Source organism: Cicer arietinum, chromosome 1 (assembly GCF_000331145.2).
Source record: "Cicer arietinum cultivar CDC Frontier isolate Library 1 chromosome 1, Cicar.CDCFrontier_v2.0, whole genome shotgun sequence".
NCBI classification, from domain to species: Eukaryota; Viridiplantae; Streptophyta; class Magnoliopsida; order Fabales; family Fabaceae; genus Cicer; species Cicer arietinum.
Genome location: NC_021160.2, coordinates 19,193,895 through 19,265,983, shown reverse-complemented (window position 1 = coordinate 19,265,983; position 72,089 = coordinate 19,193,895). Strand labels below are relative to the sequence as shown.

At 30.7% G+C, this 72,089-nt stretch overlaps 2 protein-coding genes across 2 annotated transcripts; both read right to left on the bottom strand.

Annotated features, from left to right (window-relative positions):
* Positions 1–3,148: 3,148 nt before the first annotated feature.
* On the bottom strand, positions 3,149–4,412 carry LOC140921106 (uncharacterized mitochondrial protein AtMg00820-like). The gene is made up of 2 exons (XM_073370967.1): positions 4,068–4,412; positions 3,149–3,232 (listed from the first exon to the last, which is right to left on the bottom strand). Exons 1-2 carry the CDS (start codon positions 4,410–4,412, stop codon positions 3,149–3,151), a joined length of 429 nt encoding a protein of 142 aa, XP_073227068.1.
* A 34,576-nt stretch (positions 4,413–38,988) lies between these two features.
* On the bottom strand, positions 38,989–47,912 carry LOC101503890 (squamosa promoter-binding-like protein 1). Its single transcript, XM_004488143.4, has 10 exons — positions 46,792–47,912; positions 46,205–46,389; positions 45,075–45,733; positions 44,839–44,913; positions 44,636–44,743; positions 44,426–44,543; positions 43,936–44,077; positions 43,215–43,365; positions 40,815–41,450; positions 38,989–39,788 (listed from the first exon to the last, which is right to left on the bottom strand). Exons 1-10 carry the CDS (start codon positions 47,364–47,366, stop codon positions 39,333–39,335), a joined length of 3,105 nt encoding a protein of 1,034 aa, XP_004488200.1. The 5' UTR covers positions 47,367–47,912; the 3' UTR covers positions 38,989–39,332.
* Between the last annotated feature and the right edge of the window lie 24,177 nt (positions 47,913–72,089).

Genomic DNA, 72,089 nt, shown 5'->3' with positions numbered 1-72,089 from the left:
GGACCAGCCTAGTTTAGGAGATTAGGAGTTTAGGATATGGGTTGTTTTGTTATGACTTGATGTATTCATTTCATCTATATCTATAATGCATTAGAACGTTTATTCCATCTCTTTCTGAATTCATTTGTCTGATATGCTCATTTATTGCTCTGATACACAATGTTTTATGATTTCAATCCCCAGTGCTTATGTTCATTAACATAGGGGGAGGAAATTTTTTTTCTGCCTTTTTGCCTTAACTGACAAAGGGGGAGAAAAATTATAACTTGCTTATGACTGTTGCTGCATAATTCTGATACTCTGCTCTGATAAGAATGAATTATTAAAATGCTCTGTTTTTTGATAAATAGCATGTGTACTGTTATGCTAGGATGCTCTGGTACTTTGATGTTATAATCTGATAATGGTACATATGATGCTATGAAATGTTGTTAATATTATGTCTTGAAATGCTCAACTCAAGTTAAAATTGTATGATTGTCACTTATGCAAAAAGGGGGAGATTGTTGGACTTTAGTCCTCTTAATCCTAGTTTTGACATAATTAACAAACATACAATGTTCATACATCATATGATAAATCTAACATTTTAATTGAGCAAGATTTCAGGATCAACAACTCAACCCTACACACTTGAGACAAATTGCTTGGAACTCAAGAAATCAACAAAAGTTGAATATTCACTGAGTAAATCGATTGGGAAATCGATTTCACAAAAAGGGTGTAAGGAAATATAACTGTTTGTGGTTGTATAATCGATTAGGCAATCGACTGGCACAATTAGAAATGAAAATTGCGCAAGTCAGTGGCAACCTGTTTTCAGGCTAATCGATTATACACATCACAAAGTAAAAACTGATTGAAACAAATCGATTGACAAATCGATTGAACAAGTCACAGTGACAATTCATTTTCTAGGCTAATCGATTGGCAAATCGATTGCTTAGATAATATTTGAAAAACAACTTGACATGTGACAAACACAATCGATTGGACAATCTATTGTGAGAATTTCAATCATGTTAAGTTTGGTTCCAATCGATTGGGACATCGATTGACCTAAACATCTGGTAAGAACTTTTCAGGAAAATACTACCAAATCGATTGGCACTTCGATTAACATGAAAATAGCTAAGTCACTATTTTGAACACAATCGATTGGCAAATCGATTGAAAGAAATATTTTGAAATCACAGTGAACCTTCAGCTTGTGGCCAAATCGATTATGTATATTTGTAAATCGATTATGAGACTTAGTAAATTGATTAGGTAATCGATTGGTGTGTTTTTTATTGGAACAAAACACCTGACATCGATTATGAAATCTATTCATATAAGTCTGAACATAATTTACTAAAAAGAGTTTTTTTAAAAGAATCGATTGGCAAATTGATTGGTTTATGTAGTTTCAAGATTCAAGAAAAACAAGACTCACGATAATCGATTGGCAAATTGATTAGACCTGTTTTATAACTTTAATGAATCGATTGGTAAATCGATTGATTAGTTGTTTTTCAGAAACTATATAAACTGTTTTCAATCATTCTCTCATAAACACATGGAAAACATTTTGAATATACTTCAGAACACTGAAGAACTCTTAAGAACATTCTGATATTGCTTTTTCAGATCAAAGCCAAAAAGATTATCCATAATCATTAAGAGAGCTGAAAAAGTATTCTTGAGAGAAAAGAAAATGTTCTCATAAACAATCATTGAACAACCAGATTCGTGTGAGATACATTGATCAAGATTGAAGACACTTTTTGTACTTCTTTTATTTTGTTTGAAATAAATACTTTGTAAAGAAACGACTGCGAAAAATCCAGCTAGAAACTGGTGGCGATCTTCTTAGGTGAGAGGCCTCATCAAGAAGGAGCTTGACTTGATTTTGTGTGAGTCTGCCGAGTGACTGCAAGGATCAAGGGGTTAAGCAATAGGAAAGAGATTGTGTTAGATAGATAGGTTTCGAGGAAACTGGACAATCTGTAAACAAGTCACAATTCTTTCTATTGGAGAAAAAGCTGAAATCCAGTTGGATTGTCAGGACTGGATGTAGGTTGTCTCGTTGACAACTGAACCAGAATAAACCTTGGTGCATTCTATCCCTTATCCTTTTACTTTTAATTGTTAATCTTGTATGCCGCATTATAATTCCGCCGTGTGTATGAATCTGAATAAATCTTGCATCGTATGATTGTATGTTCGATCTTAATTGTATGCTAGACGTATTCGATTTTCTATATTGCTTTAATTTGTTAAAGACTGATATATTCTGATTATTTCGAGGTCATAATAATCAACATAGGATACCATAAGCCAACATTGGTCGTTCCTTTCAAATATTTCATAATTCTCTTCACTGCTACAAGATGCGATTCTTTAGGATCTGCCTGAAATCTTGCACACAAGCAAACACTAAACATAATATCTGGTCGGTTGGCCGTTAGATATAAAAGAGACCCAATCATACCTCGTTATTTTGTTATATCTATTGAAACGTCAGATTCATCTTTATCTATATAGGTTACGGAGCCCATAGGAGTTGCACTTTCTTTACTGTTTTCCATCTTAAACCTTTTTAACAATTCTTTGCCATATTTTGCATGATTTATGAAGATACCATTCTTGAGTTGCTTGATGTGGAGTCCAAGAAAATAATTTAACTTTCCCATCATTGATATTTCAAATTCTCCTTGCATCATTAATGAGATCATGATCGTAGATTTGAACCAATAAAGTGTGATCATTAGTTCTTTTAATGAATAATGTCTTATCAACTTTACCTTTTTCAAATCCCCGTTCACATAAGAAGTTACTTAGCCTATCATACCAAGCTCTTGGAGCTTGTTTCAGTCCGCAAAGACCTTTCTTTAATTTGAAAACATGTGAAGGATTCTTGAAGTCTTCAAAGCCAGGTGGCTATTTGACATATACTTTTGTTGAGACAAAATCTCAATTTAATGTTTTGATGAAAACAAACAAAAAGTTAATTAAGAATTCTAATTATGATTTTAAGTTTTTTGATATTTAACATGTGTTTTTGAGTATGTTAAAACAAGATAGGTATCAAACATCACAAATCATATCAAAAAAGCAGTTTTGGAAAACGAAGATTGATTCTGGAAAACGAAGATTGATCTTAAAGCTATTCAGCTTTATCCAACAGCTTTTTCATGACAGTTGGCCCTATTTCAACGGCCATATGAGCTGTCCCAAGCCTTCTTGAAGTCTATAAATGCAGCTTCAAGATGAAGAACAAAACACAACTCGAAGTACCAAGCAAAGATCAATCATACTCAAGCTTCTCAATATCATTCTTAAAGCTTGCTCTTTTTAATCTTTGTGTTGTGTTAGAATCAATCACAACTGAGTTCTATTTACATAATCTATTTCTCAAACAAGAGTTGAGTAAATACCCAAATTCTAAACATTCTTAAATCCACCAAAGCTTGTTGTTTTTAATCTTTGTGTTGTGTTAGAATCAATCACAACTGAGTTCTATTTACATAATCTATTTCTCAAACAAGAGTTGAGTAAATACCCAAATTCTAAACATTCTTAAATCCACCACTTTGTAACTCAAGGTTATTTTGTTAACATAATCTTGAGTGATTTGTAAAAATCCCTTTCATAATTTGAAAGGTAACTTGCTAAATCCTTTCTGAAATTATAAGGTAAATCTGTGAAAAATCCTTTCTAGGTAGAAAGGTAGAAACCGTGTAAAGATCAAGATTGATCCACGAAAACCAAGAATGATCTTGGTTTGAACACTTAGTGAAAAATCTCACGGTTGTGAGGACTGGACGTAACCCGGATTGGGTGAACCAGGATATATCCTTGTGTGATATCTCTATCTCTATTTATCTTATGCTTTACAATCAGATTTCATTTTGATAAAAATTGATTTTACAATTTTTGTAACAAACCAAGATTGATCTTCAACAGTACCAAGATTGATCTTCAATAGTACCAAGATCGATCTTCGTTACAACCAAGATCAATCTTGAGTTAAACTTTCAATTTTTAAAACAGAAATTCTAAAAAGGGGCAATTATAATTCAAACCCCCTTTCTTATAACTGAACTTGCTACTTCAACTTCTTCATTAATGTAGTCATTGAGAAAAGCACTCTTGAAATCCATTTGAAACAATTCAAAATTCATAGAACAAGCATAAACAAGTAATAATTGAATTGCTTCTAACCTTGCTACTGGAGCAAATGTTTCATCAAAGTCAATCATTTCTTCTTGATTATATCCTTGAGCAACCAACCTTGCCTTGTTTCGAATACCAATTTCGTCTAGTTTATTTTTAAACACCCATTTGATACCAATGATGTGTTTGTTTCCAGGATTAGGGACAAGTTCCCATACTTTGCTTCTTTCAAATTGGTTTAGTTCTTCTTGCATGGCAAGTATCCATTAATCATCTTTAAGTGCATCACCAATCTTGGAGGGTTCTATTTGAGAAACTAAAGCCATATTTAAGCAAACATCTTGGAGTTTGAGTCTTGTTGCCACTCCTTAGTTGATATCACCTATAATATTTTCAATGGGGTGATCTCTATGGGTTCTCCATTCCTTAGGAAGATTATCATTTTGATCTTGCTGCTGATTGCTGACTTCATTCTCTTGATTTTGTTAATCATCTTGATTGTCTTTGCTTGTATCATTACTTATAAAGTCATCATCATAAGAGATAATTTTGTCCTCTTTCAAGAGGTTAGTTTCATCAAATGATACACGCATAGATTCTCCGACTAACAAAGTTCTCTTATTGAAAATTCTAAAAGCTTTATTAGATAATGAGTAACCAATAAAAATACATTCATCGGCTTTTCCATCGAATTTTCCAAGGTTATCCTTACCATTGTTCAACACAAAACACTTGCATCTAAAAATGTGAAAGTGAGAGATATTGGGTTTTCTACCTTTGTAGAGTTCATATGGAGTCTTCTTTAATATTGGACGAATTAGAACTCGGTTGGATACATAACACGCTGTACTTACAACATTTGGACAAAAATATTTTGGTAAACTTGATTCGCTTAACATGGTTCTTGCAAGTTCTACCAATGATCTATTCTTTCTCTCAACAACTCAATTTTGTTGAGGTGTTCTTGGTGCAGAAAAGTTATGGAATATTCCATTTTCTTCCCAAAATTCTACAACATAGGCATTTTGAAATTCTCTACCATGATCACACTTCTTACTGATACTATTTTGGATGCTTGTTCATTTTGGACTAGTTTGACATAATTTTTAAATGCTTTAAAAGCTTCATTTTTATGTGCCAAAAATAAGGTCCAAGTGAACCTTGAGTAATTATCAACAATTACTAGTCCATATTAATTTCCACCAAGACTTTTAGTTCTTGATAGACCAAATAAATCCAAATGAAACCTTAGTTTTCTTACCCTTTTGACAAACATCACATAATTTATCCTTTATAAATTTCATCTTTGACTAACTTGTTTAAATGATCCATATGAATATGTTCAAATCTTTTATGCCATAACCATGCATCATTGTTGTCACTTACCATAAGACATTTCATTTTTAAGGATAAATCATCAAGATTAAGTATAAAAATGTTTTTAAAACGCTTACCAACAAACTGAATTTCATTTGAAACTTTGTTTCGGATAATGCATTCATCTTCGTTGAAAGCAATTTTGTAACCTTTGTCGCAAAGCTGGCTGGTGCTAATCAGATTGTGTTTTAAACCCTCAACATATGAAACATCTTCAATTGAAGGAGAAGAGGTTGTACCAACTTTTCCAATGCCTAGAATTTTTCCCTTGTTGTTATCTCCATAGACCACATAACCTTTTTATTCAAGAGTTAGAGCTGAAAATTTTATTTTGTCACCCGTCATGTGTTTTGAGCATCCACTATCCAAGTACCACATATTTGAGGTACTTTGTTTGCATACCTACAAAATAAAATCATGTTTTGTCAGGTACCCAAAGTATTTTGGATCCTTGAGGATTAGTTCCTTTCTTGACCCACACATAATGTCCATTTCGAACACTAAAGTTTCTAAAATGACAGGCATTAGGTGTATGGCCATTTAGACCACAATAAAAACATGTAGGAGTATATTTACTTTTATATGTATGTATATAAGTTCTCTTTTGAATTATTTTATCTTTAAGATGAGATCACTTTGCATAATTATAACTTTCTCTTTGGATTGGTCACTTGCTTTAACAAAGATAGTTTTATTTATACTTGGTTTATCAAATTTTGAGTAACCATGACCACTTTTGTCATTTGAATATCTTTGCATATTTAAAACGTTTCCAATCCAACTTTTCCTTTATCATATCTTTCAATTACTTTATTTAATTGGACAATTTTGAAAGAAAGAGAATCACACTTATTGCATATAAAATTCTGTTTTAATTTCTCAGAATCCTTTTCCATAATGTCAATTTTCTCTTGAATAGATGAGATTTGTCTCTTTTGAGTTGACACTAATTTAAACAGATTTTTACATTCAATAAGTAGTTCTTTAATTGCATTTTGAGCATTATTATATTCAATAATTAATTCACTAGTAGTCTCATTATGATGAGGAGAGTCTTTGTTACTAACATCTTCTTCTTCATCGGATTGATGTGATGCCATCAAGGCGACATTTGCGCATTCGTCACTTTCCGAATTCGAAAATGAACTGACTTCGTTGTCCTCTCATGCTATATATGCCTTTTTGAATTCTTTCTTTTTGAGAGTATTTTTCTTGATAGTGTTTGGACATTCTTCCTTTATGTGTCCTTGCTTTCCACACTCAAAGCAAGTGAAGTTTTGGTTTGAAGTGGAACCATCATTCTTTCTGAAACTTTTCCTTTTAAAGGTTATGTTTTCATCTTCATCTAAATTCTCATAATTGATTTGTTCCTTTGATTCTGCTTTCAAGGCAATGTTCTTGGTCTACTTTTCTTGACTTTCATTCTTTTCTAACCTTCCAAGTTCAATTTCATGTTCTTGAAGTTTTCAAAAAAGTGCAGAAAGAGACATCTTTGATAAACTTTTCTTTTCAGAAATTGTTGTTACTTTTGGTTGCCAATCCCTTGTTAGTGATCTTAACACTTTGAGGTTTAGTTCATCATTAGTGAAGATTTTCCAAGTGCCAACAAATGGTTGGTCAGGTTCTGTAAGTCCAAAATAGATTCTCCGAGCTGTATTCAAAATAATTTATATTCTTGAGATAATGTGTTGAGTTTGGAACGTTTTACCTCAATAATTCCTTCATGTGTTACTTCAAGTGTATCTAGATTTCTTTAGCCATTTTGCAATGTGACACACGAAAGAATTCATCCATTCCAAGTGCTGATTGTAACATATTTTTGGCCTTCTTATTAAATAACACTTTCCTTTGGTCATCATATGTCCATGAAGCTTTAATTTTTTATTATTCCTTATTGTCGATGTCTGTTTTTGGAACATAGAGACCATTTTCTACTACATCTCAAATATTATCTCCTTGTGCTTCAAGATATCCTTGCATGTGTATCTTCCAAAAGTCATAATATTCTCCAACGAAGCATGGTGGTTTATTGCTACTATCGCCATCTCTAAAAACTGGTTGTGCGGAAGCCATTAATAAGGATCGAGGAGCAAATTACTGGAACCTTCTCTGATGCCAATTGTAAGTTGTAAGAACAAAGGTGCGCCTAAGAGGGGGGGGGGGGTGAATTAGGTGTTTAGAAATTTTCTTGTTTTTAGAGATTTAGTGATCAATTTTTCTGATTTAAGATAATGTATGAACAAGATAAATGGCAAAAAAATAATGAACACAACGATATTATCCTGGTTCCCCTTATGACTAAGGGTACATCCAGTCCTCTTGCACACCACAAGAGATTTTTCCACTATTGTTAGAATATGTACAAATCTCACCATAGGATCTCTGCTACAAACTTCTAACACACTTCCTAAGATAGCACATCACTATCTTAGATTACAATACTTAAAGAAAGTGTACTACGTTCAATAATTTTAATGATCTTTCTAACAAATGTTATTGATTAAAAAATTGCGTATAACAGTTGTACAATGATATTAATCCAATAATATTTCAAGTATACTAGAGAACCTTTCTCAATGATGTGAAAATGTAATGCAAGTACTTGAAATATGAAAAATAACTTTGAGAATATTTCAGAAAATTGTTCAAAGTTGTTCAAGGTTTGGTAGTAGGATTAATTTTTATTAAACTGATGTTATGAGGTATTTATACTCCATAGACATCACTTCAGATCAGTGACCTTCGTTCCTAGAGGTTTGATGAAGAAATGCAATTATCCGGAATCATTTTAGATTTGAAAAATTGCATTGTTTCTAGTTGTATTCGACTACAACTTATGTGTAGTCGAATACACATCCTTTTTAACGTTCAGTTTTATTTGAATTTTGAAGCTTGTATTTGAATACACATTCTTGTATTCGAATACAGATGTTTGAATTTGGCCACTGACTTGGTTTTGTATTCGGCTACACCAAGTTATAGTCGAATACAATTGTGCAATTTTAGCTACTGACTTAGCACTCGTATTCGAATACACTATCTCGTATCCGAATACAAATGTTCAGTTTTATCTACTGACTTAACACTCGTATTCGATTACACCATCTCGTAGTCAAATACAAATGTTTAGCTTTAGCTACTGACTTGTCTGTATTCAGCTACAACATTTTGTATTCGAATACAACATTGTATTTTGCTAAAAATATTATTTTCAAACATTATTTATATATTTTGACACTTTGAAAATGCTTTTGATGCATATGCTAAAATCAAAGGTTCTCATGTGCATTTGAAATATAAGAATATTAGATTGTATCATGTACCTTTACATTATATATATTCCTTCTAATTTGTGTGAGCATGGTTGACTTTGATTTATTTGACTTCTTTTTGAGCTTTATAACTTTGATCACATTCTTTGGTCTTTGTCTTAATCAAAAATATGTATTTTACAAAATAGACCACAGTTATACATCCGCACACCACCACGCCTTGCCTCTATTTTCACCAGAAATGGTATTTTCTCATTCTCTTTATGTTTGCTCTACTGTTCAAAATATTATATGTGAATGGAGTTTTGTTTGAGATCATCTTTTTGATGTACGGTTTAAAGGATAGTGTTTTGTTTGAGATTAGTTTTTTATGTGGGTTTGGAAATATGTTTCTTGTTTCTTTGTTGTGCTTTTGGAAAAAACGTGATTTGTTTGATTTTGGTAATAGATGTGTGGTTCACGGTCTCCATCTTCAGGCTAGCTGATTCACATTAAGTAATTATCAGATGTGTTTATTTCATTTAATATTGATAATTATATTTAATATAAGTAATTATAGACATAATTACATGGTTATAAGTATTATTTATTTATATTATATTAGTTTTTTTTTTCTTTTTTGGGTTGTGCTATTTAATATTAAAATAATTTTTTTTCTTCTTCACTTATTAAATTACAAAATATTTTAAAAGAGGCTCACACTTGTAATTAGTATTAAAATGTGTTTTTTTTGTCCTATTTAACATATTAAGTTACAAGTCCATATATTTCTTTTGTTGCTATTTTATTTTTGTGTTTATTACTAATTTTATTTCGAAGAATCACTTAAACTTAATTTAGTATCAATTTTTTTAATTCTTAAAAAGAAAACAAATATAAAATTATAGTCAAATATTGAAGGGTTAATTAGATGTGTCATTTGTTAATTTTGGAGTTGTTAGGACGCAAGTTGTTTCAACTTGATAGTTCTAAAACTCATTTTCACAAATAAATTAATAAATATACGAAATTTAGTTTAATTTAATTAATTAGATGTGACATCTTTTTAATCTTTTAGGACGCAAGTTGTGACAACTTGATAGTTATAATACTTGTTTTTTTTTTATATAAAAAAATTAACTCAAAATCAACTTTTAAAATTTGATTAATTTAGATGTGACATCTTTTTAATATTCGAATTTTTGAGACACAAGTTGTACAACTTGATAGTCTTGAAACTCGTATTCCAAAATAATTATTCCAATCAAACAATTTTTTTTTTGTTGTTGTCAAAATCACCTTTTTATCCAGAACAACACAGATTTTCTTTAAAATCAATTAACACATCCGCATTTTCTAACAAAAACTACGTAGCTTTGATTTCTCCATAGTACCAGGAGATACACGTAGGAGCAAAATCATATTCTTGTCAAGCATACTTATAAAAACTTTTTTTTCCACTCTTTTTAAACACACTTTTATCTAAAAAAAAAAATCACATTTATAGAAATAATTTATATTCATATTTAATAATAAAAAGAAATAAATATATTTAAGTTGATATAATTTTACATAATTAATTATAGATAACCGTATTTTAACGGATGCCGTAGGGTGCTAATACCTTCCCTATGCATAATCGACTCCCGAAATCAATATCTGGTATCAAAAACCACTTTTTTTTCTTTCTATTTTTTAACGATTTTCCCAATATTTTCTCTATTTTAAAATAAATTTTGGTGCCGACTCCATTGAATTCGAGGAAAACTCGAAATTTTAGGCCGCGATGTTTTCCTTTGATCATAAATCCATGTGGTTGAGCTATATAAACCTCTTCTTCAAGGAGTCTATTCAGAAATACAAACTTCACATTAAGTTGACATATCTGTTAGCATTTTTCATTAATATGGCTATCACCAACCTTATTGTCTCAATCATTGCGACTCGAGCAAAATTTTCTGAATTGTCTACCTTTTCCCTTTGTAGGAAACCTTTAGCTACCAACCTTTCTTTGTGTTTCACCACTGATTCATTTAGATTCAACTTCAACTTATAGATCCATTTGACTGAAATCTTGTTGTGCTATGGAGCCAGACTTCTTAAGTACCAAGTTTTATTCTTTTCTAGTGACTTTAACGATTCAATCATGGCTAGTCTTTATGCCTTTTCTTTCTTTGATACTTCTATATTTAATGGCCCAATGTTACCAAATAATGCAAAGTGAATTAAATCACCACTTTCAATCACTACATCATCAAGATACATCTCACAATCTTGTAAATGTCTTGGTACTTGTCTTGCTCATTGCGGTCTTGTTGATGTTAATTGATCCTCTGATTTGTCAGCCTTTTCACTATTTTTTCATTCATCTAATAGTGATGAAGGGAAGGATGATGCTTGTTGTTTACCACATTCAGTCTTTTGCTTCAAGTTCCAAGTTTTAGACTCGTCCACTTTCAGATCCCTGCTTATTACAACTTTTCTTTTCAATGGGTCATATGATTTATAGTCACCTATTGGATGATATCCAATCAGTACCATTGGCTCACTCTTGTCTTGTAACTTCTTTCCTTTTTGATATCGCACTTGCTTGTAGCACAAGTCTCAAAAGGTTTTCACATGGCTAGTTGATGGCTTCTTACTAGTTGGACATTTGTTCAATATATAGGCTGTAGTAGACACATCCTTACACTCGAATTTATGTGGCAAACCTTTTCCTTTTATCATGCCCCTGATCATGTCTAAAATAGTTACATTCCTCCTATTTTTCATGCCCCTGATCCTTACACTCGAATGCCATTTTTCACACAAATTTCCTCAAACTTATCTGAGGTATACTCCCCACCTCAATCAGTTCTCAACATCATGATTAACTTTTACTTTGTTTTTTGACTCTCCTCTTGGAAATCTTAAAATTCTCAAGTGCTTCTTCATTCTAAGTTTTGATTAAAGACACCAATATCATTAAGTTGAATTCATCAACAAATGAAATGAAGTATCTATTATGTCCAAGGGGTGGAACCTCAAAACGTCCACAAATATCATAATGGATTAGCACTTCCTTTGCTGTCATAAGAAGATTAGACTTGAATGAGTTTATGGATTTATTTCTTGCCATACAAACCTCCCATACTTTCTCAGGAACAATGATAGTGTTTCAGCAAGTGTACTGAATCGTTGCAAGTAATAATTAAAATGGTAATACCGAGTGTCGAACTCAAGGATTGTGTTTTACTATCGAATTATATTTAGTTACTAAAATTGAACAAAAAGTTCTCAAATTGATTGAAATAATATTTAAAATTAACAACAATAATAAAATTGATCCTTTATAATAAGAAAAATGTCAGGGATGAGTTTCACTTTGAATCGAACGTTGGTGTCTAATTTGATCCTAGTTACTGAATTCCTTTATTGAATTATTACCGAATTCTCTTTATTATTCTTGCACTAATGTCTTAGTGACAGAACCTTTAATTCCAAAGTAACCCATAATTCCTTATGGATTTAAGATTAGAATTAAGTGTTACCGTACTGGAATTCTCTTGTTAAACTATTGTCTTTCCAATTAATTTAAGTGGTTTCATGACCTGCATCTATCCATAGACTACAAATTCTTGAATTTCTCATCTCAAGCATTCGTAAAGTCTACTCCCATTTCAAAATATGAATCGTAGAACATTTTAATGTTGATCAAGCAATAAAAAACATTAAGCACAGAGATGAGAAAAATAATTCAATAAACTCATTCATATAAATAGAAATCAAATTAGAAAAATATAGGTTTCATCTTGTTACACTCATCCCTAACAAATAGGGTTTAGCTACTCATGACAGAGATAGAAAAGATAGAGATTAGAGAAGAATTACAAGAAAGATTCATGAATGATTCTTGATAAAACTGCTCCAATGGTGTTAGAAACGACCGTCTATGAGTTTCTCTGCTAGGGCACAAGTCTCCCAACTTTACAATAGTAAAAAAGATACCTAAAAAGTGAGAAAAGCGAATTTTAATGTGTTTTGTTGTGCGTCGCGCGTTTCATGCACGAATTAGCAGTAGTTTCAGCGCAAAATGCGCTTCAGGCATGCTTCAAGTGCACATCATCTTTGGTCTGGAGTGTAGTGCATGTTTCTCCTCTTTTGAATCCGAATTTGATTTCGGGGTCTTCATAAAGGTTGTAGCTATAGATCGTAGCTTTTATTTACATTTGGTTTGACTCCAATTGGACATCTACAACTCCATATATGGCTGAAATACTCCACATAAGTCATGCTGATTTCTCACCAAAATTCAGCACGGCATTAAAACAAAGTAACAACGCAAAACTCCAAAAAAATCTCTACTTATTCAAGGAAATAAGAATATAAACATTTCATTAAAGTAAAGAAATAAAATTAAGAAAATATATCAAATAACTACTTAAATTAACTAATGAATAAAAGATAAATAAAACTAAAAATAATGAAAAATATGCATATGATGAAGAGTTATCAAACAACAATCTTAGGAATTTTATCAACCATATTCTTAGAACGTACCTGACTCAAACTCCTGAAGTTTAAATGGTCAAACCTTGTATGCCATTTTCAACGATCATCTTTTTGTGCTAGTTGTTTTCAAATATTAAATCTCGGCAACATGCATATCAATTTGAAATTTTCTCTTTTTAGAAAGTGGATCCTCGAGAATCAATTTTTTATTAGAATCAAACAGCTCTAATACATTATCTTTCATTATGAATTGAAATCCTATTTTGAATAAATTTTCCTATGCTTAAAAGATTGCTTTTCATATGGAATATTTTCAACGACCACTAACTGGCCATTCTTTCTCTAAATCACTATGTTCCATGCACCTTCAACTTCAAGTGTTCTATCATCAGCAAATATGACCTTGCTGTTTTGGGTTAGATCAGCATCTTCAAGCCATTCCTTGTGACTGTTCATATGGTTATAACAACCAATATCAAGGAACCAAGATTATGCTTGGCATGATTCCTCAGTGGTTGTCACCACCAGTAAGACTGTGTCTGAGACTAAGTCAACTTCTTGGACAATACAAGCTTCATCATCACCTTCTTTCTTTTGTTTTTCTTTCCCAAACCAACATTCATCAGTAAAGTGGCCATATTTTTCACCATGGCAGCATTGTCCTCATTTTGATTTAGTTGATCCTCATTCTCTTTTGTAATTTGATGACGTACTCGGGCTTGTCCTCATTTTTCTTGAACTTGCCTTTTCCACCCTTCTTCCAATTCTTCTTGTGATCACATTTCATATTCACCTAACCTACTAGTGCTTGTTTGGCGGTGGTATTCTCACCATTTCTCTCATTTGGTCTCAATTCTCTTAGTTCTAAAGAACTCTACAATTTTTTAAGACTCAAAGTTGAAATATCTTTGGATTCCTCAATTGCACCCACAATGTAATCAAATATAGGATACAAAGAACTCATGATTTTATCTCACATCTTCAGTTCTGACAAGCTTTCACCACACCTAGCCATCAAATTTGTAATGCTCCCTAATCTTGTAAAAAAATCATTTACCTTTTCTTTCTCCTCCATTTGCACCAGCTCACTCTGTATTTGATCCTCACTTCACTCGTGTTTTTGCATTGAAACTCCCTCTGATCAAATCAGACTATGATACCAAATTGTTGGAGCAATTTTACACACTTAGATTGTATTGCGAGCAATAGAGAGTGTAATTGTGAGATTGCAAAAAATTGTATTTTCATTGAATGATAACTAAGCTATTTATACACATACTATCCTAATTGACTTACAAACAGCTTAATAACTAATTGATTAGTTAGTTAAAATTAACACAAGCTTATTACTTGAGTTACAAGCTTACAAGGTAATGCATTCTATCATCCATGCAGCACATCCTCACTATCACCAAAAAACGACGATCCATTTCAAAATATCTAAAACGCTTTATTCAATCATCTCAAAACCCTAAACCCTTTTTTCCCCTTTCTTCGAATTACATCACAATCGTCGTTATTGTATTCTTTTTAATATGCATTCAACACAATCATGTTACAGCCACACATTTACTTTTACCTCCACCAGTAGAATCCGCCATCACAACCAGAATTCATTGTCACAACTGGAATCGAAGGGTTTTTATTTACCACTTCTGGAAGCACACATGCATAGTCACAATGGTGAACACGAATTGTGTAAGAAAATTTTTGATCTTGTTTTGAAGCAAGTTTCGTTTAATGTTGAAGCTTATCGTTGTCTTTTGATAAAGAATTTCAAAATAAGTGAACTAATAGAGGGTTTTTTTTAAAGAGAGTTGATGAAATAGTGAAATGTTTCATGGAGCAAAAAATGGATGAAATTTTGAATAGTAATGCTGAAAAAAGATTAATAGTCCCTAAATATGTGATGTGTTATCAATATAACATTTGAATTATTCAAAATTATAAACTTATTCTAAAATTTCTCTTTTGTTAAAATTTTATAGATTGAATTGACAAACAAAAAATTACATTTGAAGATTAAATAAACTTTCTAAAAACACATTTAAAAACCAAAATGTCTAATAAAATATACATTTAAGTTTAATTTATAAATCTCAATCTCAAGTAAATTTCGTTCTTCCATCACAATTTCTTTGAAATCCATTTCACTAGATTATCAGGCTCTATAAATGAAACCTTTTATTCCATTGAATGAAACCTTTTCTTCTTCCAGATTAATATTGCTCTATAAATTGTTCTATACATCTCTCCTAAGTCTCGTAGAAGTGTAATTCTTTCCAGCATATTTCCTTCTCGAATACCCTATCAGGATATGGGTGAAAGTAACTTTACTGCTGACACAGGAGCCTAAAGTTTCAACACCAAATGAGTTTTTGATAGCTTTGATGAAGTTCATGGATTGTATGAGGGTGGAATTAAGCTGCCAACAAACATACTTAGCAAGATTAGTTCATGGATATGTGTTACTGCTTAATTTTGTGTGTTTTTGCAAGCTTCATGTTATGTTCTACTCTTTTGCAGCCAGGAAAGATCATACCTTGTGCTCATTATAGAATGGGAACCATTGTAAAATTGTTACATCAAAAGCAACATGGGAATGCAAACGTGAATGTTAAGAAGAAAGATCGGGCGCGTGTCGAAAATGCGTGCGTGCAGTAAGAAACATCTTATTGTGTTGAAATGGCATAGTTAACAGGTGTTGATGTGTTGCTTCTACTGTTAAATCTGCAGTGGATATTCAAACATCGGGTGATCTAATGACTCTTACTGCTGCTGCTGCAACAGGTACTTGCTTTATCTTTCTACGCTTGTATGATATAAGATTAGTAATCGAATAGTATTAAACTATATACTACCAACACTTTAAATTGAAGACGTATTCGATGTTTGACATGTTTTAGTGTCCAACTCAACACCAACACATATTGTTAACATGTCTATTTCAGAGTCGTGTCGGAGTCCATGTCTGTGTATGTGCTTCGCAGGTAAGGAATGATGGTTTGGTCTGATGAATGCATCAATAAGTCCCTATGATAAAGGAATAGCATAAACACATTGGCCTCCTACTTCTGAGGGTCAAATTTGTGAAAACCATTCTCCACGTGTGGGAGATTTATTGCAACTTACATAAAAAGGTAATAAGGAAATCACAACATTGTATTTGATTTGAATTGGTTATATGGTTGATGTACTTGATTTCAGATGCATTGAGATGGAAACATGTGTTTGTTTACATCAACAAGAAACATCAGGTACTCTATAATTCATACCTAAAATTAAATTATATTTTATTGTATTTTTCAATGGAATTAGTTAATAAAAATAAATTAGAAATTTAAATTTAATTTACTGATATTAATAATTTAGAATTACAATTAGTAGGGAGATAAAATAAATTTAATTTAATAAATAATAATAGGTTTTAGTGACAGACAATATCGGAGTAGATTAATTCTTTATTTATATTTTTCTATGTTTTAGTGACAGACAATACCGTTGAAATAGACCAATTCTTTATTTATTTTAATCTAGGTTTTAGTGACAGTTATTATTGTAGGCAGAAATTAAAAAAAAATATGTAGTGACAATCCTCAAAACATGTAGTGACGGTTCTCAAATTGTAGCAGGTTGTCCCCTTAAAATTGACACTAAATTTGGGTGTCACTCAAAGTATTATTAATCTTTACCTACAGTTTTTAGCTTTAGTGACAAATTTTGTGTGTCACGATAAGTCAATTTTTTTGTAGTGACACAAACATGGACATAGGTCTTGTCCCTGGAAGTGAGGGAATTTAAGCTTTAATGGAAAATGGTTATTTTGGTACTTTGAAGGTTTTTGAGGAGATTGTGAACGAAGAAGTAAGCTATTTTAGAGCTATTTTGTGTGAAGGTGTTGTGTATACTCTTTGAAATGAATTTCTGAATTTATATCCTTTAAAAATGGGAGATTAGAGAGAGATTGAAATCAAGGTCATGATTGGGAAAATGGATGAGGTCTTGAACTTGTTTTGCTAAAGTCCTGAGCTTCTTCTTCTTTGTGTTAATGTTTTGTTCGGATGATGAAAAATAGTGACTAAAAAATAAGTGAAAGTGAGATGATTTTTAATTGTTTGGTATCAATAAAATTAAAAAGAAATAATTGTTTATATACATTAAAATTAATATTATGTATCACATTTATTGATATAATATAAATATAATATTACAAGTGAATGTTTATATACATAGTACAAAATAAAACTATTATGATATGTTTAACAATAAGGTAGAGGCATAGTTGAAACCAATGTTATTTTGATTGATGAAAAAAGTTAATTCAAAAAAGAAGTAAGAATAAAAAACGTGATATGAAATCCATAACAATGGCCAACTAGTAAATTTATCAATTTAAATCTCTTTTTTCAGCATTCTTCTCAAATTAAAGAAAAATATCGAAGAGAGTTATAAAGTGGTTTAGAGTAGTTGGAGTGACATTTACTTCTTCACTCTAACAAAAAAAAAAAGTAGTCTAAGGTCCACCAAAATCATGTTTTTCTTCCTCATTGACAATTGAAACAAACAATGAAAGCTTATTTATTTATAAACTTTCTCTCCTCTTTATTTTCTTTTCTTCATCTTTCTATCATACTAAACATATATAGTGTAAAGGAAGCATATGGGGAGGGAAATACACGAATGTCTCATAATCCTCAATTGGATTTTTTTTTTCATCTAAATGAATTTTCTGGTAATTTTGAAAGAATTTATGAGTTTGTGGGTTTTTAATGAATTTATGATTTTTTTAGTTTAAATTTTTAACTAATTTATTTTCATTAATGATTTTAATAGTAAAAAGTGCACAATAAGTATCATTAATATAGTCACTTTAATGGTTTTTGATTATAAAAAACTCATTAGACACTTTTTTTAAAATGTTTTCGAAATTATTAGGATATTAATCAAAAAACAGATTAAGAATTAAAATCAAAATAATTTAAGATTAAAAATATATTTAAAATTTTTTTGATATGCAGCGGTCAAGGGATTTTAACTGTATAAAAATGCTGTTCTTGGTGTTTATTAAAGGCAAACAAAAGTAACAACACTTAAAAGTTGCAAAAGAATATGTTTCTAAATATAAGCAGTTATTTGACAAAAAGTCGTTTGTTTTTAAATATAAGTTTATTTTCAAATTACTAAATTTATTTATTAAATAAATTTATAATTAATATTACTAATTATTTTAAAAACATAAAAAGTTAAAATTAATTATATACAAATATAAATCACATTTTAGGTATATCTATACATAGAGATAGAGGTAAGATAATGGATCATTTTATGTATGTATGATTTGCACATCAGAGAGTAAAGTGTAATCTTTCATATATTTTATCTCTCTTTAAATATTATAAGATCACATTTTACTACTTCATGTGTAAATTATATATTGATGATTTATTTTCACTCTAATAATTATATTATTAATTTTTTTAATAAAAGTGAAATATGGAGACATAATAGATGATTATATTTAAGGTGGAAGGAAAGGAGTATGAATTGAAGGAGAAATGATTAGAGTTACATCATCTAGGTGCTAATAAAATCATAGGGTTGGAATGAACACTTGTTTTCTTTTTCAACTTAACTATTGCATGCAATAACACTGACCTAACCAACACGTCTCAACATTAGGAGAAGTACAATTCTTATCTGAAACAATCATAATTAGAGTTGCAGAGTGCACGAACTTCTTTAATGTTAAACAAGAAGAAAAAAAAGTGTCATTGAAATTGGATGAAAGATTACATGTATAAGATAAACAAGAAAATTGTTAAAAACATAAATAAAATCTTACCATTGACTTTAGTTACAATAAGAAAAAGTAAAAGAAAAAGAATCATTTTTATTACTTTATAATGTAAAACACACATGTTAATCTATATTTGGTTACTTCTTGATTACAAATAAAAGAAACGCAACATCAACCTATAGTTTATATTTATTATATTTGTCTTCTAATTTCTTGACTATAATGGAAAACATATGTTATAATATACTCTTTTTTTATTAGTTAATATATATATATATATATATATATATATATATTAACTAATAAATATATATGAGACTAACATATTTTGATAAAATTTATGCAGATTTTAATTAATCAAATATATAAAAAAGTGGGTTGTTAGCAATTTTTTTAAAACAATATGATAAGCATTCATAATTTTTTTGATACTGACTAGCATTCCTAATTGTTTATCTAAATTTGTTGTCTTAATTTTTTATCTAAATTTATTGTTTTCCTCTCATCAAAATATAATTTGAATCCTAAAAAGAAATTAAAATAGATATATTTTTAAGACAACATCTATCATACTCTTAAAAGAAAAAAATAGTGGTATTATCAAAATTTTAACCAATAGTTGAATAAATTTTTCATTAATACATCAACGTCAACGTTTACATATCGGATACTAATGGTTGACGTAATCAACAATATTAATATACTTTTTATGCAATTTAATTCTTAAAAATGAAATAAATTATTTTCATAATTGAAAATCTAAGAAATCATAAAAATTTAAAGTTTAAACTTAAAAGTTTAGTGGTGTTAAATCTACAACCTAATATAATTGTCCTTAAATCCTAGTTCAATTGTCAAATGCCGATGATGTTCCGAGTTCAAACCTAGAACTTCTTAATTATAGTGGAATTTGTTTTCTCTTCTAAAGATTAAAAAAAAATTACAACCTAATCAAACTAATTCATCAAAGTTGCGTCATTAAAAACATGTTAATTTGCAAATGTAATTTAAAAATCTCCTTTTTTTTTATATTTATTATCAATTTTTGATATTTTTCTCATGATGCTTTATTAATTACTCTACTGTAAAATACTACGAAAAAACTGTGACACGGTATTTTAAAAGTCTTACTTACATCTTACACTATTTTAAGATATGTTTATGTCATTCTTTAATCTTGGCGTGATTGTGATTATAAAAAGCCTCCGCCCTTCAATGAATATTGTGTTTTAAGCACAAATGTATTTGTTTAAATTATTCTTGACTAGTATATTGGTGTAATTTTCACATGTATTTACAACAATTTGTTACAAAGATGACATATTTTTTAACTTTAAATTTCATCTTTCAAATAAATCTAATTTTAAGTAATTAACACTTCATAAAAATTAAAAATAAGACTTGTGTATGTCGTTTTATTCCATAGCCCATTTGGTGTTGTTGGGGGGATAATTAAGCTCCAACACAAGTTCCTCTAGATGGTGTCAAATGGTAGGAGGAGACCCTAGTAGTCACGAGATTAGATACTATTAGATACTTTTTTTTTATTCTTTTAAATTTCTCTAGTGACCTTCATAAAATGTTAGATCCATATCTCGAGTTATTTATCTAATAAATAAGTAAATTGTCGATTAATCCGTGCAATTAGAATATTGATTTTATGTTGACCCTATACTTATTGGTATTTTTATCATATCTTAAACTATAAAATTTATTTTAATGAAACCAAAGTCATTGATTGCATGGCATTCATTACCAATTTTTGTATGAGCATACCAAAGAAAAACTAGGTTGCCCTCATAATGAATCATCTATGAATTGTTTTCACTAATCGGTAAGTTCTCATTTTTCGCAAATATCTTGTTCATGCTTTAAGATCCTATTTTTAACTTTCCTATAACTCCTAGTTACTAATACATAGGATTCCACTGATCGACTCTTAAAGAAATTCACTTTCCACTAATTCAATCTAGAGGAAATACATTGTTCACCGATTAGTAAGTTTATGTTTCAATCCATTTGAGTTTCCTATAGTTGAAATTGACGAGTCTTCATTTATTTATTTTTTTAAGTATTTTGTTATTAATTTTTTTTAGAATTTTATTTATTCTTTATTTAGTTTTATAGTCAATGTAATAATGGAAAGCAATCTGAATCTTCTTTGATCATTTTGGTTGTTTTTGCTACAATCCTTTCAAACCAAAGAAATTCTTGAAGTATTTTCTTATTGTTCTAATATTATAAATCAATAATATTGAGGAACAAACACTCGGGAAGTTATAGAGGGTTACTACTAATATAAAATAGGTCTCAAAGTGCAAATTTGTATTTTATATGAGCTTCAACGCAACATGAAGAAGCCAAGTCGCACTGTGCTAGCTAATCACTACGTTGCAGTGTTGTTCCTTGCACAACTCCCCAGCACAATAGGGGAGCTTGGTGGGGGCATTGTGCTACATGGTTGCGCTCAATTCAATTCAGAGCCAACACATTGCATCTAGACTCAGCGCAATGTGTTGATACACACTTCCACACAACTATTTAAGTAAAAAATTATTATTTAACTAGGGTTTTGAATTTTTGGAAGCAAAGGAGAATACAACTACACCATAGAGGAATATTTGTGCAATATTTATGTGTAATTTTCTTCTTTCTCTATATTTTCTATCAAACATCATAAGTAGCTAATTTAGTAATCGATTAGGGATTAGTTGAACCTCTTTAAATCTATGTAATTTTGGTTTTTATTTATTATTTATGCATTTATAAAATGTTTGATTATTCATCTATTTTTCTTATTCGTGCTTGATCAACATACAACTAAATTTAGGTATTATTTCGCTATTGGGAATAGGCTATAATAACTAGAACCAAAGTAGAATGTCATGTTTCAATATTGTTATATGAATATAAAATATTAAGATGTGTCTAAAAAATTAATATTTATACAGGCTTTGAGTAACAAGCCTGATTACATATGGAATTAGGGTTCGATGTTATAAAGAAGGCATTTTAGAGCCAAGAAATTGGTCTTAGTCTAGTTTGTTAATTTGACATAATCAAATAAGTTAGATTCTTAAAATAGTGAATTGATTCTCATATTGAGTTTTATCAATTTTATTTTTACATTTGATCGAAATTATAAATCAAATTATAAATATTTTGTTACATAAGTATTTAAAACTTTGTTGCGATGAATAAATTAATAACAATTTATATAGAAAGGATTTAATTTATCACTTCATTACTTGATGGGTTTAGTACACTTGCCAAATATTTGTTAAATTTTTAAACAAAAAATAATAAGAAAAAAATAATAATAGTTTTTGATGTTTACTGACGTTATTTCTTTTTGGTAATAACTATTCCATCCAGAAATAGAGAAAATTGCAAAGTTAAACAAAAAAAAGAGTCAGAGAAGCAAAACAACCATAAATAGAGACATTAAAAGAATCACTTGCTACCGAGCTTCCACCATGTGATTTTAATGTTGAGTTGGAAGATATGAATCCACCACCATTCCTACCACCTCAGTGCGTTCTTTGAGATTTCGGTAAAAGAAACAAAAAAGTGCCGATGATTGAAGAATGACTAAAGATGCAAAAGGTTAAGGTTGTTTCATTTGACATTAACTGGAAGAGTTAAAGATTGGAGTTCATTCATTCCATTCGAGATGATACATACTTGGGATGAATTGGAGGAAATATATCTCAACAAGTACTATCCAATTTCAAAGCATTCAAAAGAAGTTCGAGATAACAAGTTTTCAATAGAAGGATGCTGAGAATTTATATGATGCGTGGGAGGTGTATAAATTTCATGTGAAGAGATACGTAGGGCATGGGTTTGATAAGTTCAGGAAAATGCAGACGTTTTTTCGTAGGTTGAGAACTCAAACAAAGATGATGTTAGATGTTTCAACTAGGGGATCTTTAGGTACATGAACCGTGGAAGAGACGATTAGTTTGATTGAATAGATGGCTGCGAATGAATATTAGATACATCATGATTGAGGGTTATCAAGAAAAGGTTTGGTCGAAGTGGATACCAACACGGCAATGTTAGCTGCACAAAAAACAATGTCTTCAAAAATAAACAAGTTAACTAAGCATATGAAGGTGGTTCTCAGTTCTATAAACACAGTTATTGTTGCACAACAGATTCTAAAGTGTGATTTTATTGTTAGGTGTCATGAGAATGTTGAGTGTACCTCAGAACAATTTTATGAGGTTAATATAATGGGAAGTCAACAACGACATGGTGGGAAACCATATTCCATCACCTAAAATCAACGATGGAGGAATCATCCTAATTTCCCTTGGAAAAATGATGGATCGAGATCCAACCAACAAGCCCAAAAACAAAATAAAGAGCTCTCATTGGAAGAAACTCTCAATAAATTTGTGCAGTAGTTCAATCATGATGAGAAAATAAAGAGGAGGTCAACAAGAGTCAAGCTGCCTTCATGAAAAATCTTGAAATTCAAGTGGGCCAATTGTCCAAGCAAATAGCAGAAAAGGCTAGTGACAACTTTTCAGGTAATATAGCTAATAATCCAAATAATGAGAGTTGGAAGGCCAAAAGTTTGAGAAATGGAAAATTGACTTCATCTCTTATTCCAAAACTCTAAAAGAAGAAAAGAAAGAGGTTGTGGGAAGTCAAGTTAAGCAAGAAAAGAAAAAAAAAGTTAAAGTTTAGGGTACATAGGTCAAGAAGGATGAAAATAGGTCCAAGTTTATCAATGAAAACTCAATCTTGAAGAAGTCACAAAGTTAACTATTCCAAGAGAGGATAAGCCTCAAATCATTCCTCATATGTGAAGTTATCGTACCCCAAGTGAAGAAGGAAGAAAATGATGAACGATTTACAAAATTCATGGAGATTTTCTCTCGATTTCAAATCAACATTCCTTTTTTTGAGGCTTTAGAGAAATTGTCCAATTATGCAAAATTCATGAAGGAGTTGTTGGCCAAAAAGAGGAAATTCTAAGAAGAAGAATTAGTTGCACTTACTAAGGAGTGTAGTGCCATCATTAAGAGGAAACTTCCTCCAAAGTTAAAGGATCCAAGTAGTTTCACTATTGGAAAAGCTCTTTTTGATTTAGGTGCCAACATAAATTGCATGCCTTTGTCAATGATGAAGAAGCTAGAAAGTGAGGAATGCAAACCCACAAGGATGTCATAATTGATAGTTTCTCATTTCTAATAAACTTTTTTATTCTTGATATAGAGGAAGATGATGAGGTACCACTCTTCTTCAGAAGACTGCTTCTAGCCTTCAAGAAAGGTTTAGTTGATAATGAACAGGGTAAACTCATGTTGAGATTTCAAGAAGAGAAAGTGACCTTTAATGTCTTTGAAGCTATGTGCCACCCTAATGATGAAGGGAACTGTTTTAGAATCGATATTATTGAAGATTCAGTTGAATAAATATTTTGATATGATTCATGTTCTCCTTCACTTGAGAAATTGATAGTTAATTCAAAATAAAGTGGAAGGGAGGTTTGAGGAAGATGTTGACGAATGTGTGTTATAGTTGAAAGCATCCAAGGAAGTGAGAGTTCTACAAACAAACAAAAAAATAGAATAGTTATCTGTGGAAGTGATTGATGAGGAAAAGGCATCAGAGATCAAACATTTACCCCCTCCTTTAAAATATATGTTTCTCGATGAGGACTCTTTTTGAGTTCGTCTATAATTATCAAGTCTTTAACTACGTTTGAAGCTGAGAAACTTTTGAGGGTGTTGAAAGAGAATATGCCAGCTATAGGGTGGAGCATTTAGACCTCAAAGGTATAAGTCCAACAATTTTATATGCATAAAGTTATGCTAGAAGAAGAGTTCAAGTCAGTTAATATACCTCAAAGGAGGCTAAATCCCACTATCATAGAAGTTTGTAACAAAGATGTGTGTAAAGTTTTGTTAGATGTTGGGATGATTTTGTAGAATGAAAAGAACAGAAGAAAGATAGCGGGTTTGGATTGTGTTTTTCTAAATAAAACTTTTGCGCAGCTATACTAAAAGTAAAGAAGATAATGCACGAGTGTGGAAATAGAGCAAAGAGACACAACTAGTCACACTGAAGGCTACATACATGCAAATTTTGCAAGTGATGTCAATCACCAAAAAAGTTTCACTGGTTATATATTTACTGTTGGTACTACATCAATTAGATAGATGGCGCGGATACAAAAGATTGTCGTGTTTTCCACAATAGAGGCTGACTATGTAGTAGTAATAGAACCAACAAAGAGTCAATATGGCTTCAAGGGTTCATAACTGAGGTAGGTTTCACAGGAGTAAAGTAATTTGTATAGTGATAGTCAAAATGCAATACATCTAGAAAAGAATTCAACATTTTCTTCAAGAACAAAACACATTGATCTTCTTTATCACTTCATCATATCTCTACTTGAGGATGAGGTGCTGACATCAAAAAAAATTGAAGGAAGTAGAAACCCAAAAGACATGTTGACAAAAGTGATAACCTTTGAAAAAATTGAAGTTGTGCTCAACTTCAATTGGCTTGCTAGAGTAATACACCAGAAAAGGTTGTTGCATGATCAAGGTGTGAACATCGATTAAAATCAATCTTCAAGTGGAAGACTGTTCAGTCAAGATAAAACGTAGCTACCAAGTAAACTTAGTCACTAAGTAAAAATGTTCAGCCATGAAACAAGTTTCTTAGCCATGAAAGAAGTTTCTTAGCCACTTTCTCATGAAGCTAGTGATCTAAATCACCTATAAATAGAGGTGATGGATGACGAATGAAATTCAATCCAACTTTGAGAAAATTACAACCTTGAAAGAGTTTCAATACAGCTAGAGAGATTTCTAGGAAGTGAAATTAGTAGGTGTAATTGGGTTTTGGATAGTGAGAGATTGTGAGTGTTTGTAAACACTTGTGTATAAATTTCTCTTTTTCGATGTAAAGGTTTGCAGCAGTCCGAAGACGTAGGTAGATTTGGTCGAACTTCATTATCAATTTTTGTGTATATTATATATTTTTTGCTTTCACTTTAATATGATGACGGATAAATATATACCATGAGGATGTTCCTGCATTGTTATGTATGTGTATATTTTTAATGTATCTGTTTAAAATGTTACATTATTTACTAATTAAACTAAAAGATGAGCAAGATGATAATTAAACTAAAATGTTACATTATTTTTAATGTAATCTCCATCTATGTAGAATTATATAACATTATTTGACATGGTTACTTAATAGATTATAATAATTTGTTGGCCGATAAAAGTGATAAATATACTATAGTAAGTCTTGTTTAGGATTAACCCGGTAATGAAAGAATAATATGCAAGAGTATAATTCTATAACTGTTAGGATATTGATTAGTTTAACTCTAGTATGTCTAAATCGTTGAATGCACCCTAACAATAGTTGTGAGGTGTAGACTATTCTAAAACTTTATCTTTATGTCTCGAGCTTTACACTATTACTTACGTAAACATTGGGGATGTAAATAATAACTATGCTCTTAAATTACCAATCACTTCTGATTTATTTTGATAGGTAAATTTAATTTTCAAGGATTGTTTGACTTGTTATACTGTGTATAATCCATAACTAGACATGTAAAAAGAAAATATATCCTTGTAGTGATTGTGTAAGAATATTGTTTGAAATTAAAATTTAGATAATTTTAAGGACAAAGTTAATAAAAAAGATGAGAGTGTGACGGGTTTTTATTTGTATATTCTTTTTTTTTTAAATATATCAAATTGTCACACTTTAAAAAAATAACATTAAATTGTTCTATTTTTTGGCACTAATAGATCATTGTATGTCCGGCCAGCGACTTCCTGAAGGCTTTTCTTTTTTCAATTCAATAGAATGTCTCATCCTCATGATGCGACCATGTATTAGGTGTACAATTTTTTTTTTTCCATATTTTTTGCAATTACAAAATCATTTATTTAATAAAACAAAAATAAAATAAAATAAAATTATATTAATATTAATAATAATAATAAAATATATTAATAAAAAAGTTAATTAAATTGAAAAATAAATTACATTAAATTAAAGAAAAAAATACCACACATTGAACAAAAAATACATCACATTCAAATTTTATTATTTTTATTAATTTTTATTTATTAGATCCAACAAAAAATAGAAAGAAGTTGTTATATTATAACAGTCATTTGTTTTGGCATATCTATTATAACAAGTTATTTGTTTTGGCATATCTATAAGGGACGCATTATTTATTTTTGGCACGTTTTCTCAACTATTTTTTTTTTCAATCTAATGTATTTTATTTGTTCAATCTAATATTTTTGGTATTAATTTTTAAAAATGTGGCAATAGAAAGTCGCATCCCCAATATGCGACCATGTATTAGGTGTACAATTTTTTTTTCTCACATTTTATGTAATTACAAAATCATTTATTTAATAAAATAAAAATAATTATAATATTTTAAAAAAACAAAATATTATCAATAAACTAAAATAAAAATAATAAAATAAAATATATTAATAATAATAATTAAATTAATTATATTAATAAATAATTAATTAAATTGAACAAATAAAATACATTAGATAGAAAAAAAATTGTTGAGAAGACGTGCCAAAAATAAATAATGTGTGCATAATATTTTGCCGATAAATCAGTGGCTATTTAACATATATAAAAAAATATATATAAAAAAAAAATTCATTGGATGTAGATACTAACATGTGGTAAATTGTCACACTAACATATCTCTAAAATATTAGGGACAAGTTTTTTGTTTTTGGCACACTCAATCGTCTATGTATTTTTGTTTTTTTGCTAATTTAATGTATTTTATTTTATTAATAGTATTTTAATTTTTTTTATAGATATGCCAAAACAAATGATGTGTTATAATAGATGCGCCAAAACAAATGAGGTGTTATAATATAACAACTTCTTCCTATTTTTTATTAATCTAATAAATAAAAATTAATAAAAATAATAATAAAATTTGAATTTGATGTATATTTTGTTCAATATGTGGTATTTTTTTCTTTAATTTAATGTAATTTATTTGTTCAATTTAATTACCTTTTTTATTAATATAATTTATTTTATTATTATTATTAATATAATTTATTTTATTATTATTATTAATATAATTTATTTTATTTTTATTATTATTATTATTAATATAATTTTATTTTATTACTTTTATTTTATTTTATTAATAATATTTTATTTTTAAAATATTATAATTATTTTTGTTTTATTAAATAAATGATTTTGTAATTTCAAAAAATATGGAAAAAAAAAATTTGTACACCTAATAGATGGTTGCATCTTGGGGATGCGACCTTCTATTGAATTAAAAAAAGAAAAGCCTTCAGGAAGTCATTGGCTGGACATGAGATGATCCATTAGTGTCAAAAAGTAGGGCAATTTAATATTATTTTTTTAAAGTGTGGCAATTTGGTATATTTGAAAGAAAAAAAAGGGATATACAAATAAAAAACCCGAGTGTGACACCCCTATTTTCGATAATTAAATATTTGTTTTTATTAATATTATTATTTTAATTTTTAAATCTCTTTCAAATTATAAATACTTATATATTATAATCCATGACTATGAGAAATACAAAAACTGTGTAGTCTATCGTTCCAATACTCAAAGCTCTCTCCTTTAAATAATGGAGGTTGTTCACGTATCCACCAGAGGCTTTATCATCAGAGTTAGAAATTTTTCTCACATGATCTTTTCTGTAACACTATAAAGTTTTTAGCTAAGAGATTGAACTCTAATGTCAGTTGAAGATGAGAAAAATATAAGAAAAGACAGTTTGAATTGTGTGTAAAAAACATTTTCCCTCAAAAGAGTTTTACTTAATATCTTTTGAAACAAAATAAGTTTTAAAAATATTTCTTGAAAAATAATCTTGGAAAGGAAATACATAAAAGGAAAGAAGAGAGACACAAGTAATTTATCTTGAATCACCATTAACACAGTAGTTACATCCAGTTCTTTCAATTTGAAGGATTCTCCACTAGAATCAAACTAATTACAAAACCACATAAGTATACAATTTTCGGCCGAATATACCTTAGTCTTCTCAAAGCTTCCGGCTTATTATAGTCAAGCCCTTTAAGATCACAAGTCACAGCTTGGCTAAGTTATAAGGACTTAAGGTTTTTGGATAAATATGTTGTAACTCTTAATTTATGATATAAATTGTAAGTTGAAATTAAAAGTTATTAGCTTTCAATAGAAAATATTTTGAATAGGGGTGACAATTAGATCTAGACTCAATAGGTATCCGTAAAAAAAAAAATCCACAATTGGTAGGGTAAAAACCCGCATAATGGATATAGGTACGGAGATGGGTAATTATCCGTAAAATTAAACGGGTATGGGTAAGGGTACTATAGTATCCACCCTGCTCCGCACCCGCACTAATATAAATATATTATTAATTTATTTATTATATTAATATTTAGTTTAATTAATTGTTTTTTTTTTATGTTTTAACATCTATTGATATCATTGGACCACTACAATATTTATAATCGAAAAATAAACGTTTGAAAACTTTTTAAGAATTTGATTTTTATGAATAGACAAATAATTGTGACTTTATAACTAAGAATCATATCTTATTAATCGTGACTTTATAACTATACTTGCAACTTCATATCAATTTTTTTTACAGATATCAAATAATACCATTGTACGACTTACAACTTCATAAAGTATTATTATGGATTTTGAATGTTATTTTAATGTGTATTCATTTGAAATATTTTGAGTTAGAAAATATTTTAGTTTATAATACTTTCTGATTGGATTTAAGATATTTGGATAATTTTTAAATTTAATCACAACAATATCATTTATTTATCGATCTATTTTAGTTAAAGTGTGGGTAATAGGTACGGGTGCGGGCACTTAGGTACCCAAAGGTAAGGAAAACGGGTATTAAAGTTGATACCCAAAAGGGTACGAGCACGGGTATGAATATTTTTTTTAAACTGCGGGTATGGGGACATGTACTATAGTATCATATCCAAACCCTACCCATTGTTATCTCTAATTTTGAATATGAGATCATTTGAACGCACTCAGAATCTTTTTGTTGATGTTTTTGCAGCGTAATTCTTCAATGATTCACTAGCACTATTATTTTGAATGACGTGTGACTACTTTTTATAATACACGAGAATTATACCGTTGCAATTATGACTGTTGCATAATATGTTGTGCATAACTTGTACAATTTTGTACTAGGAGAGCTGAGTGTATTTCAAAATTGATTCTTTAAACTTTTTTTTTTACCGTTAGAAAATCTCCTTTAAAAAGTTCATTCATGAGAATTTAACTTTAAGATGTTGCCCATCAAATAAAGATAATTGATATTCCAGAAAACAAATGATTCACATCTTGTGCTTAAATTGCTTCAACTGGAGGATTGATAATCAGAAGATTGAGTTTTATCAAAGTGTAGACCATAAGATGTACTTGTTTCATAGTGTTGACTTTTTAAGAGTGTTGACCAGAGAATGAATAAATGTTGCCCAAATGATAAACTCAATTTGCACATAAGATAAATAAAAAAATGTGCTTATAGAATTACGTTGACTGAAATATTGATCAAATGATTCACTGAATCAACTTTCAGAGGAAACAAATATTACTCTTCTTTGATCAAATGAAATGTTAGAGTATAAAATGTTAGAAGATATGCATACTTAGAAACATGTTAGAGTATGAAATGTTAGAAGATATGCATACTTCGAAACATGTTAGAGTATAAATTATTCTCTCATATATTTTGTTATCATCAAAATTAAAATTAAGAGTCATTGTTCTTCAACCAACTTAGCTCAAACATATGCACACACAAATAATTGTGCAATAATTTAAGTCAACTTGTGCAAATATATATATCACTAATTCAAAAATATATATTGCACAAGATAATTTAAGTTTAAATTTTATACATTTATTTATAAAAAAATATATAAATTTTAGATGAATACTATATACACTAATAATATATGCAATATTGAAAAAATATTTTAATATTTATCATATGGTTACTGATATAAATTTCATACACTACTTTAAAAATAAATAAACAAAATAATATTAAAAGCATAAAGGTGTCACAAGTTTGACATTGGTACACATTAGTAGGTGTATAAAACATATACAATTTTGCTACTCAGATCCACCTGAGTTATTGTGGAAAAGACTAAATTATACTTATCATTAAATCAAATTTGTCAACTTTTCTTCTCATTTCATCTTCCATTGTATAACCCACAACCTTCCTTTGACTGATTTAAGTACGCACATCTCATACTAATTGCAAAGTTTTACATTTACATGTACTCAATTTACGTGAACTCAATTTATATACATTTACGTGAACTCAGTTTAAGTACGCATTTTTCCTACTCACTACAAAATTTTACATGTACTTGAACTCAGTTTAAATAAATGTACATGAACTCAGTTTACATATATTTACATGAACTCAGTTCGAGTACGCATTTTCCATACTCACATTAAAATTTTACATATACTTGAACTCAGTTTAATTACATGTATGTACACTTAATTTACGTGAACTGAATTCAAGTACACATTTTCCTTACTCACTATAAAATTTCACATGTACTTGAACTCAATAGAAGTACATGTACAAGAACTCAGTTTACGTATATTTACGTGAATTGAGTTTAAGTACACACTCCCCCTACTCACTGCAAAATTTTACATGTACTTAAACTCAATTTACGTACATGTATGTGAACACAAAATGCGAAAGGCTAAGTGATTTAAGTTTGCATACAAAGTATAATTTACCACATACGTGAACTCAAATAGCGTGAAATTCCAATAGTTTGAAGAAGAAAAAATACGAACTCAACATATCAGAAAACATGTCTTGTTAGTAGGTTTTAGCATAATACGAAAAGAAGAGTTATGAGTGAGAGATATGACTTATGAATGAGTACAAGGTGAGTAATGGTGATGAAGAGAGAAAAAAACAAAACATAATTTATAAAAATTTGATGGGGAGTAAATAACAAAATATGGGGTGTAGGTAGCAAACGTGAAAAATATATTATTCATATTTCCTACAAACACTTTTTTATATATATTTTAAGGATAAAAATATAAGCAAATCTAAACAAATTTCATTCTATGTAACAACATTATTCAAAATATATCTTTATTAATTTAGATTTTATTTCTATACTACAAATTTCATTTTTATTTCTATACTACAAATTTTCAAAAAAAAAAAATTAACAGTTCAGACAATACAATTAACTTTTTTTATTATTTTGAAAATATTAAATAAAATTAACCAATTTATTTTAAGATATGACAACAATTTTATTTTCTTTTTTATTTTCTGTTTATATTGAACACCATAAAAAAAATATTCAGATAAGTAGCACCATCAATGAGTCCCACCTACACTGCACCTACAAGTTACAATGTCCACCAAAACATATAATTAATAAAAGCTTTATTTTTTATGTAATTAATATTATATTTTAATGAATTTTTTAAAATATCAATTTAGACACAAAAAATGAATTTTTTTTAAATATCTTTTTTTTTATAACCAAAATGAATAAAAAGTATTAAGCAATTGTCCTACTTTTTCAACTTAATAGGAGGTCGTTGGTCCGGGAAGTGATCAGCTGAAGGTCATTTTTTTAATTCGTAATAGGAGGTCGCTTCCCTAGGGAGCGACCTGCTACTAGCAATTTTTTTTCTTCCTCATTTTAACAATTGTTATTAATTATTTAATAAATTAAAATAAATTAAATTATTTAAAAAATAAAAATATTAATAATAAAGTAAAATAAAATACATTAACAAATAATAATAATTAAAATTGATTATAATTAAAAATAGTAAATTATAGGCTTAATTGTAGTTTTGGTCCCCCTATTTTAGCTGAATCACAAAAGTAGTCCCCCTATTTTATTTCTCCCCAGTTTTGGTCCCTCAAACATAATTTTGGTCCAAAACTTGATGAAATTTCATTTTTTATTTATTTATTTAAGTCACACCATGCTTCAAGATCTCATTTGCAACAATTGTACCTGAAATCTATGATCATAAATGGTGTAGTACAGCTTTAGAAAATGAAATTTCATCAAGTTTTGGATTAAAATTTTGTTTGGGGGACCAAAATGAAGGGACTACTTTCGCGATTCAGCTAAAATAGGGGAACCAAAACTGCAATTAAGCCTAAATTATATTATAAATTTCAAAGAAAATACATTAAAATTGAAGAAAAAAATACATCAAATTTGAGTAGATGTGTCAGTAGCGTTTGAACATTGTTTCCTAGTATGACCAGAGACCCGACATAACCCGTATTTTCTTGGTACTCTTTTTGTAGTGTCCATTTTTGTTCTAATATGTTTGCTCTTTGGGCAACTTTTCTTGACTCTCCACATTAGTGGATTGTGACACATCTTAACACCTTCATATTGTGGCCAATATCCTTCGTTTGGTATGGGTTGGAACGCTTCGTCGTAGACTTTTAGTATCATTTCCACCTTGTACACATCAGGTATAAGACTCCAATAATCATATTTTATACTATAACATGTTGCTATCACATGTGAACAGGGCATATATTTAGCTTGATATTTCCCACAGTCACACCACTTGTTAGGAAGGTTTACATTGAAATGATCAATTGGTCGTCATTATCTTGGAACTACTGTCTCGTGGACCATGAAAGTATGGTTGCTCCGATCAAAACTATCGACTCTATGACTATTGGATTTACTTATTACCAATTTCATAAAATTTATGCAAGTTTTCATGTATACCTTACCAAAAGCTAAAATTGATGTGTGTTATTTTCCCATGGTTGGAAACAATGTCCCTGTGTTATAATAATTTGATTGGACCAAAGCAGTGATACGAAGGTTGCGCGTGCCTTTTAATACTCCACAAGGTTGGTTGTCATCTGACCCCAACGGCTACCTCCATCGAATGCTTGAATTCAATCTTGTCGCAGTATGTTGTCTAACCATTTCAAGGCCTTCGGATTTACTATGCCGATTTTTATGCGATAATATTGATATGTAGACTCATTGATCGAGTAAGCTTGTGTCTATATGAAATCAAACAAATGTTGGCTTGTGGGGTGACGTATTTTTCTCAAATTTCTCAAAAAGAAACTCCAACCCTCTTTTGTCTCACCTTCCACATGAGCATAAGCAATAGAAATTACATTGTTGTTCTCATCCTATGCAACTACTACCAATAGAGTTCTTTTGTATTTTTGTACAACGAAGTCCCATCAATTTGTACTATTGGTTTACAGAATTTAAACGCAGATATGCATGGAACGAAAGTAGAAAAGAGTCTATGAAAGATCCTTATTCCATTTATCAAACTATTCTCATGATAAGCTGAGATCGTTTTCATTTCAAGTTTGGTTTCTAGAGCAAACATTTGCATAACCAACAATCATTGTGGGAGTTGATTGTAAGACTCTTCCCAATTGCCATAAATTTGTTCGATCGTTTTATTCTTTCTCATCCAAGCCTTTCTATAACTAACAGTGTAGTTGTGTAAAGCCCGAATCTGAGAAATAATGACCTTCACTTTGATTGAAAGATCCATTACTTGCATTACACTTATACATATCATGTTATAATCGAGTTTCGTATGATCTTGTGACAATGTAGAATTTGTGCATATATGAGGTATATTCAATTTACCAATCACCCACAGTTCACTCTTTTTGCGTTTTGAAACTATGCATCTAAAAAAACAATTTGGACTTGAACAATAAATAACATACCTTTCAAAATCTGATTTTTATACCACAAAATTCAATGATTATTTTAAATGGTAACGTTTGATTGCATGTATGCATTCATCTTCGTTTTGAAACTTCATTCCAACTGCAAGAGTTTCATCTACTGCAGGGAATTCATTAATGAACAAGTGATCAAATTCACTTGATTGCTCTTTAGTATCTAAATTAATGTTCTTCAGGTGAGATGGTAGATCGAATTCAAGTAGGATAGGTTGATCTTCTACTTCTATATCTTCGTCAACATCAATGTCATCGTCAGAATTACCAGATGATTCATCGAAGTATGTTTCATCCTCTTCACTATAATCACCTCATTCTTCCTCGTTGATATTATATAAGACATTAAGGGGAAGATCGCATTGTGAACTTGTTGGAGGAGATTGATGATGGAGTTGAAAACTTTCCGGATGAGTTTGTTCTAATTGGATAGAGTGTGGTTCATAGTGTTGTGATGGAAAATATAAGTCGGGTTGATAAGGGTTGTTTTGATCAAAACATGGGTTGTAGTCGGGATTAGGTATGTTTGAGGTCGATGGTTGATTAATGTTTGTTGATGGAGGACCAAACTCAAAGATAACATATAACTCGATTGTGTCAAGTTGTGACCATTGTGCATAAACATCAAACATCAATTCAACGTCTTCGGCGTCGCAAACCTTCATCAGTTCAAATTTTGTTGTATTTTCACCAAAGAACACAATGTGTCAATAAACTATATCACCAAATAACCTTTTTGTAAGTATTTTATTTTTTTTATAACTTTTTTAGGCTCATTAATTATTTTATTTTTGTTATATATTATTAATTTCAGTCACCCTTATGGATAAACTGAAATGTCAAGGTAATGTTAACAAAAAAACCAAATTAAGTCATATTACCATATTTGCAAGCGGTTGGCTTCGGTGAAGTGATCAAATTCATAAATTATAAAATAGATGTCGGTCAGATTACTACTATGGTTGAGAGATAGAGACTAAAAACTCACATGTTTCATCTTCCAGTAGTTGAGTGCACAATAACTTTGGAAGATATATACTACATTTTAGGATTAAATGTTTGTGGTTTTCTTGTTAGCGGTTAAAATTTTGTGCACGTTAAAAGAAGTTTGTCATGATTACTTAGGAGTTATCTCACCTGATGGAGCAACAAAAGGTAATTCTGGCTCAATGATACGTTTGACGATGTTGGTGAAGATGCATCTGTATTAGAAAAACAAGCATCATATCGAGCATATATCTTACGTATGATCGGAGGGTTATTGATGTCTGACAAATCCAACAACCGTGTACGTTTAAAATATCTTTCACTATTAGGAGATTTAAATAAAATATCCCAATATAGTTAGGGTTCAGCGATTTTAGCTAAACTTTATAGAGAAATATGTCTTGCAATGAAACCCGATGTAATGTCTATGGGAGGATGTGCATTGTTGTTGCAAAATTGGGCATGGTATCATTTGTCTTGTGTCGCTCCAGAATCTCCCAATGCATTGATACTTCAACTTGCACAAAGATAACTATATTATTTTTATATTATTTTTTCTTTTTTTAAAACCATCTGTTTACCATATTACTAATTTTATTATATTTTTTATTTTTGATATATTCGACATATTTAATTCTTGTGGTCTAACGACGTAGAAGGATACCGAAAAACAATTAATCACATGATGGTTGAGAAAGTAATATATTCATTCACATTTATTTGAACTTTTTAAATATTTTATTTTTTATACTTGTTATAATTACTTTAGCATATTTTTTACATATCAGTTTTATTGGAGACCTTATCTCGGGTTCCAACATGAAGTTTCCGAAGAAGAGATGGTCATTTGAACTGCATGTATCTATCTGCATTGTTATCATATTGTTGAAAAACGTCATACAAATAGAGTCACACTTCAGTTCGGTCTCTATCAACAAATACCACAACCACCAAATGACATGAAAATGTACCATGAGGTTGACATGAGGCATGGGATTGATGATAATTGGAACTGGGTTTGAAGGGAAGAAATTAAACATTGGAACGAGCATCATAATTACGTGTTGCAAGGTAAGATCGTAAAAGGTGTTTTATGTCATAGCACATAATATATGATTTGGTTTATACAACACACAAAACTATTTATATTTGTCGAACAATATCTTTGTGATCCTCATTTACAACCGCCGTCATATCTTCATGTGCAGTCGACCTCCCAATCAACTCCACAACAACAAAACATAGTAAAATTGTCTTTATCATCACCTCACCTACATGTCCCACTAAATTTTCATGTTATGATCCACCACCGACTCAGTATTACATTTCGTCGGTGCCAAAAATACCAACCCCCAGTTATCTGACATAACGGGAGCTTTATTATAATTTGTTTGGAACTCAGTGAACAACTCTTGAGTCGACTTATGTTGTGTTTGATTTCATGTATAATCCTCAGTCTCAAAATTTTATGGAAGCAGGTGTCAGTGGTTCTAATCCACCAACAACTTACATTAAGGATAATGATCAAAATCAGGATGAACCAGAAGAATCTCAACTCGTTCAAAGAGCTAGACGAGTTCGACGACATCCTAGATGTGGAATTGGAGGTCATTTAGGTGGACATCATTAATATAAATTTGATGTTTTTTTTCTTAAATGTGATGTATTTTTTCTGTTAATTTAGGTATTTGATTTCATTTTCATGTTATTAATATAATTTTTTTTTAAATATTATTATTATTATTTGTTTAAATTTTGATGTATTTTTTTCTTCAATTTTAATGTTTTGTTTTTTGGAAATTTATAATATAATTTACTATTTTTAATTATAATTATTTTAGTTATAATTATAATTATTATTTATTAATGTATTTTATTTTACGTGTTTTATGTCATAGCACATAATATATGATTTGGTTTATACAACACACAAAACTATTTATATTTGTCGAACAATATCTTTGTGATCCTCATTTACAACCGCCGTCATATCTTCATGTGCAGTCGACCTCCCAATCAACTCCACAACAACAAAACATAGTAAAATTGTCTTTATCATCACCTCACCTACATGTCCCACTAAATTTTCATGTTATGATCCACCACCGACTCAGTATTACATTTCGTCGGTGCCAAAAATACCAACCCCCAGTTATCTGACATAACGGGAGCTTTATTATAATTTGTTTGGAACTCAGTGAACAACTCTTGAGTCGACTTATGTTGTGTTTGATTTCATGTATAATCCTCAGTCTCAAAATTTTATGGAAGCAGGTGTCAGTGGTTCTAATCCACCAACAACTTACATTAAGGATAATGATCAAAATCAGGATGAACCAGAAGAATCTCAACTCGTTCAAAGAGCTAGACGAGTTCGACGACATCCTAGATGTGGAATTGGAGGTCATTTAGGTGGACATCATTAATATAAATTTGATGTTTTTTTTCTTAAATGTGATGTATTTTTTCTGTTAATTTAGGTATTTGATTTCATTTTCATGTTATTAATATAATTTTTTTTTAAATATTATTATTATTATTTGTTTAAATTTTGATGTATTTTTTTCTTCAATTTTAATGTTTTGTTTTTTGGAAATTTATAATATAATTTACTATTTTTAATTATAATTATTTTAGTTATAATTATAATTATTATTTATTAATGTATTTTATTTTACTTTATTATTAGTATTTTTATTTTTTAAATAATTTAATTAATTTTAATTTATTAAATAATTAATGATAATTGTTAAAATGAAGAAGAAGAAAAAACAATTGCAAGCAGCAGGTCACTACCTAGAGTAGCAACCTCCTATTATGAATTAAACAAATGGCTTTCAATTGGTCGCTTCCCGGACCAGCAACCTCCTATTAAGTTGAAAAAGTAGGACAATCGCATAACATTTTTTCGTTGTGGCATTTTGGTTATAAAAAAAAATCCACAAAAAACTTCTAATATAAACAATAAAAAACAGAATTTCATAAATCCTAGTAACTCTACAGTTGAGTATATTTAAAAATATTGTAGCATAAATTTCAACACATAATTTGTGCATAATGACACCAAAATTCAATCTACATTCACCACCAAATTGTATAATTCTCTCATCACTAGTCTACTACATCTAGTAGCTTATCTATCTTTCATAATAGCATCATTAAATCATGATAGTTTAAAAATACTGACCTGTAATAATTTTTTACATTTATTGACTAATACAAAAGGTGTCCTAGGCTTACTATCTTGCCAATGCATATATATATATGACCTAATAACCTCATTTACCTAACAATTGATAGATACCATACTGAAAATTATTTTTGGATGAAACTTCAATACAATATTGATGTAATATACTATGAACCAAGACTTTCACTCTTCCAAAAAGAAAAATTCAAATCTATTAGTGCAAGGAACATCTGATGTAAAAGAACATTAGATTGATCCATACTCCAATGATTCCCAGCTGAAAGGTTGGAAAACATAGTAAACTTTTGGTGAGCTTTTGAAGAGCAGAGCCACACAGACACAAACAGCTGCAATGGCAACCATTGACAGCATCGCCGGTCGATAAACAAGTGCCCTCCTCATGCGGCCACCGCCGTAGGCCAACTTCTGCTGACAGAGACCACAATGATTTGGTGTTGATGTTGTTGCAACCTTCTCTGTATGAAAACTTGAAACTTTTGATGATTTAGGGCCATCTGATTGCTTCTTCATGTTTGCGTCAACGAGCGTGCTTGGGATGTCGAGCACGTGTTGAGTTTGGAAGTTCTTGCTTGTTTTTCTCTGCACAAGTTGAATGTAGGAGTAGTGGCCCCTAAGAGATGCATAGTCATTTGGTGTCAAACCTGTACCGTCCTTTGCATTTTTCCATGCTTCGAGTCCGACCTGATCATGAAACAAATAGATAAGTAAAACATTTTGTAATAAATCCCTCTAAAAGTAACTTAGTTAAGGATCGACAATCTACTACAAATCGTACAAGCTTTCCATACCTGATATACCCTTATATTATATGACCCACTTGCAAACTTCACGGATATTAAAAAATAAGTATCTGGTACCTAATCTACCAAAAGGATTGCTGAAGTCTTATAAGCACTACAAAGTTCGTAAGCGCTGTGGGATTAAACCCAACCCGATCAACTAAAAAAACTAAGGTGTTTGACCGCTGCAATAATTGACAGCGGAGGTGACTACAATTAATGCAAACTTTCCATCACCTTGTCACGCCTAGGCCAAATGATCGAAGAGTGTGGACGATGTTAGCAACCAAGCAACAGATCTAGGATAAGCTTTAATATCATCTTAGAATTTAGGATTAGGACTAACTCATCCCCATTAAATCAGCTTGTAAGGTGACGGATCTGCAAGCCTTATAAGCACCACAAAGAGGCGATACCTCTAGGCAATATGAGACTAAACTCACCCTCTCAACCTAGCATGCTAAAGGTGTTGCATTGCTACAATGAAGACAGACTATGTGGCCGAAAGGCAGATTTTCAAACCAAAAGTTCAAGTGTTTGTGGAGGAGTCAAACCAGGAAGCTTCTAAAAAAGCAGCTAAAAACTCGTTTCAACTTAGGCAAGAAGCTATGGATGGAGTTTAAATCCCACCTAAGACAGTTTTGTAAGATGTTCATTAGTGTAACCGTTATTAATAAATAATTTTACATTCCCCAATTTTTTTAAAAAAATTAAAATATTTCTAAATTTGCAGAAATAATTAGACTATTTATTTCAAAGATGTTTTTTATATTTCGAAATAAATTGAATGCAAAAGACGAACTTTAAATCCCCTTGAAGTTACAATATAAAAGACTCTATCCAATGCACCCTTCTCCCATCCCCTAAGTTTCACAGTTAAAATATGAACTCAAGATACGATGATGCGTACAGAAGCAAAAAGAATTACCATTCCCGGATCATCAGTTAATGCATCCAACACATTCTCATAGCCATTCATACTTGCTGCAACATGTAGGGGAGTCAACCCAGCAGGCCCAACGGTATCGGGTCTAAACAAGAATCTGTCAGTGGACTTGTTGACTTGCATCTCTTTACTGTCTCCACCATCGGACGCTTTAACCGGCACAAAGTTTAACAGTAGTTCTACCATAGGCCTACAATTTCTCTTTACAGCTTTGTGTAAAAGACTCATGTTTAACAATGCAAGCTCCACAGAGGTATGTTCTCCGGTATCAACTTCACCCTCAAAGATTATGTCCAATAGTTTTTTTGTCACAGCACACCAATCATGGTCCATAGAGAAGCCAACAAGCGATGTATACCGATTAAAATGAAAGCGATCTTGAACAGGTGCCATTGGCCCTAGCCTAAATTTTACACGAATTCTATGAAGGAGCCAACCCATTTCTTGTACGAAATACATTGCTCGAGTCTTTTCTTCCATTAATTTGGTTTTGATCTGGATGTCGTCGGCAGTCTCGGCTGCCTCAATGACAGTCTCTAGCGTACATATCTCTGAACAAATTTCTTCCTCTGCAACTATGAATGGAAAGGAACAGCTGCCAAAACCGTTATCTTCAACCTGATCAAAGATTACAAATCAGAGACATAGATATAGCTTCAAAAGAGATAAAAATTGAGAAAGAAAAACACAAATATGAAAACATTTTTATCGGATTCTACCACCTGGCAATTCCCTGCTTCATTTGTAGAAATGATCAATTCCATATGCATTCTAGATATATAAGCCATTTCATAAACATTTTCCAAGAGATTTGAAAATTATAGTTTGGTGTCTGTCATGACATATGACAAAGCATCTCTTTCAAAGAATTAGTTTCACCTAAGAAAAAGCCGCATGATTACAGGTAACTCAAGATTTCAAGAGCAAGAAGGGGAATATCAGACTCAACACTCTCCATTAAAGATTGGTTTTAAATCGATTGTATGAAAAAACTAGAACTATTCAAAATCATTAATGCAACCTGAATCCAACACATGAAAATTAAATAACAATCACATAATAACGGAAGGAAAATATGTATATTATTTCTGAAATGGAATTATAGTAGAAGGGAAATTCTACGGCCACAAAGCCAGGCATAACTGATTAAAGATATAGCAACCAAAGTGCAGCTACTCTCATCACAAACAAACAAATCAAGTAATTTTCTTGACTTTGAGGGTGTTCTTTCTCGTTTTTCTTCCAATTTCATCTTCAAGAAATTCAAAATGTGCAAGTCGAATCATGTATCTAGTTCAAACCCACCAATTTTGAGAATTTGGACATCCAATTTAGAGTATGAATTTAATCTAATCCTTGACGTGGTTGGTAAATATCATTTCATATCAATGGACAGAGTTTACTGGTGCTATTCATTTATCCAAAGTGGATACCCACTAAACTATATCACTTCCGTAAACTTCATCTCAAATCAGTACTAGTATTCGAAGGTGAACGTTGATGATTTGAAACTCATCCAAGTCGATCTCACTTCAACCGACGTCGATGGCAACCTTCCTTATTTAGGAAGTTATGGGAATTCAATTTCTGCGATTTTGACCGCAAGCAGTTGTTGGTTCTGAAATGAGAAAGTTTACCATCGGCTTTGTTTAAAGTGAGACCGACTTGAATGAGTTTCAAATCGCTAACATTCGCCTTCAAATACTGGTCAAAAATTTGTGGAGGTGATACAATGATGTTCACTATGAATAAGTGAATAACTCCGTGAAACTCTATCCATTGAGATGAAATGATATTTACCGACCACTCCACCGATTATATGAAATTCATACTCTATATTGTATGCTCAAATTTTCCTGATCAAAATCAGTGAATTTTAATTAGGTATATGATTTAGCTTGCACATTTTCAATTTCTAGAAAAAAAACAAGAAAGATAGAAAAAGAACATCATCGAAGTCGAGAAGTACTTGATTTGTTTGTGATGTGAAGTGATGACTCTCCAGTTCTTTACAAGCTTCATCAAAATTAAAGAAGTTCACAATGAAGAAAATGAAAAACACTTTTAGAGCCCATTTGTCACAGTTTGTTTAGGAAACAATCACTTTAGGAGTTTTCATCCATTTGTAATAAATTAAAAACAAAATGAGAATCTGAAGAAAAAAAATCTAAAAACTGCTTCGAACGAGAAAGATGACTTTTTTTTTAAAAAAGAAACAGTGATTTTGATTATGTTTTTCTTAAAAATCTCTAAATTATTGAATACCGAAATCACTTTTTTTATAAACTATATCAAACAGACCCTTAAGCATATTTCATTTGGCTGAAAGAATGCCAATGAAAAAGAAGTATGTATAGGAAAATAAATAATGTAAGAAACCACCTCAATAAACCCTCTTCCAGTCATATTCGGTATATGACAAGAGAAGCTGAGTTGCTGAAGCTCATGATCTCCAATGGCTGCATCACCACCATCAATCAAATCATAACACCTATCCTGTAGCAGATACTTCCCCTCAAGTGCGCAGAGCAACCTGAAATCAAGAGGAAGGGATTAACTTTGCCAATTCGCATTAAATGTAGAGCATGAATCTTCCTCTATTCCCAATTCATAAATGAAATTATACCATGGAGGTACTATTTCCTAGTTTCTCTCGCTCTTATTCATTTTCAAAACTATTGCGGTGCCTATAAAAATATTGCATACTATATATTATAATCATATGAAATTTTATTTTCTTTCAAAATCCTACATAATCATTGCTGAAGTAGAAGGGGGATATATCTCAAACAAGCAACAAAAATTTGTCACTAATTTCTTAAATAAAGTTTTATTACATGATTAGCTCTTGCATTGTTTCCTTAATTTGCAGAATTATATTTCCATATTTTCAGTTGTTAGGCCAGACTTTGTTTCCTACAATTCAAGGCTCTACCAATTACAGCATTTATGTGCATTAAATAATATTATTAAGGTAGTATTATCAATTTGTTAGTCAACAATATTCAGATTATTATTTCCTTCATCTCTTTCAAGTAATAGTATATCCAGCAGCATGATAACTGAAATAAGTATTGTTCAAAATATGGCTTGTGGAAATTACCTTGCACTAGACAGGAAAAGGTTGAACCCTTTCACAATAAATTTTACATTTGCACTTGCAGAAACAGCAAGTGGTTTCACGCACAATATCTGACAACTTTGTGGGCTTCCAAGATGCAACGGAACATCTAAGACCACTTGACCTGCAGGAGATAATCAAGTAATAAAAAAAATATGTATTAGCAATAGATTGTCAAAAATTATCTATACTAAGATTTGGTATAGCTATTTTCTTCTAATTTTATCGTTCATTTAAACTGTTTCATTTACAAATTTATCCTTCTTTATTCAATCGAATAACTAAGTTATTTTAAACAACTACATAAAACTTTATAACTTATATTGCTTTTATCGAGTAAAGCAGACAGAAGGGCAGGTTAGTGCATGTCTGCATGCTAGAGCCCTTCTGCACTCTGCATGCTAGTAATGATAACTGAAATACAATCATGTGAGATGAAAGGATGCAACACAAACAGGAAGAAGGAACGAACCATTATACAGAATAGCTACAGAGTGCCGCACTCTTGTATATATCCATCCTGTACTCCAAAGAGAATCATTTGATGAAGCAATAAGCTTTCTCAAGCTGGATCCAAGATTATAGCATAGCTGCATTATGAAATAGTAATAAGCACATTCAGATTTATTGATTTAATTGCTCCATTAGGCCATCTACATAGGGTATTATATCAAAATTATACCTCATCCCATGCAGAATTTTCTAGGCGGAGACATATAGTTAAAATAATACAGCCAGGCCTTATATAGCTCTCTATCTCTGTCGGACTGTGGGATAACCAGTTAAGGATCTGGTGTTCATGAAAACCATAAATCAAAAACCATATAGAGAAACATTTCAGTGAAATTGTTGTTTATACCAATTTCAACATAGGAAAAAAAATACCTGTGATCGAAGAACAACGGGGAAATCATTAGGATCCTTGCCAAAGAGTTTGAAAACAATTCGATCTGTTCGACTCTGTAAACATAAAAAATAAATAAATAAAAAGCATAAATAAATAATGTGTTAATAAATGAAATCTTCGGGTAGCCACTAATTTCTTTGATATTAAGGTAATAGGAACATTATCAAATTATAAAATAATAATGAAACAAATTCGAATTGCTAAAGTAATTAACCTGGCCTTCACCGCTAGAACTAGATGGTGACTGAGTAGAGGTTGAATCCGAGTTTCTACTTGTCTGTGGTGGACTTGACTTGAGAGAGTCACATTGTACCGATGAAGGATGATAAGGTTGATGAGGAGAATTTCCGGGGTTCTCCATAGAATCCTGCACGTCATTGTATACATTATTCAGGTCGATATTAGTCAATCTGTTTCTTCCAGCTGTAGTCTCTGCGGCAACTGGTCGGGGTGGAAGGCCGCCCCTTGAAGGAAGTACATTTGAGGACTGTGGTATCAAACGAGAATTTGAACATCCTACTCCGACACATCCCGAAGGTATACATTTTTGCACTGTTTGATTGGTAGGAACTGTCTCACACGGTGACCTAGACTCTGGAGGGTCTTGACGGATTAGACCGTTTCTCGTTTCGGTAGAAGAATCAAAAGGTCTGGATGGTTCAGGACCATTTGAGTTTGTGTTTGGAACATTCTGTGCAGCTCCAGATGTTCCAGCTTTTACTAAATCTTGAGGTACCTCCAATAGGGATGCAGTATTTCTTCCATTTATCATACCAGCTACGTTTCCTCCGTTTATCGTACCAGCAACACTTGCCAGGTTCCCAATCAGACGAGATAGAACATCGATGTTTCTCATATGATCTGGGCCGTTTGCTGCAATTCATAGAAGGTAGAATATGTGGAGTCAAACTAAACATATCAATGATGAAATTTACAATAACTGTAGATAGACACAACCAATGTTTCAAAAACCAAACCAGACGGTTGAACCGTGAACCAACACGATCTACTGCTAAGTTATTTGAGAGATTCAATCGCGGTTTTGACCCGGGTTGAGCAGTTTAAAGAATTTGAACCATGACCTACAGGTCTCGCCGATTCAATCTCTAGTTCAGTTTTTAAAACTTTGGACATGAGAGTTCCAAAAACAGATAATGTGAATTTGAATAAGCTCAAAAGGAAACTTGGAAACATTCAACTTTTCAAGAATTGGTTTTGAAGAACACAATCACTATAGAAGGACAAACCTTACACCTTTTTAGTTGTCCTGTATTGATGTGTCGAAAAGTTAGAAGGCATATGGATACAAAATCAAATGATAACAAATGCAACACACAAACTCACAATGCATATTGGAGAGTAGCCTTAGTAGACTCATCAAAATATAGCTACTTCCCCTTTCTTCATTAGGAGAGTCTCCATTAACTAAAGCAGCATCAGGATGTGTCTTCCTCCTCCTCCTATTGTGACCTGCAAGACGCCTACGACAACTTCTCTTTCCTTCATCAAACTCTTGAAGAACATGAAACCTGTCATAGATTTAAGAAGTTGCACCAACTAAGGTGCTAAAGTAAGTGTTCTGAAAAGTAAAAAATGCATGTAAACCCGGTTTTAAAAACCCAACTACAAGAAACAGGGAGGGCTAAGTGTGTTAAAAACATTACACAACACAAACCCTAGATTCTTCATCTTTCTTTTTACAACATATTCCAAAAAATGAATGTAATTTATCACCGACACCTCAAATTGAAGGTGTGTCTAGTGTACGACACCAACACAGGTGGCTACATTCAACTTCTATTATTTTCAAATTATTATCATTGTCCACATGTCAGTGTCAGTATGTGTATGAGCTTCATAGAATAATAATGAACGTATCATAAATCTGAACTGTGCTCCCTAAGAAACTATCATTTTATAACCTAACTGACCTGCTACACTGTTGACAGAATCGCTGCATAACATTTCCCACCAGCGCCTTGCTAGCCTTAGAATGCACATCACAAACTTTGTGGCGACGATGATAATCCTTCGCATTACTAAGATCCGCCCTACAATCCTCCACCTGACAAACAGCCCGACTCATCGAAGTAGTCACAGATGTAATCTTTGTCTTCTTTCCACTTTTTTCATCCCCTTCCATGATAGGGTAAACTTGACCCCCAAGATTCAAATGAAGAGAACCAATTTCATCATCCATCTCCAACCCTTCATCAACAACAACACCCCTCCTCCTCTTCTCCAATTCTCTACTTCCTTCGCCACAAGTCAAATTGATAGAACCATCAACAATATTTGTAGGTATTTCGGGGTCAACCGGGAATAATTGCCGATTTCTACAATCTGTTGGCACTGAAGTCAGTTGCTTAGCAGTAAAAAGATCACCATCCCATCTCCAATCATTCAAATTCCAATCCAAACTCACCTTACCAACACTCTTCATCTCAGGCACTACTGGTTCATATAAATACTGATTTTTCCCCTCAAATCTAGAATCCATATTCATAACTCAAAACCCCTACCCTAACAAAACTATAAATAAATACCCAGATTCCAAATCCACTAGAATTAAATATCCAATTGAAGCAATTACACAATTAAATACCCAATTGAAGCAATTACATAAAAATCCTAACTTTAATTATAAAACTTTCATCAAATAGAAAAAGCAACAAACCCCTCAAGCTGCTTCATCTATACATCATCATCTACAGAAGAAGCATAGACATGGATCCAATTCCAAACAAAAGTTGCTAACCCAAACCAATAAAACACGGTAGAAATTACCCTGAAATCATAGAAAAAAGACTCAGAATTGAAAAAATCATAGGTTGCAGCATGAATTCACAAGTGTGGAAGTTGTTGAAAGAAGAGAAGAAATTGAAGAGAAGAGAAAGGAAGATGACAGAATAATGGTATAGGAAGTGGCCACAGAAAGCATGCGTATAACAAAGGGAAAATTAGGAAAAGGTTAGGAAAGAATTTGTGGGAAAATGCTGTTTATGTGCTGAGACAGTACTTGCCTCAACCTCTCTTTCTCTCTCCCTATTTCAATGTGACTTTGTTTTTTAGTGTCAAATTAATTTCATGACTAGACTCACACATCATTTTTAGTATAGATATGTGCAAAATCTTAAATTCAAATTTAAATTTTTATATATCAAATTTTTTTTGCAGTTATGAATTTAGATGTATTTTAGAGGGTATAGTTGTTAGTATGTATATATTATTGTGATTTAATTTGATAATTATAATTGTTAGATCATTAAAGATTTTTTATTTTTACTATAATTATATGTATCATCGTATTTATGAATTGTCGTGATATGTTAGATGATAATTAAATTCGTATTATTGTTATGAATTTATAAATGATAAAAGAAATTTAGAGGTTATATAATCTCTCTCTTTGTTAAAACTATAATAATCTTTGCAAAGATTGGATTTGGATTCCATATATTATTTGTAATGCATATATTGATGTTTAGATCATTTAAATTTTGGAATGATTTAGTATATTGATGTTTAGGTCATTTAAATTTTGGAATGATCTAGTGAAGATTGAATGTGATTCATGTATAATTGTATCTCTTTTAAATGTAATGAATCTAGTATGTATGCATAAAAATACAAGAATTTGATTTTTAGAGTCTTCAATTTTATGATCTCTTAATCTCATATTAAATATTATATTTAAAATATTTATTTATTTTATATTATTTTTCATTTTAAAATATCAATAAATTTTTTTTTATTAATACTCTTATTTATTGTATTTTAATTTATCTAATTATTTCATTAATTATTTTATTAATAAATATATTTCATTAATTATTTTATTAATAAATATATTTCACTAATATATCACACCTATACATGATAAGACTTTAAAATTAGTTAAAATTAAAATTAAATATCTATAACGTTCAAATGAAAAAATAAAAATTACACTTGTATGAATTAAATCATTTACTCAATCCTTTCATTTATCATAGAAACTAACATACTTAATGATATCCTTAAGAAATGTAAAAGGGAATAGTTGGTTCTACCTTGAATGCTCCAAATTGACTTGGAGTAAGGCCCCTAGAGTCTAAGAGTGTTCGTTTTGACTTTTGAGTGAAGATAGTAAAAGCTAAGAGGGTTAGAGAGAGAGAGAGAAGAAATCTCTTTTTTTTTTTTTTTGTTACACTTACAAAAGAGGGAGAAGAAATATCTTACTTGGTAGGAAATAATTGTGATGAAGAGTATGATTAAAAAAGTGTGGAGTCTCAAAAATTCTCTCTCTCTATGAATAAGAAGATATTTATGAAATAAAATATTTTCTTTAAAATAAAATATAAACAAAATTAATTTGTATTTTTAAAATGAAATATCAATAAATAAATTATATTTTATTTAATATGATTTTTATTTTATTTTCAATGACCCAATTTATTAATCATTAAATAAATTAAACGTGATCAATGATATTCTTAATACACGTAATTAAGTTTATTTTTACTTATAATTCATTTTGAAGAAAGTAAACACTTGGTCATTGTTGAATTTATTTAGATTTATTTAATAATAATATTAATATTATATTGAATATGTATATATATTTATAAATAAAGAATTGATGAAGATTAAATTATGTTATTTTTGTTTATTTTCAATTGATTCTTCATCTTTGTCAAAAAATAAATGTACTGATTAATGCCTAATTAGTCTTTTTTTTCTTTTCAAGAATGCCTAATTAGTTGTAGTTAACATAATTTACTGAACAAGAGTTTAATTTACCTTTATTGAATAAATGTTTAATTAATCTTACCTATGTACGAGTCTATTTTATCCTTATTATATCAATTTGATTCGAGGTGCTTTTATGTTTTACCTTGTTGGCTCCACTTCGTCTTTATATATGGAAATGGGTGAAAATGGTAGAGAAAATAAAAATGAGAATCCAAATCCGCGTCAGACTTTTATTTTGGAGCATTGGCAGGTGAATAATTTATTTTTATTTTTTTGTTGCTGAAGATGCATTCGTACTATACTATAGTAACTCGTGCAATATAGATTCGTAATCTATATAGCATTGATGTTCTATTATCTTTGATGAACACATACAAAATGTATAAAATTCTGTAAGATTACATAGATCATCTTTTAAAAGTAAAAATAGACGTTAATGTTAATGTTTATATTTATTTTTATAATTAAAATACTGACTTAAATAATATTTAATATTGAATTAATAAAAATAAAATTAATATATATATTGTATTAAATCAACATCAATTAAGTTATCGTTTTATTTATAAATACGAGAAAGGTCTTAAACTATTGAACTTGGTTGTTTAAGATTTTTTTAAAGATGATTTTTTATAGTATTTTATCTTTTTGTTATAATATTTAAAAATAAAACTTTAAATAAAAAATTGGTCTAAATAGTTTATCTTAAAATATGATTTTAAATATTTCATCTATTTTTTATAACTTTTTTTAGTTAATGAAATTTCAAAAAATGCTTAAAATAAAAAATTATTTTCAGAAATTGTTCAAAAATACCATTTTTGAAAGATACTTTAAAAAATTGATTTTTATCATGTTAAAATTTTAATTAATGAATATCTAAGTTACCCCTCTCGTTACCCCTCTCGTCATCATCTTCAGCATAGAATCATTACTCTACCGTTTGTCTCTTCTTCTTTACAGATTGCTGATTTGTTCACAAAGATGCATTCCATTAAACGTTTTCGTTTTTTTTAGTTGACAAACTATCGATGCTCCATGTTAATGCATCGTGAGTTTGAGGGGAGATGTTAGATAATATTATTATATATTAGTAGTAAGGGTATTTTAGACAATTCTAGACAATTCTATTATTTTATATATATACTCATTGTAACCCTATTAACTGTGGTTTTGGTTCATTCTATGTTATGAAACCCTAGAGTGGTTGTTTCTCTTCTTCCTCTTGCTTTCTCTTTTCTTTGTTAACAAATTCCTCACAATTTATGAGATTTCTACTAATATACTCAACACACAACATTCAGCCTATGTAATTTCTTTGTTGATCACACTTGATCAAGTATAATTTTCACCTTTAAATTCAAAAAGAATTTTTTTCACATTCATTTTTAACTCCATAAAGGATTTTTACAGTCACCTTTCAAACTAGAAAGAATTATTACAACCCACTCAATCTAGCATAAAAGATGGGCTTGAGTTAAACAAAGTGTTTTATTAAAAATGTGTGAGATCTTATGACTCCCAACTCTTTGTTTGAGATTTACTGATAGCAAGCAATAACTCCGAAAAGAATGACCAACAAATATAGTGAAGAGAGCTTGGAGTTTTTTCTTGAGATAAGAGATTCACAACTTGACCTTTTTAGATGAACAAGTGTAGATAGATTGTCAATTGAACTATTGTCTACATCTTCTGATTGATATTTGTTTTATAGATGAAAATAGGCTGAAAATTATTCGTTTAATATGAATATTATTCGTTTAATTGGACAGTCTTGCTAGCTGTTAATTACTTTCTTTGAAACAATCTTCTTATTTGCAATTTTGTCCAAAACGTTCTTCTTCAAACCTAGAACGTTCTTCTTTGAGACTTGAAGGAAACTTGGGCGCACAGACTGAATATGTCCGTTGGGACAAAGTTGAGTAAAAAACATGTGCATATTTCATATCAACAATGTTTTTTGCAGTGTGATTGAGTGTTTTGTACTTGCTTCCTACTAATCAATCTGGAGATTAAAACTGCATATCAATTTGCATTAGTTTTTTGCAAGTGGACCTTCACTATTTGACTTATTGAGCCTATTTAGTGATACGTCTAATTACTTTTTTTATTTATAAATATGTTAAAATGAAATAGACTTTTAAAAAGGATAACATATAGAGTTGTCAAATGCGTCGACCTGACCCGCTATGATCTAAAGGACCCGATCACATGAATTAAGAGTTTGGTCCGTTCCGATTTTTTATTGGATTGTAATTTATCAAGATTCACTTGATAACTATGGGTTACTTATCTCAATAAGCTAGTACGACATGTTTTTTCTTTCAATATTTCAGTACTTTAATAAATAAATAAAAACAAAAAACATTACATAAATTAACAAATGCCTCGTCTAGTTTAGCGTATTTTCACATAGTACAACTTAAGATATAACAAAATGCAACCTTACATAACCAAATAGATTACAAATTAGATCCTACATAATAATATAGTTAAAAAAAAATAGATAAATGATGTAATAGTTCAAAATAGATAATTGAGTTAAATAAATTTGTAATCTCTATTTTTTTTAACTTTTTAATTTCTACAATTTTTTTTTGTTTTTCATTTTTGTCCCTCCTTTTATAGGTATGTTTAGAACAATGTAAGAATTTCTCTCCAAAAAAAAATTAGAATTATTTGACAAATCATAAATTAAATATGAACTTTTAAGAAATAAAAGCTTAAAGATTCATATTTAATTCTTCTCATGTTAAAACATTCAAAATATTTGTAAGGGGGGTGTTTAATATCCTAAACATAACTATAATAATTATTAAATATTTTTAAAAAATACACATGAATTGACTTAAAAACACAAAAAGAAAACAAAAGTTAAAATTTTTTTAGGCTTTAAAAAGATTAAAAAATAACTATAGAAACTAAAAAAAATTAAAATTTTGTATGGACTCAACGCGTTGTTAATCTTAGATAATAAAGTAGATAACTTTTTGACCAAAGTCCCCTTAAGTATTTGCTTATGATTTTTTTAGATAGATTACTCATATAAAAAAAAAGGAATTGTAGCAGGCTACCTCTGCATTACCCTATTTTTGAGGAATGTACCGTGTACCCTCCATTTTACCTCTCATTCCCTCATATTTTTTTATTGACCAATCTACCCTTTTTTATCTTATATAAAATTCTTTAAAAAATTTACTACACTATTTTTTCACCCCCACTTTCGAAATTTATTCCAAAAATTTTTACTATTCGAAAGTTTCAAACTTTATAAATAATCTGAGGTGAGTTTTAATGAATATTTTTGGAACTTTTGTTAAAAACCAAACCTTTGAAATGAAAGTTTTTCCAAAAAAAAAAAAAAAAACTTTCGAAACTTTGGTTTAAGATGAAAGTTTCGAAGCTATAGTTTCCATAAACATTCAAAAGTTTCGTTAAATTCGAAACTTCCGAAACACAAACATTCGGAACTTTTGTTGAAGATGAAACTTTCGAAGTTATATTTTCAAAAAACATTCGAATGTTTCTATAAATTCGAAACTTCCGAAACACAAAAATTCAGAACTTTTGATGAAGACGAAAGTTCCGAAACGAAATTTCCGAAACATAAGTTTCTAGAACATTCGAAGGTTTGGATCAATATGAAAGTTCTGAAGTGAGATAGTTTCGAAAGTTTCAAGAATTTCGAAACTTTCAAAATTTTCAATTTTTTTTAAATTTATTATTATTTATATTTATTACTATTTTTAAAATTAGGTATGAGTAGAGCTGAGGTTCCTGCCTCAAGAAAGAGAATACATTCTACAGTCAAATTCATCACCGATCAAGTATTAATATCACTGATAATCCATCACTGATAAATTTTTTTATTATAACTATATATTTGATGTTTTATTGGAAACATATTTTGTAGGTATTTCCTTCTCGAGAAGCTGTTTTTGAATGGGCAAAAACCATTGGAAGGCAAAATGGAATTTTAATTGTTACCATTCGTTCAGATAAAGCAACCAGAAAGAGAGGAAGAAAAGACAAATTGATTTTGGGATGCGAAAGAGGTGAAAGATATAAATCAAAATCAACAGTAACTTATTCTCATAAGAAAAATTATCTGTTTACTCTCAGATGTATACCGTTAAGTGTTGGTGAAGGATGGAAAATTAGTGTTCGTTGTGGAACACACAATCATGATCTACTTGATACTATAACTGGTCATTCTTATTTGGGGCGTTTAAATGAAGAAGAGAGGAAATTTGTCAATGACATGACAAAGTATAAGCTTGCACCCAGATTCATTCTAAATGCTTTGAAAGAGAGAAATAAAGCTAATCTGACAATTCCAAGTCAAATATGTAAAGCAAGGAGTACTTATCGATCATCATTGAGAGGTTCGTACACATAAATGCAGCATCTATTGAAGTTAATACAACAAGAAAATTATGTGTATTGGACAAGAAGACGGGAGAATTCTGATGTTTTGAGAGATATATTTTGGACGCATACTGATTGTATAAAGTTGTTAATCACGTTTCATTTTGTTTTGATATATGATAGCACATACAAAACAAATAGACATCGGTTACCACTACTTGAAATTGTCGGTGTCACATCTACTAGTTTGACATTTTCGGTAGGGTTTTCTTATTTGGAACAAGAGCGACAAGATAACTTCATCTGGACATTTGAAAAGGTACGAAAGTTGTTCAAATCTGAGACTTTAATTTCTAAAGTTATTGTGACTGATAGAGATCTTGCCATGATGAATGCGATTAGTGTTGTGTTTCCTACTTCAATACATTTGCTATGTCTTTTTCATATTGAAAAAAATGTTGGGGCAAGATGCAAACAATATGTGAAAAAGGATTGACAAGAAGAAGTAATGGATTTATGGAAAAAAATTGTATATTTGACTAGTGTGGAGGAGTATGATCATCACTTGCAATATTTTGAGCTAGTGTGTGCCGATATTATTCCTTTTGTTGATTATGTGAAAGATTTGTGGTTAACACCTTACAAAGAAAGGTTTGTCAATGTTTGAACCAATAGAGTGATGCATTTGGGGAACACAACATCTAACATGTATTTTTAAATTTGATTTGTTTTGTTTTAGAAAATATGATTTACTAGTTTATGTGACTTATTTTAATTTGTATTATTTAATTTATTTGTAGAGTTGAGTCTGCTCGTTGGAGATTGAAAAACATGCTGCAAACTAGTTTTGGTGATTTGTGTAAAAGTTGGGATGTTGTGAATATGATGTTGAAGAACCAGATATGTATCATTCGATCTTCTTTTCAGAAAACCATCAAGGATGTTGAGCACGAGTATAATTCATCATTCTTTCAAAGTCTACATCATTGTGTATCAATTCATATTGAAAAAAATGTTGGGGCAAGATGCAAACAATATGTGAAAAAAGATAGGCAAGAAGAAGTAATGGATTTATGGAAAAAAAATTGTATATTCAAGTAGTGTAGAGGAGTATGATCATCACCTGCAACATTTTGAGCTAGTGTGTGCCGATATTATTCTTTTTGTTGATTATGTGAAAGATTCGTGGTTAACACCTTACAAAGAAAGGTTTGTCAATGTTTGGACCAATAGAGTGATGCATTTGGGGAACACAACATCTAACAGGTATTTTTAAATTTGATTTGTTTGTTTTAGAAAATATGATTTACTAGTTTGTGATTTATTTTAATTTGTATTATTTAATTTATTTGTAGAGTTGAGTCTGCCCATTGGAGATTGAAAAACATGCTGCAAACTAGTTTGGGTGATTTGTGTAAAAGTTGGGATGCTGTGAATATGATGTTGAAGAACCAAATATGTATCATTCAATCTTCTTTTCAGAAAACCATCAAGGATGTTGAGCACGAGTATAATTCATCATTCTTTCAAAGTCTACATCATTGTGTATCAAGGAAATGTTTTAAAAAAATTGACAAACAGTTGCAGAGAGTGAAGATTGTAGGTACTGACAAAAAAATATGTGGTTGCTCAATCAGAACAACTCATGGATTACCACGTGCTTGTGAGTTGGCAAAGTTGCAGATATCTAGTAATGTTATTCCTTTAGATAGCATTCATGTTTTTTTGGAGAAAGTTAAGCCTTGAGAATGAATTGGAGGATGAAGAATCTTTATCAGATTATGACTTTTTAGAAGAGTTAGAAGCAATGAAAGCGTACATCAAGAAACACGATATTGTAAGTCAAAGGATATTCAGGGATAAGGTGCGTGAAGTTGTATTTCCACATACAACATCAATACTTGCACCACCAGAGAAGGTGAGAACCAAGGGAGCAAGTAAAAAGAAAAAAGAATTTGATACTCCTCGTGATCCTTCATATTGGGAGTATGTTGATGCCTCTCAAGAATCTGCAAAGCAACCATCTCAACGTTCTGCAAGGCAACCATCTCATTCATCACAGTATTCTATAAAACAACCATTTTACACACATTTTCCTATTCTTATACATCTGTATATTGAGGAGATAATAGATGTTGTGGCTAATGGAAATTGTGGGTTTCGCACAATTGCAGCATTGTTAGGTTGGACTGAAGAATCTTGGCCTTTAATTCGAACACAATTGGATAAAGAGATTCGTCTACATCAAGACCTTTATGCCAATGTGTTTGATGACAGTGTTGAATTAGTGCGAAACTCATTGAAAATATCAGGATTGGGTGCTCAAGGACAAGATAAGTGGATGTGTTTACCAGACTTGGGTTACGTGATAGCAACACTATATAATGTCATATTGGTGTCGTTGTCTCGTAATCTGAATATGACATTCTTTCCGCTAAACAAAGCACCATCAAAAGAATGTTTACTAGCAATTGAATTCGTCAATGAAAATCATTGGGTACAGGTAAAATTTATTAGTGTTTATTAAATTAATTTTTTATGATATTAGCATTGTTTATTAAATTAATATTTAATATTTTATTATTCAGATCAAATTGAAGTCTAATTGTCATTTGCCACATGCCTCAAAAAAATGGAAAGACTATTGTAGTGAATGTGCAAAGACATGGGAAATAGCTTGTGCAGCACGTATGAAGCATTGGGAACACATTGATCCATCATTTAGCAAATCATCTTGTATTTCATTAAATGAATATTAGAATATATCTTGTATTTCATGAAATGAATATTATAATTTAATATATTGTATTTCATTACGTTTTATCATTTATGTTTCATTATTGATTAAATATTCGGGCATACATAACACATTCGATAATCTCAAAATATCTCATTTACATTTCATTTTATTTCATTTACGTTTTATCATTTACGTTATCATTTACATTTTATCATTTACGTTATCATTTATGTTTTATCATTTATCATTTTATTATTTACATTTTATCATTTATCATTTTATTATTTACGTTTTATCATTTATCATTTTAACACAATAACTCAATACAATAACTCAATCTTAACACAATAAAAAATTCAACACAATAACTTAATCCTACATAACACAATAACTAATCGTCATACAAGCGGCATAATTCACTTAATATGTCATGAATCTCACTAAATGGTGTTACCATATCTAAGGCCCTATGTGCAAGCTCAACTGCTCTACGGTCTCTACCAGCATGTGCAACAACAGTAGTATGTGGACTCGAAGGTGCAACAGTGGATGGAGGGAGAATCAGAGGATGTGAAACACTAATGTACAATGCATAGTAGTCTGCAGTGATCTCTCCAGGAAAAGTCGCAACAAGATATAGTCTCCAAAAGGTCTCTACAGCTGATCTCATAGTACTCTGCCAGACCCAATCTATATTGTTCGACATCGGAGGAATGTCACGCGGAATGCACTGAATACGACCAAACTGTCGAAGACATCACTCCGGAAAATATGGGACTGAGACTCCACCAGATCGAAGATATCCAGAAAACTTCGAAATTTATACAAACGGATGATTAGCTCGATCATCACCATATGGTGTAAACACTACATCCTCGAGCAACAACGCATCAAGTCTCCGACGATATGCCATCAATCCACCTTCAATAGCATGTTTTGTAGTCCACCTACATGCTCTTGGAAGATGTGCAGGAACCGCTCCTCTATCACCCCGCTTACAGATCCTAGGGAAGTGCTCGTAAATCCAACACTGCAACATAATTAATATCATAAAATAACACAACGTAATAATTAAATTAATAATTAAATTAATAATTAAATAAATAAATGACACAACTTAATATAAATGATATACCTGTAGTAGGATCATGTAATCTCCCAACTGTCGAGTGTCGTGTGAAGTAAAAATATCGATTTACAAGAAAGGGGGGTTTGAATTGTAAATGCACCTTTTAAAAATTCCTGTTAAAAACTTAAGAAAATAACTCAAGATTGACCTTGGTTGTGAAAACAGAAAACGGAGAACGTTCTTGGTTTTAACCAGAAAACGGAGAACGTTCTTGGTTAGTTAAAATCAATAATTCAGTTTATGTAATTAACTTGATAATCAATCAAACTGAAAGTAAATAGATAAGGGAAGAAATAACCTTGATCTATTTCTTTCTTAATTACTTTCCACCCAGAAAGCAATCACAACACCTATCTAACCTTGATAGGAAGCAATCTTAAACAAACTATAAAGAAACTCTTATAGTTTGAGTTTTTACAAATGATTGAATTTGACAGAATCTGATATTGCTCAACTCTTGTTTGAGAATAGATTCTTTACAGAGTATCTAATGACAATTTCGCAACTGATATATGAATGAGCAGCAGTGGCTGTTTAGCGAATTTGCAGAAGGTAATGTTTCCTCTGTTTTTTCAGAATTTCAAGCTTAAGTGTGATTGTATAATGTTGATTACATAGCACTTGAATTTCTTACTAAGAACTGAGATACTGGCCTTCTATTTATAGGCTGGGGATGTACGAAATAGCTGTTGGAGAGGCCATGCTTTTTTGACTAAAACATTATTTTTAGAATAAAAATAATGTTGCTTTGAAAACAGCTTTTTGACTTTTGATGTTTTAGCATTGAAAGTATTTCTGTCCTTTCTTTGACATTTCTTCATTGATCTTGGATGGTACATTATCTGTCTTGAGTCTTGAGTGTAGCTAGAGGAGGTTGGAGAAGATTTGAATCGAATTGCAGACTGAAACAGAGAGGATGCAAGGCTGCTGTTGATGTGCAGAAAACGGAGAATGATTAACGTTCTTGGTTTTATCAGTTTGAACGTTCTTGAGCTTTAATAATCATTCTGGAGTTCCCGTTTTGAATGTTCTGTATTTCCTTTGTTCTTGTCTTGTCATATACCCAGTTTGATCAAGTTTTCTTGACATTTGAATTTTGGAGTTCTTAAGCCGTCATGACTTTTGTCCATGTTTGAACTCTTTGATCTTTGCGATCAAATATCCTTTTTGAGTCTGGATTATTTGTACTTGTTCCTTGCCATGTACTTGTTAGATATGAATGATTTCCAGAGCAAATTCTTTGTTAACGATGTAGATAAACTTTGAACAACATGTTGTGATGAACTTTTTTGAGGCTGTAGCTCTTTCTTTGTTTTAGTGTTCTTGTTGTTGTTTTCTTTGATTTGCTTGATTCTGTTCTTAATTAAATTCACTCAAAAGCACAAGTTAAATTAACATAACATTTAGAATCATAATTAACATTCTTAATTAACTTTTTGTTTGTTTTCATCAAAACATTAAATTGAGATTTTGTCTCAACATCGTGGACAGCTCCATCTCCCAGATTGTCATAAAAGAAAACCAATGTTGCGGAAGCCCACGAGTAGTCTCGACAACGATGTAAATCAATAAAAGAAGTAACATATTTCGCCTCAATACGTGTATGTGTTTTATCGGCGAAAATAGTGCAGCCAACTAAATGCAACAGATACGTTCTAGCCGCACACTCAAACTGGTTAGTTTGAATGAGACGGCTATATAAATCACGTAACTATTACAATCTATATTGGGCATACTTATTATAACTAATCTCACCACATGCTTCCTCCCATGTTGCACCTAAGTACTCTTGTGCAGCTCTTGCAACATTATTAATGTTCATATTCACAAGTGCATCAAAAAATTTACCATGTGAAGGAGATTCGCGACGTCGTCTAAAGTGATAGTCATCTCTCCAAATGACAGATGAAATGAGCTGGTCTCTATGTGCCATCTTTCAACAAATGCAGATATCAGACCAACATCAACCATAGTGAGGTAGTCTGAAGATAGATGCATCAGTCCAGATTCCCGAATCCAATGCTCTACAGGATCTGACACAGAAACTTCGGTAAACTTCTTCAGTTTCAATCGGTGAGTAATAACTTTTAATGATCCACGATCCTGCGAGTAATTACATAACAATTAATTAATTAAATAAACTTAAATAAACAATTAATTAAATAAACACTTAATATTTATTAAATAAACTTAAACATAAATATAATTAAACATATATATAAATATGCAATTAATTAAACAAACTTAAAAATATATATAAATATACAATTAATTAAATAAACTTAAACATAAATATAATAAACATATATGTAAATATACAATTAATTAAATAAACTTAAAAATAAATATAATTAAACATTTATATTAATATACAATTAATTAAATAAACTTAAACTTAAACATAAATATAATTAAACATTTATATGAATATACAATTAATTAAATAAACTTAAACATAAATAAACAAATAATTAAATATAATTAAAAATAAATTAACATATACCACTCCTTCCCATAGCCTCCAAGCCACGGGCAGAAGCATCATGAATATCATCAGCGGCCTGCTCCATCTGTGGAGGCTGAGGGACATCCTCCTCCATATGTGCATGCTCAATAGACTCAACAACATCATCATGGACCTCCTCTTGTCTTCGATGATGCTGCCTAATTGGACGATTTGCTTCGTTGCGTCGTCTATTTGATGTTGTTGGTGGAATTCTCTCTACGCCATCACCTCTGTCACCTACCAAGTTTCAAATAATTTGGTCAAACGCACCTCTCATTATAGGCACTGCAATATATCAATATTAAAAACAAATGAAAAAATATTTAAAAAAAACCAAAAAAATCATTTCAGAAGTTTCACTGGATATGAAACTTTCGAAAACTTTGCATGCATCTCAAAGTTTCAAAACCTGTTTTTTCGTAACTTTCAAAATGTTCGAAGATTTTACGTTTTGAAACTTTCGCATTGCTCGAAACTTTCGAAAATTTGTATTACGAAACTGTCAAGTTTAACGAAAGTTTCGAAAGTTTGTCATTTTCTAGAAAAACTATGTTTCGAAACTTTCATACTTAACGAAAGTTTCGAAAACTGCCTTACTTTTTCACTTCGGAGGTTTTAAAGTTTCGAAGTTTTGATATTCCCTTGGCTATGGGTTCCTTAACTCCAAAGTGTATTAAGTACCAAAGAGTTTTTTGTGAACTTCGAAATCAATAAAAACATAAGTAAAATTGCAAAATATAAAGTTAAAGGATAAATTGCATGAAAATTGATATGTTGGATTGATTATGTGTTTTAAAATGGAAAATAAAATGGGTATATATAGGCAAAGCTAATTCTATTGGCATATTGTTCTACAAAATCTAGCCATGATATGTCTAATTTTGATGATCTTGCAAATAGTGTGTTTCTTCTTGTTATTGAGTGTACGTTGCATCTCACGTTTTGTTTCGGTTTCCCTCCATTTTGTGGCGTGACAATTCCCATTATCCACACATGCATTCCCACTCACGTTTAACATCCGTGAAAATAACCATTTCAGTTAATCGGAGCTAAAAATATGGAACATGAGTCTTTTAGCTTAATTGTCAAGTTCCACGTACTTTTGACTAATTCTAAATTCCCACGACCCTGTAAATGTTATTGGACTTGAGAAATATTCATTTAAATCATATTCGACTACTCTTACTTCGTCTAACTTTTACTCGACAACTTGGGCATTAGCTAAATTCAATTCAAATGCAGGACGTTCTTGGCAATGTCTCAAATAATTTTTGGATGTAAACCTAACTAAAGTGGTTCAATAAAATAACTAAAGGAATGTAAGATTAATTTTACCTTTATTATTGTCATATATTTCCTGACATGTTATGTTTTAGGCAAAGATGACTTGTAAGTTATCAATGAATTAGGTAGAATCTTTGGCTACTACTACCGAAAAATAGAAGGGTGAGTGGACTCAGTGACACCCTTCACCCTAAAAGCATACATTTTTTAGTAACAAAGTGAAAATACAATAACATTTTATTCCAAATTAAACAATTTATAATAAAAAAGGTGGTAAAGAAGCATGGATATATTCAATGTAAAATAGATAATATAATGTTTTTTCAAGTAGTCATCCTCAAGGAAGAAGCCTATTCTTATTGTTTACGTGGATGATATTGTTATAATATGAGATCATGTGAATACTTTTAGAGATTAAAAAGTCTCATAGCCAAATTTTTTGAGATCAATGACATGGAAATCTCAAATATTTCCTTGGGATAAAGTTAGCTTAGTCCACTACAGTTATTTTGGTCTCTCAACAAAAATATGTCTTAGATCTTCTAAAGGAGACAAAAATGCTTGGATATGACCTATGTAAGACCCCTATGGATGCAATTGTGAAGCTTGAAACTCTACAATGATACACCAGCTGATAAAGGAAGATATCAAAGGTTGAATGGAAGGTTGATTTATTTGTCTCATATTAAATAATTCATCAATTTGGCAAGGAGTATAGTGAGCCAATTCTTGAACTGTGCCACAGAAGAACATATGGAAGCAATATACAAAGGTAATACGTGACAATCAGTCTTCAATCAACATTGTTAATAATCCAACTCATCATTATAGGACAACACATGGTGAGATTGATCGTCATTTTATGAAAGAAAATATTGAAATAAGACTATATTACTCCAGTATACTCCTATAGCTAATGGACAACAAACATTATCACCAAAGCAGTGCCATGGAAAACGTTTGAAAATCTTATATTGAAGCTAAGATTGCTCAATATCTAGAATTTAGTTTGAAGGAAAGTGTGGAAATATGAAGCATTGTTTGTTTCTTAAAATAAAGATATATTGGTAGTTATGTTACCATATCTCAATAGTAATTAGTCTCTTATTTGGTTATGTTTTATTAGGAGTAATGTTTCCTTTTTTTGTTTCTAGAATTAAGTGTGACAACAAGAATGTCTCTGCCATATATCATTTGTAATTCAATTGTCAAAACATAATGAGAATACAATATTTCTTTTCTTTGAAATTATATACTATATATACATGATGTAGCAGAACTAAATTAATACTAAAGTTTTTTTATTTATTTACAAATATTAATTGAGTTAGTCAAATTATGATTATACATTTGTGCATGATATATAGTTCTAAGAGTGTGTCCTCCCAATTCCAAATTAACCCTAAAATTTTCGATTGATTTAGATGTTATACCAAAATCCATATATACTAGTATCTGCCTTACATTTTGATACTCGACCGAGTCTAAAGCTTGGTTTTTGAATGTTGTTCTATTTCTTTTGATTGAAATCAATTTTTCTATTTCAATGTTGATCTTCTGACTTATTTTTTTTGTTCGACCGTTTTTCTTATTTTTTTTGTTGATTTTGAAATTTATCCAATTTTTGAGTTAATAAAATCAAACTTGTCCTCTATTTTCAATTCTTGGTCAAATCAATATCCTCAAATTTTCACAATAAAGACGTGTACTAAATGAAAATTACTACCCAAAAGTAAATATGGAGATCTAGGACCCATGTCCCCCACCCACCAAAAAGCCCAAGTAGCAAGCAATCCTAGCATTGCAAAAGAGGTTTGTGTATAGAAACAAAATATATCATAGTAGACAAGCCAAATACTAGGAATTCAAATAAAATTGTATGTGTATATATAGTAGCACTAGTATGTGGTCCCTAAAACCAAATGGTTGGCAACTCATGTGAGTGGTATGGACGACATTGCTTTTTTCCTATGATGTGGACCTAATATTGGCCATACAATTCCTTCTTCTCTTTACTCTCCTAAACAAAACATCAAGAGTAAAAACTACAAGGCAAACTTGTCTACTATGTTATACTTTTGGCGTACAATCAAACTATGCTAGATCAACAAGATTTGTCCAATGTGCAAGCCATCTACAGATTTTTCAAGGCCTTAGACAAACATAATCTTCAATGTGCATTCTAATTCTATGAGTAACTCAACCTTATCATGAAAGCAACAACAAAAGACAAGATTTATAATATTTTAGTTTCGAGCATTTTAATAATTTGATTAATATTCCCCTTTAAGTACTAGAATAAGAAAGTCAATAGTATAATTTTGAACCATTTTAAACCATTAGATATATTATACAATTTGATATAAAATTTAAGTTGAAGATTTACTCGCCGTACTTATTACCGTCTTATTGATATAAATGACTTTTTTTTTTTCTGTAACCTCGAGTTCTTTTGTTGTTTTTATATTTATTTTTTAACAAGTTTTCTATTTCATTGTACACAATGGAAATGGTAAAATCTTACTAGCATCATCATAAAAATAAAATCTTGCTAGTAATTAATGATATATTCTTCATATACACAAACAAATCCTCATGGATATAGTGGGATAATAAACTAGTTCAAGGCCCAACAAGTGCTAACAATATGGGCCAACTATTGCCTAGTGAGAAGATTGAGCCTAATCCAACATAATATACTTGGAATCTTCAACTACAGGAGTGTTTGCGGTCGGTTTGTATTGGTTTTGAGAGAAATATTTATCCGATTTAAAGATAAAATCACATACGGTTGATTCGGATGATAAGTTTTCTAAAAATTCAATTCGGTCCAATTAAAAATGGTTTAATTTAGATCGATGATTTGATATCCAAATTACAATTATAGCAAATATTTTAATATTATATAATATTATAAAAATACAGTAAAATAGTAGGTTTAATGTAAAATACAACTTATAATATACTTAAATTTAATACAATAGAATAACAAAAATAGATTGTATTTGAAATAACAACAAAATAGATTAAATTAAACTATGAAGTATTATTAGGAATAATATTAAAAACCAACAAATAATATATAAATGCAATAAATTACACTAATAAAAAATAAATAAAATTTAAAATTTATGTATGTGGTTTGATTTTGAAAAATAAATTCAAATTATGATTTAATTTGTACAGTTTTCACAAAATGACATAAAAATATCTAATAATATTTAATTTTATACCATGTTCGATTTTTTAAATCGATTTAGGAGTTTATTTTGGATTCGTTGGCATATAAACAATATATGTTGAATTTTTCCCCGTACCTCCAGATTTCATCTAAATTTCCCTTTTCCCCTACATTTATATAAATATATGTTGAATTTTTTAGAAACCGAAAAGTTGGTTTTGTTTTTTGTTGAAAAATTTGGTATATAATTAAATGTTTTCAACTTTTAAAACTTAGAAACAATTAGCCAACGACTAAATCATTTTTTATCCGTGGCTGATCCTTTTTCTTCTTCAATTTTTATTTTATTTTAAAATTCAGATTTTTCAATTCTTAAAAATTCAAAACTTTATATATATATTTTTAATTATTAAAACATAGCCACGGTTGAGGAGATTCTTCCTAGATTGGATACAAATAGTTTCTTAATATGGTATCAGGAGCACATTTTCTTTCCTTGTGATCTTCCTCTATCTCTCATTCATGGTTTCGCAACCTCATTCCCCAGCACTCTCTCGACCAGTTTCCATCAAGTTGGATGATGACAACTTTCTTGCATGGAAATAGCAGGCCATTGGAGCCCTCAAAGGTGTCAAATAACAGAAATACATAGATGAATCAACTCAAGGTGGAAAACCAACTCAGTTCAGCCATGATCAAGATAACGCTAAAAACAAGAATAGTGATGAATTTGATACTTGGTAACAACAAGATTAAATTGTTCTCGTTGTGTTTTGAGTTTCGAAAAATTATTTCAAAATAAATTTATATCGAAGATATTACTCGGTTGAGTTGCGGACTAGGTCGCTCTCTTTAAGACGTTTCACGACATTGCCCAAATTATGTAAGAGAGACTATCAACCACGAAATCCCCAAAATAAAACAGCGCAAAAAAACTGTATCGGAGTTCTACTCCACCGTAGAAAACCATTCTAGAATTACACTATCAATATGACAGTTAAAAAATTGTCACTTGTAATATGGTACTAATGACCAATCGAAAGAAAAAAAAGAAGATGATGCAGAAAAGAAGTAGAGAAAAGTCTTGGATTTTCGGAGAACTTTTAGTGTGCTTTTCTAACTGCGTAAAGCCATCTATTTATAGAAGAACTCTGCAACTAAAGGAGAGAAAAATTTGCGATCAATCAAAATGGATCCACATAAAACTATAACCCGAAGATTTCTAGGTTTTGATCGGAACAAAAAACTGATGCGTGAATCCACATAAAACTGAAACACGAAAAATGCTAGGTTTTGACTAGGGTAAACTGATGTGCGAATTCAATCAAAGGAATTGATTAGATCAGATGTAGAATGTTGACTTAGTGGAGGGCAAACACATGTATAACGTATCAATGAGAAAAAAATACATGCATTTATTATTATTATTTTAATTTTCTAGATACTAAAAAATAATACACCATTTAGCCCAGACTCGACCCGACCGAACGACAGTGGCACACGCGTGTGTAGTTGTATATTTGCGTGCATTCTCACCCTTTCACAAAACTGAGTACCCCTTGGCACACACCCCCATTGTCATACCTCCACCTCATAAACACTACTAGTGTGTCATCCTTTCTATGTGGGACTTTCTTATTTTTTCTATTCACACCTACTAGCTCTTAATATATCATCATTTTCAACAATCTCCAACTTGAATTAAAAAGAGAGTTTCTGAAGTTGCGTCAAACGCTTCTATATGATCGTGCTTAACAGACGTGTCTCCTAACTTGAACCTTTGCATAACAAGTAAGATTCAGATTCAACAAGAGTGACTTGTAGTCTTGAACTCTATCTCTAACATCAAACCCACACACAACCTTTTCATAGGGTGTATTCTTAAAAACATGTGCATTAATAGTGCTACACATTTATCCCAGTATAGTGAACGCTTTAGGAATTCTGCCTCGAAATTCCATAGGAAGCAGCTCCAGCTCCACCTCCACTTTCACATTCACATATGTGAGTCTATCAAGAGTACTCGTGTAAGGTGCTCCACTCCACATACAATATAGATCTCATTAAGAGTTTCTATTATCTCACCCTTTCATCACTTTAGGAATCATGTTTCTATGAAATATAATAGCATGTTCATCTCATATCACTATGACTTTTTATTATCCATTGAACCTAATTCTTGTGATCACCAGACTTTTAGGTCGGGTTACCATCATGAGTGACTCATTGATCTATAGACAATAGTCTCATCTTTTTGGATGTATTTAAGACTTTCTTTCTAGCTAATCCTTTCATTAAAGGATTTGTTAAATTCTTATCAGTGCGTACATGATCCACTACAATAACTCTTTTAAAAATTAACTTTCTAACAATGTTCTACTTACGACGTATTTGTTTCCTCTTACCGTTGTAATAACGGTTCTTAATATTTGCAATAGTTGTGGTACTATCGCGTTGGATGAACACGACTGGCATATGTTTTTCCCATAAAGAAATCTCAGCTAGCAAGCATCTCAACCAACTCGCTTCTTCACTGGCAGTAGCTAGTGCTATCATTTCAGACTCCATAGTGGATTGAACCAGTATCGTCTATTTATTCGATTTACAAGATACAACAACACCGACTATACCAAAAATATAGCCACTAGTTGCTTTGGGCAAGAAATCTTTGATAATGTAATCAGAGACTCATGGTCATTTTTAGGCATCTTATGACTCTTTTGATAGCATGTCAATGCTCCATACTAGGTCTACTGATAAACCTACACAATAGTTCCACGACGTAGACAATGTCGAGTCTAGTACAATCAGTGGCATACATGAGGTTGCCAATAACGGTCGTATATTCAGCTTGTCTAACACATTCACCAATGTTCTTGAAAACTTTCACACTTGGACCATATGGTGTGCAAGCAGGTTTATTGCCAAAGTATTTGTATTTCTTTATAATCTTTTCAACATAGTGAGACTGATCCAAAGAAATTCCATTTTCTAACCTAGTAATCTTGATTCTGGGGATTACACTCGCTTCTTTGAGGTCTTTCATATAAAAGTTGTTACACGACAATGATTTCACAATATTTACATCATAAATGTTTGAACCAAATATGAGTAAGTGATCTAAATAGAGACATATGATAGTTCAAATGTCATTTTCATATTTGAAATAAATACATTTTTCACTTTCATTCACTTTAAATTCATTCGATATAATCAAGTTATCAAACTTTTCGTACCATTGCTTAGGAGCTTGTTTAAGACCATAAATAGATTTATCTAACTTACATAACTTGTTTTCTTGTCCATGAATCACAAAACCTTCAAGTTGTTCCATATAGATTTTTTCTTCCATGTCATCATTTAAAAAAGTTGTTTTGATATTCATTTGGTGTATCACCAAGTTATGAATAGCTTCTAGTGAAATGAGTACCCTAATGGATGTTATTCTAGTGACTGGTGAGAAAGTGTCGAAGAAATCTATATTTTCTATTTGTCTAAAACCTTTTGATACAAGGCGAACCTTGTATATTTCAATAGTTCCATCGAGTTTTAGTTTCTTTTTCAAATTCCATTTACAACCTATTGGTTTGCAACCAGGAGGCAAGTATACTAAATGCCAAGTCCTATTAGACTCTAGAGAGTCCATCTCATCGTTTACAACTTCTTGCCATAAATCTACATCCAAAGATGACAAAGCTTTTTGAAGATTTGTAGGATCATCTTCTAAGGTATAGGTCGTATAATCGGGTCCATAATCGTTAGCAACTTTGACTCTCTTACTTCTTCGAGTTTTTATTTCGCCTTGTTTGTTGATTTCAGTGCTCCTCGTCATAGGAATGTAACTTGTTTTGGTGCCCCCACTATTTCTCGATTTGAAATAGAATTTATTTTTATAGAAGTCAATATCATTTCACTATATGGCACTTTCACATTTAGGTCATAAAATCTATACGCTTTGTTGTTTACTGCATACCCAATGAATACACATTCATCGACTCTATTGGCGAGTTTAATTCGCTTGGGATCGGGGATTCTGACATAAGCCAGACAACCCCAAGTTCAAAAATAAGACAAGTTAGGTTGTCTTTTCTTCAATATGTCATAAGGAGATGTTTTGTTTTTAGATTTAGGAACTCTATTTAACACATAGCAAACAATCAATGTAATTTATCCCCACCAATGAGATGCAACACCAGAGTTAAGCATAATAGAAACAACTAGTTCAGTAAGAGTTTAATTATTTCCTTCAGCTTTTCCATTCATTTCAGGCGAATATGGTGCAATAATTTCATGTATAATTCCTTGCAATTTATAAAACGTATTAAATAAACTAGATCATATTTCATTCCTCTATCATTACAAAATCTCTTAATATTCCTTCTAAATTGATTTTTAATTTTAGTTACAATGATTTTAAACATGTCAAACGCTTCACTTTTATTTTTCATTCAACATACAAAAGTATAGTCATAAAAATCATCTATAAAAGCGATAAAATAACATTTTCCATTTCTTGATAACGTTCCATCAAGTTGACATATATCACAATCTATTAAATCTAAAGGCTTAAATTGTCTACTTACTGATTTATGTGAACTCTTTGTTATTTTAGCTTGACTACAAAAATCACCTTTTTCAAAATCATTTGAAGATAACTTTGGAATTAAACATAAATTATGTAAGTTTGAAATCAAACGTTTATTCACATGACCGAGTCTAGCATACCAAATATTCATATGACCGAGATATTTTATTAATTTCAACATTCAATTTAAACATGTCATCAGCGACGTACCATTTCCCAACAAAAATACTATTTTTAGAAATGGTGCACAAATATGTCCTTATAAACTAAGTAAACATTATCTTATTAAGAAGAAAACCAAAAACCAGATTCTTCTTTATTTTTTGAGTGTGTATCACATCCTTTAGAATAAAGGTATTTCTAGAGGTGAATATTTATTTCATATCTCCAATACCAGCAACATTATTTGTGTGAGAATCTCCCAACAACACTTTCTTATCTTTAACAGTAGTGTATGTTTTAAACATAGAACAATCACAACAGACATGGTGTGAGGCGCCAATGTCTATCCACCATCTATCTGATCCACCAACAATGTTGATTTTAATTATCATAGCAATGAATTGCTCTTATGTCAAGTTAGTCTATTGAGTAGAGATTGACTTGTTCCTACACTTGCGTGCTATATGACCTTATTTCCCACATCTAAAGCAGAAAAATTGGAGATTAGGATCATTTCAAGGAGGTGGTTGATGTCTTATAATTGAGACCTTTTTAGGGTTCCCATTCTTGTTGTTGTTCTTTATAGTGTGATTCTGATTATTAAGTTGTTTCCCGTTTGGCTTTAGAATCGCTCTGATGACTTTCTTCTTCTTGTCATTTGTAACAAGAAGAACTTCATCTTTCTGGTCTTGCTTGCGGGATTCTTCTTCAATTTTGTGGCAGATTATCAAACTTTCTAGAGAGAATTCTTTTATTTTATATCCGAGAGAATTTTTAAAATCTTTCCAATCATGGGGCCATTTGTCAATAACAACAACAATTTGAAACTGTTCATTTAAGGACATACCTTTAGAGATGATCTCATGAGCTATTTTTTAGATTTCATGAGATTGAGCTTCCACTAAGTTCTCATCTGTCCATCTTCCTCAATATCATATTTTCTCTTTAGAGCATCCCAAACTTGTTTAACAGTATTGCTGGAACTATAGTAATCATACAGATCACCAACAAGTCCATTAAGAATACAATTCTTACATAAGTAATCATTATGGGTTAATTCAACAACCTTCTTATCCCTTTCTGCTTGCTCACCTGTTTCTAGATCAATAGGAATGTCATCATTTAGGATGTTGGCAACCTTTTTCATGGTTAAAAAGTAACATCCCTCTAACTAAAATGATTTGTTGACATCAGAAGCAAAATAACATGTCCCAGTAATTTCGTCGGTATACATGGCAGAAGGAAATGTTTTAAAATTGTTACTTTTTGAGTTTGGAAAAACTACTTCAAAATAAATTTATGTCACCGAAGATATTATTGGGTTGATTCACGAACTAGGTCGCTCTCTTTTAAACATTTCGTGGCACTGCCTAAATTGTGCAAGACAAACTATCAATCATGAAGTCCCTATGATAAAACAACCAATACAAATTGTATCAGTCGTACTTTGAAAATCGTAATATGGTACTTTGACCACTCACAAATCAAAAGAATTACGACACAAAAACCACTTGAAAATGACATTGGTATTAGGACCACTCAAAAAATCGAATGTTCTAAGACACAAAACTGCTTTATAAAATCGAAGGGACATAAAGAAAGGGGATAAGTGACTCAAAAGTGCATCGAGCAGAAGAGAGAGAAAAGATAAAGTTGGGAATTGCATCCAACTTTGGGGTGCTTTTCATAAACATTTGACACTCTTTATATAGTGATGGAAGCAAACCCGCATATTTTAACTATCCAATGTGAGACTTTAGTATTTATAGAGTTGAAAATTACTCAATGTATGAGAGCTTTCCAATGTGGGACATCAACAAATTTTAAATTCACACACTAACATACTCGAAGTTTCAACAAATTTTCCTCTAAGGTCTTTGAAACATTATCCTTTAGAGTTTCATTTTTCCTTTTTCAGTTTAAAATCTTTTTCAAGGGAATCATACTTTTTGTTAAGATGGAATGAACTTTTTTGAGTTTATTTAGTTTTGAAGAAATGTTGTGACTTTTGTTCAGAAAATTATTTAACATAATTACTAATAATACCTCAATTTCATCAAAGGATTCATCATAGTTATCCCAAATAGCCATCCAACCATTTTTTCTTTCCACTGAAGTATTTCCTTTGAGAATTTCCCTTCTTAAGCTTATAGCACTCTGAGTTGAAATGTTATGCTTCTTTGCATTCATAACATATGATTTTCTTCTTTTCTCATTTTTTTGTTTTCTTTCTTTACTATTTGTGGTCCGTCTGAAATATTTTACAAGAATGATTTCTTCATGTTGTTTTACATGCGCTAAATTTTCTTTGAAATGAAGGATAGTTCTTCATCATTTAAGTCTTCAATTTGATTTGTTGGAACCAAGTTGGTTTTCCTCTTGTGATTTTGATGATAACAAATGTATTTTATGAGAAAAATTTGTTTAGACTAATGGTTTCATTATGTGTGTAACAATTATTACAAGAAAATTAGAGAAAGGTACCACATGAAGCTACTAGAGGAAATGACTAGAGGATGAGATCAGAGGAACACAAAAGC

Excerpts from the sequence above, each read along its gene's own strand:
- LOC140921106 (XM_073370967.1), bottom strand. The coding sequence starts at position 4,412 with ATGCAAGAAGAACTAAACCAATTTGAAAGAAGCAAAGTATGGGAACTT. Across the intron at positions 3,233-4,067 it reads GTTCAGTTATAAGAAAGGGG|ACTTCAAGAAGGCTTGGGAC; the intron begins GTTTGAATTATA and ends CTGCATTTATAG.
- LOC101503890 (XM_004488143.4), bottom strand. The coding sequence starts at position 47,366 with ATGAATATGGATTCTAGATTTGAGGGGAAAAATCAGTATTTATATGAA. Across the intron at positions 46,390-46,791 it reads TTCTGTCAACAGTGTAGCAG|GTTTCATGTTCTTCAAGAGT; the intron begins GTCAGTTAGGTT and ends AATCTATGACAG. Across the intron at positions 45,734-46,204 it reads GCTACTCTCCAATATGCATT|CAAACGGCCCAGATCATATG; the intron begins GTGAGTTTGTGT and ends TATGAATTGCAG.